This window comes from Misgurnus anguillicaudatus, chromosome 14 (genome assembly GCF_027580225.2).
Source record: "Misgurnus anguillicaudatus chromosome 14, ASM2758022v2, whole genome shotgun sequence".
In the NCBI taxonomy this organism is placed as follows: Eukaryota; Metazoa; Chordata; class Actinopteri; order Cypriniformes; family Cobitidae; genus Misgurnus; species Misgurnus anguillicaudatus.
In genome coordinates, this window is record NC_073350.2 from 34,526,448 (window position 1) to 34,578,861 (window position 52,414).

The 52,414-nt window shown below is 37.4% G+C and overlaps 2 protein-coding genes across 3 annotated transcripts; one reads left to right on the top strand and one right to left on the bottom strand.

The window, feature by feature from the left end:
- Window positions 1–964: 964 nt before the first annotated feature.
- On the bottom strand, window positions 965–46,839 carry strn (striatin, calmodulin binding protein). Of its 2 annotated transcripts, XM_073876406.1 has the most exons (18): window positions 46,434–46,839; window positions 21,431–21,534; window positions 16,956–17,029; window positions 16,464–16,545; window positions 12,415–12,591; window positions 11,945–12,080; window positions 11,423–11,582; window positions 9,484–9,576; window positions 7,063–7,206; window positions 6,830–6,966; window positions 6,452–6,630; window positions 6,328–6,372; window positions 4,536–4,657; window positions 4,291–4,458; window positions 2,911–3,057; window positions 2,618–2,719; window positions 2,448–2,534; window positions 965–2,171 (listed from the first exon to the last, which is right to left on the bottom strand). In XM_073876406.1, exons 1-18 carry the CDS (start codon window positions 46,650–46,652, stop codon window positions 2,002–2,004), a joined length of 2,346 nt encoding a protein of 781 aa, XP_073732507.1. In that variant the 5' UTR covers window positions 46,653–46,839; the 3' UTR covers window positions 965–2,001. The 2 variants fall into 2 exon arrangements, with proteins under 2 accessions (XP_073732507.1, XP_073732508.1); XM_073876407.1 differs by lacking the exon at window positions 9,484–9,576.
- A 1,690-nt stretch (window positions 46,840–48,529) lies between these two features.
- On the top strand, window positions 48,530–49,831 carry map1lc3c (microtubule-associated protein 1 light chain 3 gamma). Its single transcript, XM_055184350.2, has 4 exons — window positions 48,530–48,656; window positions 48,739–48,794; window positions 48,865–48,971; window positions 49,382–49,831. Exons 1-4 carry the CDS (start codon window positions 48,599–48,601, stop codon window positions 49,569–49,571), a joined length of 411 nt encoding a protein of 136 aa, XP_055040325.1. The 5' UTR covers window positions 48,530–48,598; the 3' UTR covers window positions 49,572–49,831.
- The last annotated feature ends 2,583 nt before the right edge of the window (window positions 49,832–52,414 follow it).

The following is a 52,414-nucleotide window of genomic DNA, read 5'->3' on the forward strand; positions in this document are numbered from 1 at the left end:
AATGTTTAGATATTTGTACTGAAATCAAGACAAAAAAAGTCATTTTTTGCAGTGTGAATGAAGCTTATGAATCATACTGATTCACTTTACATATGATTCATGATTCTTTTGTAGCACTCCAGTTAAATTCACTTCTTTTGTGCTCTGTTCCAATAAGAAATGAATACTGGATTTAGAATGAGAGCGAACAAATGATGCTAAAACTAAATCTTGGATGAATTATTCCTTTAAAGCCTTGATTCCCATACGTCAGGATTTACAAACCTGAAGAAAAAACCCCACAAACACTCAGTTGTTCTGTAGTGCTCATGTTATCTGTTAAAGGCGAAACCATTCACCCGATTAGAGCAGAACATCTCTTAAAACACACACACGCATACACACATACACTCACTTAGATATTTCAAGTAATCACAGACGAATAAAAAAATCAAATAAAAACCTCATCCTGCATTAAACTTAAGTCTCAATCTATCTGCAACCTCAGTCACCAATCAAACAATGAGAAAAAACATCACTGTTATCAGTTTCTATATAAAATATAATTTTAAATAATCTCATCTAAACGTAACCCATCACTGATAGACACAGGTAGAGAAGATCAGCATGAGCAGAAGTAAGTCATCTTCAAACTAAAGGAAAGCGTGGAGTTTATCGGCCTCTATAGTCTCCAAACCCAAATATTACATCATCATTACATCTCTGTGTGCCGCTCGACTCTTCCTAAAGTTTAACGCTAAAGTCTAGTTCATTTGGCTTTAAAGGCAAAAATGGCAAAAAAAGCAAAAATATAAATAAACACCACAACAGATTTTGTTAAACATCTGACAAATATAAATTTTGAATCATTGTACTGCAAGAACAGCTTGTCAAAAACCCAAAAGACATTCAAGCTATTATAAGACTTCTGCATAATGAATTCACCGTTTGTAATTCAAAAACAACAAATATTGGAGAACGGATCTAAGTCTAGTCACAAGATTTTATATCGGAGATAATCATGTCTTAAAGTTTGTTGGTACAACACAACATAAGAGTGATCGCATCACAAATGCCCATCTTTAAAGTCAAGTGTAACAGTGTGAGCTCATAAAACATTTAAAAGAAGCTTAAATATTCATTCAACATAACGCCTTTGAGCAGCGCTGTATGAAGTTTAAGAGTTAATTCAGATAAAATTATATTTTGCATAAATTAAACAAAACCTACCACTGAGAACGGTTACATTGTGACATCATGTTTCTAACAGAGAAGCACATTTAAAATGTGACCTGGATGGGATTTCATGACTTCATCAATTCTTGAGAAACACTTAAATGGGTCATTTTTGTGTTGGACACATTTAGTGTGTATCTAACTCCAGTGTCGCCTCAAAAATACAGAATTTTCTAGGTTAAAATCGTTCGATTCAGATCTGGATAAGTCTGATGTATTTGGTACACTACGCTGTCCCCTCTTTAAATACAGCGTCTGAAGAAAACAAAGACAATCTCAAGACTGTGTCTGAAGCTAAAGGCACATGGTTTAAAATGAGAAAATGTAAGACGAAACCACAAAGGCAGAAATCACAAAAAGTGACGCGCAATTCGAACCAATGCTCACGCTCGGGTCAGAAAAAAAACAGACAAAACAAAAAGTGTGGGGAAGCACACAGCGTCCTATGAGGCTGAAGAGAGACCCGCGGTCTGTGGAGAGGAGTGTCAGAGATGTTGGGTACAGAAACTGAGACGTTCCTCTGGCGTTCCTCAGTGAAGGGTAGCGGTTTATCTGCCGTCACGCACCCAGGCCTGCCCAGATGAGACGGACGCGGTCAGGGGTTTATGGGGACTCGGAGGGCTTAGACGAGATTATTCTACTTCCTCTGCCGCCACGACACCGCCATTCATTCCTCAAAACAACGTCTCACCCCTCGTTTACCGTCCCGTTTCCCGCTCTGGGTCCACGTTCATGCCTCACTGCCCCTACGACTCCGTGGAAGCAGTTTTGGTCAGAGGTGAAAGGTCATACGAACACTTTGGCGAGGGCGTCTGCTCCCGCGCTGCCGATGTAGCACTTGGTGGGGTGAAACGCCACATCATTAATGGACTCGTCGAACTTCTTCCTGTGAGCCGTGAATTCCTGAATACACGTCTTGCTCTCCATGTTCCAGAGACGCACGGAGCAGTCGTGACCTGAGACAGACACATCAAGGTTTATAAAGTCCTGGAACTCATTTAGTAGAAAATCACATTAGGAATGCATTATTTATGTGCGAACCCATGATGTTTATAACACCAGAGATCTCTTGTTTATTGTGACTGAACTATTACTAAAAGTAAAGTGCTGCTTGTAGGAGAGGACCAAATTTGTTTTGCAAAGTAACATCATTGTTTGTCAGGGCACAGAACACACAGCGAGTAAAACAGAAAGTGCAGACGTGAGCATGTGACCTGCAGATGGACACTTACTTCCAGACATCAGATAAAGTCCATTGGGATCTACAGCCAGACTGGTCACAGCATCCAGATGGGCCACCATCGAGTGAATCAGCTTACCTAAACACACACATTAATATATATTTACATACTGAATCAATCACAAAATGAGATTTTAGTATGATGTTTTTTCATTCTATTACCTGTGGTGTTATCAAAGAAACGGATGTGGCGATCTTCCTGTGCCGTTACGGTTATTGGCAGCGTGGGATGACTGAGAACTTTATTGATCTGACACGGTGCATCTAAAAAACAAAAAGTTCACAGTGCTTCACTAGACAATAAATACATATACAGAAACTGCCAACATCTGAATATTAATCCCAATATCACATCATCACCTGCTGTAAGGACCAATGAGATTTGACTGTGATCTGTATGAGATCATGTTAAGACACAATGTGATGCTTTATAAGAGAAGTATTTTAAGAGTTACCAGGTTTGCCGGCCGACTGGGACTCCAGCTCCAGAACCAGCTGTCGGGTCTCCATGTTAAAGATGCCCATCCTGCCGTTACTGAACGCAGTAACCATGTGAGCCGGATCACTGCACACCAGATCCACAGATGATGGCACACCCATTTCTGTACAACACAAAAAACAGTGAGGACATTTCAGTACCATCAGGAACTTAAACTGGTCAACTGGTTAAAGTGACTGGTTCAGTATTTCTACACAGCCGTTTTAATCACTGGTCTTTGGGAAAATTCTTACGATTGTATTTCCTGCATGCAGTCAAATACACACAATTATTTCTATTTAACAAAAATCAAGTTTGCCAGCAACAGCACTGAGGTTAAATAAAAAAAATTAAAAAGGCAGAAAAAGAGTTTATAACCACTGTGGCTATAAATGGCTGCTAAATTATTTACGAGATTATTATATGTGTAGTATTAAAAGGGACATTTAAGATGTCAAATATAGCTATGGTGTCCCCAGAGTACGTATGTGAAGTTTTAGCTCAAAATACCCCACAGATAATTAATTATAACATGTTAAAATTGACAATTTGTAGGTGTGAGCAAAAATGTGCAGTTTTTGGTGTGTCCTTTAAAATGTAAATGCACTAAATGGCAGTGCTGTGGTTGGATAGTGCAGATTAAGGGGTGGTATTATTATAATAAGATCCCCTTCTGACATCACAAGGGGAACCACATTTCAATGAGCTATTTTTTCATATGGTTGCAGAGAATGGTTTACCAAAACTAAGTTACTGGGTTGATCTTTTTCATTTTTTCTAGGTTGATAGAAGCACTGGGGACCCAATAATAGCACTTAAACATGGAAAAAGTCTGATTTTCATGATATATCCACTTTAAGACCATTTGGGGGGGAGGTTAAATCAAAGTTATTATTGATAATGGTATATTGTGATACTCCTACACTGCAAAAATGACTTTCTTACTTAGTATTTTGTGTTGTTTTCAGTAGAAATATATGTGTGTGTGTTTGTTTAACTATATATATATAATTAAATCAATGCATTTTCTTTGTGAGTAAAATTACCTCATAGAAAAGAAGTCTAGTTTTTAGACAAAAAATATACAATTGAAGTAAATTTGTGCTTAAAACAAGCAAAAATATCTGCCAATGGGGTAAGAAAATATTTCTTGAATTAAATGTTTAAGAAAAAAGTATTTATTGGAAGATTTTTTTGGCTTGTTTTAAGCACAAATTCACTTCAATTATTCAATTTTTTGATTAAAACCTAGACTAATTTTCTTCATTTTGCTTTCCATATTTGTACTGAAAACAAGACAAAAATACTAAGTAAAAAAAGTCATTTGTTGCATTGTAATCTAAAGCATTAATGATACCTTTATTTTCATTGAAGACTGTAATGGCGGGTGAGGTATCCGCTGCGTTCCAAAGTCTCACCGTCCCGTCCGCCGAGCACGACAGCAGCCGGTGATGAGCCGAGCTGTAGACCAATCCCCACACAGCATCTGTGTGACCACACAGCGCCCCCCGCAGCACAGCTGGGTCTTTAACATACACAGATCATTATTACACATTCACATGATCCCAAGTCAACAAGTGTCACATCTCAATAGTAACGTACCATATGAATCATAGGGGTCGATGTTTGGATTGGGAGTGTTCCAGCTCTGAATGGTTCCGTCTAAACCACCACTGAAACACTGATCTCCACTAGAACTCATCACCACACATAGAACCGGACCTCTATCATAGAGAACCACAGAAGAACATCAGTCACGTTCATAACAGTTATAACTATTCATTTCATTAACTCTTTCTCAGCCAGTGTATTTACATTTTTTTTCACAAAAGTTTAATGCCTTTCAAGAAATTTTCTTCTTTAAATATATAAACATATAACATATCAAATGAAAGAAAAGACCTTCGGCTTTTAACTCTTTCCCCGCCATTGACAAGTTATCTCATCAATTAAGAGAAAACGCTTCCCTGCCAATGACGAGTTTTTACAGTAATCCATATTTCCGCTATTTTCCACCAGGTGGTACTCTTAAGGGTGTACTGCCGGTTTACGATACCTCCGAGTTGTCCTAGACGCGACTCGGCGCTGCGCGTGACCCCCTTTACACAACTTTTAAAACACTTAAGCAACCACTGATCCAAAAACAGTAAAAACTGTGTATGTCCTGATTATTGCATTTTTGTGAAGGACTTTTGTAAGAGATAAGATTCAGAGCAATGATCTCAGATTCAAAATTTTGTTCAAAATTTTGTATTTTTGAGAGGTGATAAAAAGAGAACAAATTAAGATAGGATGAAATGTTTTTCTTTTCTTTGAAAGCACAAGGTATGGTCTTTCATTTGATATATTGTAGGATTGTATTTATAGAAAATTGGCTGGAAGGCATTAAATGTTTGTAAATATCATAAAAAAAAATGCTGCCACTGGCTGGCAACTTCTTTAAAAAAACACTGGTGGGGAAAGAGTTAAAATAGTTTCATCATTTCTTCTCAAATATGGGTAGGTTTCTTCAAATATACAAAATTTTGAACAAAAGACTGAGATAATTGCATTTTTGTAAAAGACTTATGGGAAAGATCAGATTCAGAGAAATTATCAAAACATACACTAGAGTTTTTACTGTTTTTGGATCAGTGGATTCTTTAGTGTTTTATAAGTTGTGTAGGAGCGCCACCTGGTGGATAATAGCAATTTCTCTTAATTGACAAGATTACTCGTCAATGAGTGCGTTTACATACACAGAATAAGCAGATAACCATCAAAAATTTGTTTATTAACGAAACCTGCTTTCATGCGTCTACATGCAAATTAATTAACCGGCTAAGCAAAAAACTGCATTAACATGGGATTTGGAGATTTGTCAGGTTTCTCGCAGGCACTGACATCACCGCCTATAGTACATATAGCCGTTTAAAAGGCAGACGGCACATCTGTCTTAAGCTATACTGCTGTATTACTTCTCGTGTCTGCAGAACTTGTAAATGTTACATGAGCTTTAATTTTTGCATTTTCTCAGCGAACTGCTTGAGTCGAGCGCAGACTTTTATTTTGTTACTTTGCACTTACTTTCAAAACTCAATTAAAGTGTTTACATGCAACGTGAAATCGGGGTAATGCGCAAAAACTACCTGTGCCGATCGTTTTTTGCTTCGTCATTTTTGGATTTTTCCTGATAAAAGAAAATTGTTTTATGTGTTTACATGACCCCACATGTTATCAGTTTATTAAGCATAATTGGCGTAAGACTGTGCAATTAAACGCACTCCATGGCAGGGAAAGAGTTAATTTAGTACAACCATCTGAGGTGTATGACTGGTAAATGTTACTGGTCAACAAACATGTCAGAATAAGGTGTTTTGTGAGATTTAATCAGATTTAATGTTTGTCCACTTACCTGTGAGCCCTGAAAGTGTAAATGGGTTCCACATCGAGAGCTGCACATCTGAACACAAACACAAGAACACATCAAGAACTGGTTTATATTGAATTAAAGTCCACGAAGAGATCGGCAGCGTTCTCATTTCTTGGTTGGGGCCGTTTTCTGTAAGTTCCACATCTTCAGCGTGTGATCTTCAGATGCAGTGATCAGGACGGGCTCCACCGGGTGAAACGCCAGACCGCGGATGGAATCGAAGTGGTTCCTCAGCGTGAACTTTGGGTTCCACGTCTTGCGGAGGGCATCTTTGTTGTTGGTGATCTAAAGGAACAGGAAATATTTATGCTCAATAATGTGATGTCCAATGCAAAACTCACAGTAGTCAAACATTCATTATAACATACATGAAAAATCTTCCAAACATCAATGAAATAAAATACAAATTTAAAAAGGTTACAAAATACGTTGTGTCTCTAATATAACATCATTTATTGTTTGAATTGATTGGTTCTGTACTCACATCATAAGACAGATTCTCAGCCTCATTGGCCACGGTGAGACCAGCGAGTTCTCCGAGACCCAGTTCACTCTCCAGAGCCTCATCTGTTCCCATAATAAATGACTTTCCAGAGGACGGTGGAAACGTCAAGGCTTCAACTGAGAAAACACACACACATGAACAATAAACACACATCCACACGACCACAAGTTGCTTGCAAAGGATAAATGTTTGTGCGCGTGTGGCAGTAATACCCTCATCCGTGCGGCCCAGCGGATGATCGTTGAGGCGGGGGAGACTCGGACGAACAGGGGGCGCCACCGGAGGCTGAATGGATGACAGATCCTCAGCATCACGGAGATTAGCCAACATGTCCTGGAGTTTACACCTGTTGGGTCCTGCAGAGAGAATAGTAAGACACTTCATATAGATCATACAGCAATATATCATGATGCTGTGCCAAATCCTAACCGCAGTCAACTATCGTGTATTCAGTCTAACTGTAGTTTCTGAGACAGAAAACGAAAAATGTTTTTTTTTTTTTTAAATGTTGTAATAGCTAGAAAAAGTAAATATATTAATATTATATACTACACAGATCTCTGTTTGTAATATTTAATACGATTGACCAGTCTCAACACTCTTTTACATAATTAATAACTAAAGATACCATTGGCCTAATATTTTTTGAGCAATTTTAAGCCATCAATATATTGGCTATAGCATTGAAAATGGCAATATAACAAACTAATGAACTTAAAACTTCGAAAAGCGACATAGTTGTGTATCATTTGTTGTATATCCAATGTTTTCCTCTGGATATAATAAATGTGACCCTGGACCAAAAAACCCATCATAAGGGTCAATTGTTTTTATTTAAATGTACACATCATCTAAGAGTTGAATAAATAAGCTTTCCATTGATGTTATGATATGACAAAATTGGGCCGAGACACAACTATTTAAAAATCTGGAATCTGAGGGTGAAAAAAAACAAAATGTTGATGAAATCACCTTTAAAGTTGTAAAAATGAAGTCCTTAACAAGTGCATTCATTTACAAAAATAAAAGTTTATATTTAGGAAAAATACAAAATATCTTCATGGAACATGATCTTTAATTAATATCCTAATGATTTTTGACATAAAAAAATCTATAATTTTGACACATCAATGTATTGTTGGCTATTGCTACAAATATATCCGTGTATTTTCAGACTGGTTTTGTGGTCCTGGGTCACAGATAATATGCAAAACATAATGAATCCTGTACAAAATGTAGTTTGGCAAACATGCGTCAGAAAAATAATAGTGAGAAGCAATAAGCCTGGTTGATGGATCCTACCTTAGATCCTTACATGCAAAATGTTTTTATTATTGTGTTTTTTTGTTTAATTTTAATCATTTATTCACATAATCACTTTATAATCATTAGTTATCCATATAATTGTTTATTTAATTATTTTTGTTATCATCAATTTCATTATTATAATTTTTATCATTATTTTATTGTTTATTCCTTCATTATTATATTTCTATATTTTATTCATTTCTATTGTCTATTCATTCATTCATTATATTTCTATATTTTATTATATTATTCATTCATTCATTATATTTCTATATTTTATATGTCTTATTAATTTCATGGTTGTTCAGTCTCATATTTGTAAAGTTTCATGAGCTGCTTCATGAGATAGATAAAGAGAATGTTTATGGAAGCTCAAGGTCTATGGGATGATGCTATTGCTATTAACATGGTTAATCTGTGGTTTACAGTAAACTTACAACTGGTTAAGCACAATGTGGTATGTGTAGGTTGATAAAGGTGAAAAATCTCTATGTGGTAACAAGACAGAAAATTTGATCAAGAGTAAGATTTGGCACAACAGTCTGATTGGGATGATAAACAGTAATGAAGCACTGCGAAAAGATAAATTACCCAGATTTTTTTTATATTTAATCTAATTCTTATACAATAAAAACCGAAAAGGAGAGGAGTTTTTTTACAGCATGTCCAACTAAAAGCGTGCATATAAGCAACGCCCTCTATCTCAGAGCACCAATCAAAAGAGAGAAACATAAACACCAACAGAAACTAAATGAGTGAACAAAATGTGTCCAAAGAAATGAAAATCAGACAGAATGAGATAAGCAGTTTGTGAAGGAGACGCAGTGTAACATCAGACTCCTGAAAGAAGAAAAGAATGATGGGATAAACACACAGAACAAACACAACAGAAGAAAAACTCAATGAAAGATCAAAAATGTTTACAAAGCAAATCCATGAACACACAGACTGAATGAAGATGTCTGTAAATGCACGAGCGCTGTGGGAACCACTGAAGAGAGCTGCTGGTTTTTGTAGAGTTTGGAAATGAAAAAAAAAAGATAGGACTAGTGATAAACCGATATATATATATACACTGCGGTCTGGTCAGTTAATCAGAGTATTTTAGTCATCAACAAAACACTGCCAGATCATATTTCACACAAAAATTAAGAAATGACAATGAAGTTTGTATATGAGCAAAGACGATTATTTCAAACAAAAATATAAAATTAAAAATGATTTTCGATAGTTCAGTCAACGAAAAACTGATATCGGTTCATCACTAGAAGGATAAAAGTAAAATAAAGAAAGACGGCGAGTGACAGAGCTCCGGGCTGACTTACTCTTCACCCCTTTCTTGCCCTTGCGTTCCTTCTTGTTTTGTTCCTTGAGTTTAGAGATCAGGCCCTCATCCACGTCCCACGACTCTTCCTTCTCTACACGAGGGAAGGAGGAAGACACATTAAACGCCTCCAATGCTCATCCATTCATTCTCATGTGGGAAAGACACTGAAAGTTGGTATGGTTGGTTGCTGGTATCCATTTCTATTATCTATATCTATCCACCTGTTACTCAAACGTGGAAGTAAGTGATGTGATGCATTTCCTTTCCGGTCTGAGACTTCCGGTTCAATAACCAGCCGGTAGAAAACAGTGTAGTGTGAGCACGCATAAAACACGATTTAAACAGTTAATATTTACTACACCTGCCATGCATGAACCAGTGTGAGGATGAAATTAAGAAGTGGCTTGATATATGAAGATATATTCAATCATTTGGTGTTGTTGATCGGAGGTGACGGGGCTTAAATGCGCAAATATAAAAGCACAGAGACATACAAGTATCTTTGCAATGGGAAAATCAATCGAGTGTTTGTATGGAATTTACCAAGACTTTGTGTTTTTAACTTTTCAGGGGATGGTTTTAAATGTCACAACTGTCCCTCTTGTGTGAGGTTTTTTTAAACAGTAATTTTTAATGGACTTGTGTACGGTGACACGTCGAGCTTCACGCAGTCCGACACAGTCAGCAGTATCATTCAACACATTGTAAGTTATTTGAACAAACCATTATAAATGTATTAAACTACTACATGTATTGAGTATTTTCGTTTTATGAAAATATTATTACATCAATTCTTACGCAGGTGGAGACATGAGCTTATATAATTATTTACTTACTTTTTAACGTATTTGCTTTTGATTTAAAACATAACAATAGTAACATTACACGCAAACACATTACGAACTATTATAAACATTAACTAAGCAGATTTTGTCGCATATATTCTACTGTACTTGCATTTTTGTAATAATATATAGTAGTAGAATAAATAAATCAGCATAATATTTGTTGTTTTAAAGCAATTATTGTAATTATTGTTTACTGGCAGTTTCTATGATAGATTTTACTGGATGGATTTGTAAATACAGATCATGAGTGCATGTGCGCCACACATTCAGTTCTTTTGCATGCAGTAAAAACAAATGTTTTGTAGAGATTTACTGCGTTTTTATTAGCTATTATGGCAACCCCTAACTGCACAAATTATGTCGGTCTTCCTGGATTTTATAATAAACATTAAACAGCCAGTCAAAACTGCACACTTGTGTCCTTCGCAACAGACTACCATTAGCTTTAGTGGCTCACCGGAAGTTATAAACCAGAAAGCTCAAAGATGGCGGCACCCACATATACGTCAAGAAACGTGGATTGCTGCGAATTGCATTACATCACAGCTCATTTGCATAAACCCTTATCTCTTATCCCCTTGATTCTGCAACGCTCATTGAAAATTAATAATAATATAAAGTGACCGTAAACAGCTTTTAGTGTCAATGAAGCTTTTACAGACGCAACCCTGAGAATGTCTAAAAACAGGGCTTAAATCATGAAATACGAGTTCTCAAAACTGAGGTGCAGCTTTGGACGAAACCGATTGATCCGTACAGGGATGATGGACATGTGAACAGGGCTTCTGGTGAGAAAAATCAGTCCAATTCTCTTCAGGGAGGATGAAGGGGTGTACAGATTAACCACAGTGTGTATGTGAAGAAACACACGGACGGACAGACAGACAGACAGCAAATCAAACACAATCATCTACAGGGACACTGCAGTGCTCCAGACATCCAACACTTGTGTGCATTTGATGTTGAAATCAAACGCTGCCTCTCGTTTGCAATGATAACGCCCGTGAGAAAATTCACAAACACCTGTTACTATTTTTATGATCAAAAAGCACAGCAACAGTGTTGATGGATTAAAGCTGCAATTCTCACCCCAATCTCGATCTCCAGCAGAGGGCGCTTCAGTCTGACCCTCCATGTCCTCACTGTTAGCCAGAAAATCAAAACCTTTCAGAACTTCATCAGTGTCAAGATCATCACTCATATCTGCTGAGGAAGAGGAGGGGGACGGAGACACCTTCCTCCTCACCATCTACAGCACACACAGAGAAAGAGAGAGATGTTATTAACGACAGCTGGTGTGTGCGTGTCTGTCCGTGATGGTGTGATGTTCTGTCATGTTCTGAGGAATCCTTGTAAGTTGAATGTGTTTTGTTCATAACAGTTTTGTTAAGTAATGAGTTTCTTCTTTCAGTGAATAACATGAAAACTCTACTGTTGTATTGCTGTATTAAAGCTTATAAAACGATTGGTTCCAGTCCTTGATTCTGATTGGTCAATAGCTGCTGGACAGCATCCAGGACAGTTTTACAACATATCACATGTAGTTCAATGTCATTATGTGTGTCTGTTTATTATAATATGTCACTATATCAAAACAGTAGGTCGGCTTACGGTGGCGAGGTCCACGATGGTTTTGTTTTGTCCCTCACTATCTTCATCCTCATCTTCGTCACTAAACTCTGCCGCCGCTTTCTCGATGAACTTAAAGGCTTCGAGTACCGTGGTGGAGTCGGACATCTCTGGTTTGCTGCGAGCAGAAATCGACATGCGTGTGAAACACAGAAAGTGAAAACATATCCTCACACGAGCAGGTCACATCCTGAGGCTCATTCATCACATTAATGCTTCATATTTTTACACCATCTCACTAAACCTTCATAGCTCTACTCATACAGAAACATACAGATACGACTAGTTTTTGTTATTGATTGTTTAGATTTTAATCAATAATATTATAAATACGTTTGTGTTTGTTCATACTGTTTACTTTACGTTCTACATATATCTATATAATCATACAGAAATATATCTCCTCATGTATGATCTGTGTGTTTATCAATAAGTCTTGCAGGTCCACTGACCCGATCATGGTGTTAGTGCTGTCCTTTAGTGAGGACACTTCAGTTCCGTTCACCATGGGTTCCTGTCTCTGGTCTCCGGGTCTTTCCCCGCTGTCTCCCGTCAGTCCGAGCAGAGCTTTGACTCGCTGAGACTTCACATCCAGTATGGTGTCTGTGTACCCGACCTCCTGTAGGTATCTGAACCAGACAGAAACACAAACAGCAGGGGGTGAGAAAAATCACACTTCTTATTTTCATCTGTGGATTTATGTAATGTACTGGAGTGCTAGAGAGAGTAAAGGTTAGTTTCCGAACACTTCAGATTGCAAATCAACTCGGATAGAGGACCAGTTTATTTATTTAAATGACTAGTCAAGCAACATTAACAGCGACACTGCTGATTTCAGTTGCTTTAACACGGCTGCCATTAAAACAGCATGAAGTACCTTACAAAACACGTCTGATCTCGCGAAACCTGATGAGAACACATCTGATCTCATGAAACTTGACAAAAACACATCTGATCTCGCAAAAACTGACAAAAACACATCTGATCTCGTGAAAGCTGATGAGAACACGTGTGATCTCATGAAACCTGACAAAAACACATCTGATCTCGCAAAACGTGTCAAAACCACATCTGATCTTGCAAAACGTTTCAAGAAAATGTCTGACCTTGCAAAGCCTGGCAAAACGAGTCTGATCTCACAAAACCTGATAAGAACACATGTGATCTCATGAAACCTGACAAAAACACATCTGATCTTGTGAAAGCTGATGAGAACACGTGTGATCTCACAAAAACTGACAATAACACATCTGATCTCGCAAACCGTGTCAAGAAAATGTCACGTCTGATTTCACAAAACCTGACAAAAACATGTCTGATCTCGAAAAAACTGACAATAACACATCTGATCTCGCAAACTGTGTCAAGAAAATGTCACGTCTGATCTTGCAAAACCTGACAAAAACATGTCTGATCTCGCAAAACCTGACAAAAACATGTCTGATCTCGCAAAACCCTGACAAAAACATGTCTGATCTCGCAAAACGTGTCAAGAAAATGTCACGTCTGACCTCGCAAAACCTGTCAAGAACACGTCTGATCTCGCAAAACATGTCTGATCTCGCAAAACCTGACAAAAACACATCTGATCTCGCAAAACGTGTCAAGAAAATGTCACATCTGATCTCGCAAAACCTGACAAAAACATGTCTGATCTCGCAAAACGTGTCAAGAAAATGTCACGTCTGACCTCGCAAAACCTGTCAAGAACACGTCTGATCTCGCAAAACATGTCTGATCTCGCAAAACCTGACAAAAACATGTCTGATCTCGCAAAACCTGACAAAAACATGTCTGATCTCGCAAAACTTTACAAAAACACGTCGGATCTCGCAAAACCTGTCAAGAACACGTCTGATCTCGCAAAACCTGACAAAACATGTCTGATCTCGCAAAACGTGTCAAGAAAATGTCACGTCTGATGTCGCAAAACCTGACAAAAACATGTCTGATCTCACAAAACCTGACAAAAACATGTCTGATCTCGCAAAACCCTGACAAAAACATGTCTGATCTCGCAAAACGTGTCAAGAAAATGTCACGTCTGATGTCGCAAAACCTGACAAAAACATGTCTGATCTCGCAAAACCTGACAAAAACATGTCTGATCTCACAAAACCTGACAAAAACATGTCTGATCTCGCAAAACCCTGACAAAAACATGTCTGATCTCGCAAAACGTGTCAAGAAAATGTCACGTCTGATCTCGCAAAACCTGTCAAGAACACGTCTGATCTCCCAAAACATGTCTGATCTCGCAAAACCTGACAAAACATGTCTGATCTCGCAAAAACCTGACAAAAACACATCTGATCTCGCAAAACGTGTCAAGAAAATGTCACATCTGATCTCGCAAAACCTGACAAAAACATGTCTGATCTCGCAAAACTTTACAAAAACACGTCTGATCTCGCAAAACCTGTCAAGAACACGTCTGATCTCGCAAAACCTGACAAAACATGTCTGATCTCGCAAAACGTGTCAAGAAAATGTCATGTCTGATGTCGCAAAACCTGACAAAAACATGTCTGATCTCGCAAAACCTGACAAAAACATGTCTGATCTCACAAAACCTGACAAAAACAAGTCTGATCTCGCAAAACTTTACAAAAACACGTCTGATCTCGCAAAACCTGTCAAGAACACGTCTGATCTCGCAAAACCTGACAAAACATGTCTGATCTCGCAAAACCTGACAAAAACATATCTGATCTCACAAAACCTGACAAAAACAAGTCTGATCTCGCAAAACCTGACAAAAACATGTCTGATCTCGCAAAACTTTACAAAAACACGTCTGATCTCGCAAAACCTGTCAAGAACACGTCTGATCTCGCAAAACCTGACAAAACATGTCTGATCTCGCAAAACGTGTAAAGAAAATGTCACGTCTAAACTCGCAAAACCTGACAAGAACATGTGTGATCTTGCAAAACTTAACAAAAACCTGTCTGAACTCGCAAAACCTGTCATGAACATGTCTGATCTCGCAAAACCTGATACAAACATGTCTGATCTCGCAAAACCTGATACAAACATGTCTGATCTCGCAAAACCTGATACAAACATGTCTGATCTCGCAAAACCTGATACAAACATGTCTGATCTCGCAAAACCTGACAAAACATGTCTGATCTCGCAAAACCTGACAAAACATGTCTGATCTCGCAAAACCTGACAAAAACATGTCTGATCTCGCAAAACCTGACAAAAACATGCCTGATCTTGCAAAACCTGACAAAAACACACCCGATCTCACAAAACCTATTGACAACATTTTTGATCTCGCAAAACTTAACCACTAACGAGATATCGGCACAACAACAAATACAGTGTGTGAACCCATCACTTACCTTGTGTTTTATAAAACCCAAACACAAAACTTTCCTGTAAAACTGTGCAAATATTCCTGGGGTATTAATGCCGTTTTACTGAACAGAATACTTAAATGCAGTTATACAAAAAAAATCCGTTTTAAAAAGGCTAAAAAGAGCAAGAAAGAGAGACAGTAGTGCACCATCTCTTGCTGTACCAGTCTCTCACCAGGCACAGCAAACTCAATGGGCAGAAACAATCCAGCATTCATTCAATATCACTGTCTCTCTCTCTCTCTCACACACACACACACACACACACACACACACACACACACACACACACACACACACACACACACACACACACACACACACACACACACACAAGGCAGGCCAGTGACATTTTTATGAATTCTAGGCAGTGTTTTAATAGGAATGATCGACTTCATGCAGCGCTGCATCATCAAGGTAACACGAGAACGAGACCATTCCTTTTTATAGAAGTCAATGGAGCCCCAGATCTACTTGGTTACAAACATTCTTCAAAATATCTTCATTTGTCAAAATATCTTCATTTGTATTCAGCAGAACAAAGAAATGTATACAAGTCTGAAACAACTTAATTTCAGAATTTTCATTTTTCTGTGAACTATCACTCTAGTTGTTTACAAATAGTGCCTTCTTACAAAGAATTAACTAATTGGTATAGAAGTTGTTTGTAAAAAGTTTTATGTCTGGAAAAAATATTTATTTTCAAGTCACTTAAAGTCCCATTATCAGGTATGGCAAAAACATAGTTTTAGTTCCTGGGTAAACACTTTTTTTCTTAAGGGGATTAAATGGCGCTCAGTGTTCCTCAGTGTAATATAATCTCTCCATCACTACAGATACATCACAACATCAATCCTGGAGCATCTACATCCTTCTGTAACTCTCAAGACTCTTCAAATCATCTCATCAACGTTCCTGCTACTGTCTGAATGCATCTGTAACTTTTGACATTTTGTGTGAACTGTGTGTCAAGTGAACAGTTTGTCCCCTGCATACTGATGTAGCCCATCTAAGAAATGCGTCTGATTGCTGTCTGATTAAATAGAGCTTCCTAAAGACTGCTATACTTAACCGTACCATTACTCGGGTTTTGAAAATATGTAGTTGTGCATATGTCCCAGTGTGTCACTTACTGTCTCAGCAGCTGTCGACCCTGTTTCCAACTCAGCTGACTGTTGGGCGGTTCTGGAAGAGCCTCGTTCTCATTGCCATCATCTAAGGGTCAAAGGTCAGACACAGGATGACAGATGTGTGTCACTCACAGTGTGTTTGCACACCAGTCATTCACGCAATCCTGTCTGTTTACATTCCACAATGAATCTTTACACGAATGCAGCTACACAACATGTCGCATGTACAGGTGATGTTTACCTGTGCTGTTAAATAACATGACGTGAGTGGATTCGTCTTAGTTTTTATGGTCACTATTTAGGGTTATTCTAAAATGTGAAAAATGAAGCTTGCATCTGAGTTTGTGAAGCAATCAATGTTTTTGTAAATTTCTGTCACCTTCTTGTGAGTTATCATCTTGTTAAACAGCTGCTAGATTAGTACTCAATGTGAAAAGAGGTTCGTGTGTTCAGGACAGACAGGTGTGAAGCCCTCTGGGGGAGTGATGTGTTTACCTGAGTCATAACTGGGTGGTTTCATGTCACCCTGGTTGAGTTCTGTTCCATATTTCAGCTTGTGGTGTTTTGCCCTGCAGAGGAGAAAAGAGCATACGCAGGTTTAGAGGTTCTGTTGCTACGGTTACAGCACCTCCTTCCGATCCTGGAGTCGGCTCACATGTGTAGGATGAATCTATAAATTCCTCGGAATGTGAGAAGTGTTTTCTGCAGTGAAGATGGGCCACAATCTGCATGACACACAATCTGATCGGATCAGATGAACAAATAGCTGAAATACCGCGGTAACATCTACACTTCTGCTTTCAGCTAGAGAAGAAATTAAAAACTGGAAACAAAATATTTGCCAAAAAAACTGAAATGACAGCTGTCACACAGTGGTTTTAAAAATTGGGTGCCAGGATGATTTAAGGAAAATGTTATTAATTAACCGCTTCATCTGCATAAATGTTTAAAAAAAATGTATGATATTAATAAGAACATATGAATCTTTCCTTATCAACAACACTGAGAGAGGTGCGTCGCATAATCTCGTTTTTTTTACCATCTCTCTTTAAAAAGTTTAAAATTGACAGACCTACGTTAATGCACAATAGCCACAAGTCTAAAACTATATTTTCCCTAAACTGTGTGTTTATAGGTGTGTTATTATTTTGCGTGTATGTCAAATGCAGAGCCTAAAAGGAGTTCGGTCCTCACACGGTGACGGGCAGCATGCACACATTTGCTAATGTTGAGATGATGGACAGATGCCTTTCTTTTGTGTCCTAACAACTTAATATAAGGACTACAAAACAGTAAATTGAAATGCATCATTACTTCACTTAGTTTTTGGCATTTATGTGTGACATCAGGTGCGCTACACAGACCTTTCACATGTGCATCCTTATGAAACTAATGCATTATACTAGCTTACAATTAAATACATTAAAATTAAAGAAAAGATAAATGTAGTGATATGTGCTCAGGAGATTGTGATTGGCCGTTATTGTGGGGTGCAGCGTGCTGGAGAGAGAGCGAAATACTACTATAATAACTCTAACCCTAACATTCAACAAGTTGTCTACTCTGTATCATCACAGAATATTAAATCATTTTATAAAAAAATTGAGACCTTTTGAATTTTTGCGATACAATAAACCTTGCAGGATCACAAAATTACACAACATTTTGTTGATTTTGCGCCATGTTCCGCAATCGCAAGGACTGATTAATGCAAATTATTATACTGATTAACATAAATGCAAATCATCAAGTGGTTTACCAATATAAGTTTTTCAATGGTGGATTAAAAAAGGATGCCGGTATCGTTACAACAATCTGCGTTTAATTGTAAAGAAATTAATTTCACAATACAAAACAAGCTTCCTTTTTTTTATGAATGATACTACTTTTAATTCTGAGGTGAAATGTGATTTTTTTTGTAAGATTCATACTAGCACAATGCAAAAAATAACTCTCTTACTTCTAGTATTTTTGTCTTGCTTTCAGTACAAATTAGGGCTGGGTATCGATTCAGATATTCCGGATTGATTCGATTTATAAGCTATCAGATCGATTCAATTTCGATTCTCGGTTCGATTCTGATTCTCTGACCGGTTTTTATACTCGATTCTCGATTCAACTCAATAAATAAAGATTTAATACAAATAATTTATTTATAAAAAAACTGTGAACATAAGTTTACAAGTGGGTAACTAATAAAAAGAAATTAAGAGCCACCAACCTGTATTACACTTTTTTATTTTAGGTACACTTGGGTACATTAAATCAGAACCCACCTCTAATTTTCAAATAAATACAATTATGTTAAATACTATACAATTTTGATGCAAGATGAAAAATGTATGCTGAACAAAAGTCAAAACAGTCGCATTCCTTGATCAAGCAGGATCAGGTTATCATTAAAAAAAATCAATTCGTGGCCTTTGAGAATCAATTTTAAATCGACCACGTAAAAAAACTGATTAATCGAAAAATCTTTTTTTTTGCCCAGCCCTAGTACAAATTAGGGGTGTCACGATTCTCCAAATCCTCGATTCGATTACATTTTCGATTCTAAGGTCACGATTCGATCCGATTCTCGATTTTTACATATTTTTTTATATGGCATATAATTTAGACAAAAATGATATGCCATTATTTATTATTATTATTATAATACTTTAACATTAACATGCACATTGCACAACTCGCATGGGGGTTTGTGGGCTTCACTTAACGCGAGAGCTTGTAGAGAGAGGATTCCTTCTTGCACACACATGGACTATGCGCAGTTGGCAGTTACATGGATCGGGCGGATGACGTGACGAAAAATAATATTTTAATTAAATTCGGTCGACTGTTTGTTATTAGCTGTGTCCTTCTAAGCATGCGACCTCTCTGCCTTTCATAGTGGCAGCCACAGAAGTTCAAGAAGAGAACTGAAATGAGACGGTCTAGCCTTCTGAGGACCCACAATTTGCGTCACCTGCTGCACACGCCCCCAGTAGCGCCCACCGCGCCTGTCAGCAGAAAACAGCGGAGACATTTCTGACTTATTAAAATAAATATGTAATCAGAAAAATGTTAATTTATTTTAGAAAATATGACACATTGATGTAGATTAATCTATTCAACAGCATAACAAATAATCAACCTAGAAATATACGCAACATAAACAGAATAATATTAACACAAAACATAACTTATAATACTAAAACAGTGACAAGAAAAAGTTTTCTAATAAATACACACTTTTATTTAATAAAGCTTTTAATTGTTTGGGATATCCTCAGCTGTTAAGGATCCATTCGTTCTGTCATTAACAGCGCGGAGAAATGAGGATGCATTTTGACACAGCTCTTATCAACGCCGGCGAAGGGTACGTCAAAAACTCAAAAAATTGATAATTAAAAACAAAGGAAATAGAAGGTCAGAAAAGGGTTGCCTGGAATAAGTTTTACAAAGTGGTAAATCAGGAGTGCAGGCTATGTAATTTGTGCGTTTAAATTAGGCTATTTATTTATGTCCCTGTGCGTAAATCGGAGACAGAGTTCACTGCTGATATTCTAGAGCTTTCTAGTCTCATCAGCAGCGTCTTGCATCGCCCAGTCAGCGGATGGCGGGCGGGTGCGGTTTTGAAAACTGGTCAGAAACGTTGCGGATGGATGGTGGACGGATGATGAGTTTTGTTATGCGGTTGCGGATGAAATAATAGTCCATCCGCGCATCTCTAACATGGATTTAATGCACATGGACTTAATGCGTGTGTCTTGGACTCATAGCATCTGAAATAAATCCAGCATATAAGCAGCTGCGCTTCTCTCTGTCTCACGTGCACACGCTCTCGCATCTGTCCGAAGTCTGAACATAAACTAAAGTAGTAATCCTTATGTATTTGTTCAGTTTTATGCGTTTCATGCAAGCTGAGGCAAACTATCCTTTTGTTTAAAATATAACCCGCTGCATCTTTGCGCCTCCCTCACTATCGCGCACGTGCAGAGAGCTGCGCTCTGTCCAAAGTCAGATCACTGGTAATCCTGTTTATGATATGCATTTCAAGGAGTTGTAGCAATACATCCCTCGTGTTTAAAATATGATCGCTTTCTGCTGGACAGATGTTTTTAAAGGCATCTCTGAGAGTTTTTTTCCTCGCTTGGCAAGCCGACCAGACGTGAAATGGGGGCGTGGCAGCATCGACGATCCCATTTTTTAATTCGAAGTTCGAAGCTGTGACTTAATTTCGATCGATTTCGATTTAAAATCGAAACCGTGACACCCTTAGTACAAATATCTAAAAACTCTTTAATTAAGATGTAATTTTTTTGATGAGCAAAACGCCCTAAGAAAATTACTCTAGTTTTTAGACAAAACATAAAATGTAAGTAAATTTGTGCATAAAACAAGCAAAAACAATCTGCCAATGGGGTAAGAATTTTTTTCTTAAAAACTTAAAGCAACACTATGTAGTTTCCATGTAAAAATGACTTACAGCTCCCCCATGTGGTTGAAAAACACAACAGTGCCTGGTATCAGACACTCTTCTGCAGGCAGGGGGAGGGGCGGGGCTGTGGGCTCTACCATCCACCGCCACTTTCAGAGTGTGTTTGTAGCAGCTAGGAGGCTGCTCAGGTTGCAGCAACAGTACAATTTGTCCAGTTAAAAGTTGTTCAATCACTGAAATAATTTTAGAGACATTATTTAAAGGTAAAAAAACTACATAGTGTTGCTTTAATTCAAGAAAAAAATTGGTGTGATTTCTTATACCATTGGCAGATTTTTTTGCTTGTTATAAGCACAAATTCACTTAAATCGTATACTTTTGTCTAAAAACTAGACTTGTTTTCTCATGTTGCCCATCAATAAAATACATCTTGATTTAAGAATTTATAAATATTTGTACTGAAAACAAGACAAAAATAGTAAGTAGGTCATTTGTTGCAGTGCATAAATTAATTAAGGTAAAAAAGTAAGCAGATGTGTTTTGTGCAGACCTTTCTTGTTTTAGAGCGTACTCCAGCATCTTAATCCGTCTCACCAGGTCTTTCTTCAGGTTCTCTTGGCCTTTCCTCTCGCCCTGCAGAAACGCAATCTGAGCCTAAAGCACAAACAAAAACACAAAGCAAACATATCAGACAAAAGTAAACATGACATAACTTATAACAGCTGTGCATCTAGATTACTCGGTATCTCAGACATAACTCAAAGATTTGATGTCTTGACCTTCGAAAAATTAACTCTTTTAGTGAATGTTCCGGCAAAAAAACTGTAGTCGAGAACTGAAGAGCAGAGAGAGAAAGAGAGACGAGCAGGCGCGGAGCTATGGGCGGGCCTGGGCGGGCCTGGGCCCGCCCAGATTGACAGCTGGCCCGCCCAATCAGAAATGTAAAAAATACTACTCTGTATAGTTAGACATGTATACTTCTTTATGTGGTGTATTTTATCTATTGCATGTTATGTTAAAAACAGTAAAATTATAAGTAAGCCTGATAACTAAAAACTATTATAAAGCAGTTGAATGTTGCGTTACATTATGGTTAATGAGAAAAATATTCCAGAGCAGCTTTCAGCCATGATCACTTTGAGACCTTTTTTGCAAGCAAGTGGAAAACGTATTTTGAATAACAACACGTTATAAATATGTGCTGCGCGCTTTCCTCTCAATAACATAAACACACAACAAATATGACAGCGGGGTAAAAAATAGAAAGAAAACATCTGATCACGGTGATGTTGTTTGATAGCCTATACCGAGAGCCATACCAGCTCTCTAACTCAGCACTATAAGTCACGCCACGTTTTTTGCTACAATTTATACAATATAGCCTATTGCTTTTAAGCAACAAATAGCCTATCATAACAACCTATAAACCTACTGTGTAATTGAGACATTAATTTAAGAAATGCATTAAAAGCAGAAAGACGTGTAGGCTGCGGAATTATAGTGGGTTCACTTCAATCCACACCACAGACGTTCTTGGTTTGCTTCTTATTTATTAAATCGAGGCAATTGTTTGATTAAACATTGATTAATATTAAGATACAATTTATACAAAACGAAATTCACTTTAAAGAAAGTCTTTCAACAAAACAAACCTATGCAGGACTCGCAAAATTGCTACCCCGAAGTCCCGGGGCTATGGCGAATCTACCCGTTCTGTCTGGCTAAAAAAAATGATGCGCCCTGCCCGTCGGGCGGAGGAAAAAATATTGTAATGTGTTTGCATTCTTTCAGATTTAGTTAGGTAATTATATTGTATGTAATTCGGCGTCATCTTGTTAGTCATTAATATCCTCACTAACAAGTGAAACTGTCAGGAAATGAACGCATAATTAAACCCATTATTCCTTTCGTTCACGTCTGATATGCGCGCTCCTCGGCTCCGCTCTTCACGAGTAGGCTTGCTCTTGTGCTCGTCAAATCTTTTTTTATTTATTTGTCATTTCGTTTAACCTCCGAGTCTAACATTTTTCTATCAATTCCCTTTTTCTTTCTTATTTAGTAAGTTAACTTAAATATGTGAGAACGAAAATATATTTTTAGTGATTTGCATGAAGAGAATATGATGTTAGAAGCTTAATTTTAAGCATTTAGTAGCCTAATTTATTTAAACACTTTAATAGGCTATTTAAAAAAGTATACGTTTTTTTGGGGTTCATTTATATTTCTTGTCACTGTGTGCAGGTTCTTTTTTGTAGGCTTTTTACCAAAAAGGCTTAATTAATGTCACGTTGCATTACAATTTAAAATATCAATAATGTCAAAAATGTGACGTGCAGTTCGGGTCTATGTGTATGGTGTTTAAATTAGTGTTCTGAAGTCTTGACGAATTTTATAGACTTGTTATAGTTTCTTATTCAAAAGTGACACCCATAGATTCAGGCCCACCCGGACTTAATCCATGCCCACCCATATGTCACGTTCTGCATCCGCCACTGGAGACGAGAGAGAGGATAATTTCAGTCCACTTCAGAAACATCATACACGCTGAACAGGAGATGTTGTGTGATCTGATGCCATGGTAAAGACAAGAGCTTCATCTTGAATAACTCTTTTGATTTGTGCACTTTGCTATGATGAGCAAACATGAAAAACATCACAGCTCATTCTGGACTCACACACAATGATGGCATTTCCATTACAAACTCTTAAGCAAATTGGATGAAAACACTTTGTAGATGCAGAAGTTTAATGTTTGTGTGACAGTGACCGTTTTAAGTGCGATTCAACACAACATTTCTCTGCTTTTTCTTTATTCATTTAATGCTATTCCAGCATCCGCGGCTATATTCATGGCGAGGAGAACATGTGCACAGAAAGGCCATCCGAACAAGCCGAACCAGTGACCTTTTTGCTGTGAGGCGTAGGGATGTGCACAAAATGGTCGAATATTCGATCTGCAATAATTATTTGAATAGAAAAACTGCTATTTAAATTTTGAAAATGAGCCGGATGACGTTCTTACTAGATAACCACGAAGCAGAGTTTTCTCCGCAGCTGGCATTATTGCAGAATTAATAGGTTTACACTGGAGCAAGTAGGGTAAATATGGGTGTCTTACTTCACAAAAACACGTCAAACTAAATAAAGAAGGTATTCATATGCTGATTGTGCAGTCTGTTATGTAGCTAATGTTTTTCGTTTGCTCCGGGCTTTCACTTGGTGTTACGAGTCTGTTTACATGATGAAAGCGTACTTTAATGTCAAGTCCTCAAACTTCGCTTGGGATTGGGGTTCAGGTATAATATTTGGTATAATATAATTTCTGTAAGATCAAACAGTACTGAATTCATACTAACGACTGAGTTGAATTTTTTTTTTTTTACAAAGTGTTCAACTTAAAAATACACATAGGTCCTATATATACCTACAGAATATAAGCTTATCTTAAGCTTACCCTAACAAACAGATACATGACTGAGTGAATAAATCAACTTCTAACACACTGGACACTACAGGAATCAGATTAAATCGACACTAAAGCAGTTTAAGATTGGCATGGGCTGCACAGATGAGCACTCCTGAAGTGAAGCGTTCATTACATCAGCACAACAACAGTTCCTGTTTTAGAAGATGCTTTGCTATGAATGACAAAATGAAGCAGATCTGTATTTTGTACCAGAAGATTAGTTAAAGATGGTCCGGTCACTCACTGTGAAAGAGTGATTACTCACTTGAAAGATTTCACAAGACTTTAAGATGTTAAATAAATCTTTAGTGTCTCCAGAGTATGTATGTGAAGTTCTAGCTCAAAATACCATATAGATAATTTAATATTAACATGTTAGTTTGTAGGTGTGAGCAAAAATTTGCAGTTTTTTGGGTGTGTCCTTTTAAATGCAAATGACCTGATCTCTGAACTAAATGTCAGTGCTGTGGTTGGATAGTGCAGATTAAGGGGCGGTATTATCCTCTTCTGACATCACAAGGGGAGCCAAATTTCAATGACTTACTTTTTCACATGCTTGCAGAGAATGGTTTACCAAAACTAAATTAATGGGTTGATCTTTTTCACATTTCTAGGTTGATAGACCCAATTATAGCACTTAAACATGAAAAAGTCAGATTTTCTTGATATGTCCCTTTTAAATCTACATTATAATTCACAACCATATTATATTTAAAGCCCTCTTACATTGTCTGTACTGAAAAACTTTCTCAATTTACCTTGAGTTCCCATGGTAACCTTCTTTATCACTGATGGAGACTGCAGGTGACACACAAAGGAACACAGCGACAAACCACAGCCATTGTACTTATTTGCCTTCAATTTTTTATCTAACTCCCTAACAAACAATAAGACCAACTGGGTTTAATCTTCTGTGGATTAGCATCAAAATTATGCTTACAATAACATCAGAAGGTAGACAGTATGTGCTACAGCTATAAAAAAAAACAGATGCTGGGAAATCTGATGCTGCGTTTAAAATCCCTACTTCCATACTATATAATGGGCAAAAATCAGTATGTAAGGCATTTAGTATGTCTGAATTCATAGTATTCAAAAACAGTAGGCAAGAAGTACCTAGATGACCTACTACTTCCTTTTAGATTAAAAGTGTGCATTCAATGGACACTTTACTATCCCATGAGCCACTGGGAGAGAGGTCAACCGGAAAAAAAAGGAGAAGGAGTCGTTGTCATCATATTTAAAAATGGTGATGTCATAATAAAATAAGTACCCCTATGAAAGCGCAGATCTATTCAAGTGTAAGTACTTCAGGAAAAAACGATGCTCATTGTGGTTAAATTGCACTGTTATGACAACATATGTCATGATGCATCAAAATGGCAGATGCAGTATGTCTGAATTTTATTCAAACTACTCATATTCATACTATAGACGGTTTCATCGGATGCATGCACGTTGTCACGGTTACACGCCTGGCCCAAAGGTAGCTTCCAGCCTGTGCCTGCTTATCGGTCTTGCTTGTGCTTAATGTGACCTCTGGAACAAATACCTTGTCGAAAAATAAAAGTGTTTTTCGATTTTTTAAAGACAAGGGGCAGCAGGCATGAATCACCGCTGTGAAGAGAGGTTTGCCACTTGGCAGCCAGGCAAGAATTCAAAGATCTGTAGCTCACGGCATGTACACTAATATTACACAATAACATTAGCTTAGTGAATAGTTGATATGCCTTGGCTTAGGGATGGGCAATATAAACGATATGCAATATAAACGATAGAAAATTGGCATACGATAGAGATTTTAAATCTATTGCACTATCGCGATAATGCGTGTTGATGACACAATCTACCCGCGAACTTTAGAGCCACGAGCTGCAGCCGAAGAAACATGGATGAAAGCGTCAGCGAAACAGAGGAACTCGTGAAAAAGACCGATGCAACATCTATTTTTTGGATTTAAGCCATAAGTTACATAAGTTAACTGCTGCTCCACGCGCGAAATTGGCATTATGGTCTAGTAATTGTGAAAAATGCAGTATATATATGCATTATAGTCCCCACAAGCATTTAAAGTGTTTAGTGTTATAAAAATAATTAACTGTGTTTTTTAGCAGATAGATCTTGTCAGCTTTATCATTTTAAAAGTAGATCACCACACAAAAAAGTCTGGACACCCCTGCTGTAGAGTGTGTCAGGCAAAAGTTCCAGCTAAGAGAGGTAACAAGACTAATCTGGCCATAACGGTTTACTTTTACTTACTTTTTTAGCAGTTTGGCTTTTGTAAGGGTCTATATAACCTGTTCTGAAACGAGTTTATTGAAATTATTATATCGCAATACATATCGCTATCGCAAGAGGCTGCAATGTATAACGCAATATGGATTTTAGGCCATATCGCCCATCCCTACCTTGGCTATGATTTGAACTTAGGTCATTTACTGGTTATTTATTTTGCTTGTTATTAGAAATAATTTGATCCAGAAGGACTCTGTTGTTATCGATTCTTTGTGGGAGTCTGTCAGAAGTTAAGTTTTGTTTATGTTGTTGCTGCTGAAACCTGGAGATCAGTTTAAAAAGAGATGAAAGTACAGATGTTTGAAACTTTATCAATACAACGACACCTTAATCTGCTTAAAAACTCCTCATCTCATTTATTTTAAAAACCGCAACAAGATGAGGGCCCTCCATGCATAAAAATGTATTTGTCATTGCACAAATCTCATATACGAGATCAGCAGGCATTACGCGCTGCATGCGCAGGGACCTTATTGATTAAAATAGGGATCACAAGGAGGGTAGGTGAAAAAAACACAGGGATTGAACAAAAGGATAAATTTCCCACACAACAATCTACAGTAAAATGATAATAAATACCAAACCTTAGTATAAGTAAAGACATAAAACATTACAAAATAAGAACAGAGTGGGACTAATTTGCACAATGTTAATGACGCAATGCCGCTTGCGGAGGTGTGTCTCATTGCGCATGCTTTGAAATTAAATGTTTTGGATCATGGGTAATGTAGTATCGTATAACAACGCAATGTTTACGTTACATCTTTCAATAAAGATAAAAACAAGCCTTATTTTAGTGAGGTTGCGGTGGTAAGCTTTGGCAAACTAAGGCATTAAAACAATTTCACTTGTCAAATTGCATTGCTATGAATTTTTTTTTACACCAGTGGGGCCCATTTTTAAGGTCTCGCCAAGGGCCCCATAACCCCAAGGGCCGGCCCTGGTTTTGAGGGATCTGTTCAGTATGTGATGTACTCTGGCCTGCTAGCAGCGAGACACTTACGCCTGCTGAACTGCTGAGTTCTGATTGGATTAGCAAAAAAATGTCAAACATTTACAAAGAGTTCAAGACACAGCTGTAAGAACGCATACTACATACATTAACTCGAGCACTTAAATCCTACGCTGGCCAATAAATCGATCTCAAGATCCTCTTCTTCATTTAAAAGTCATTATCATGCTGTCATGTCCATACCTCTGCAGTAATTATTATTACTAAATATATTCAGAACGGCCAACTCATACAGCTTCAGTAACTACAGACATCACTTACTGTGAGCAAGCTTGGATTACATTTTAAATAAAATATATCTTAGTTACCCAGGCAACTTTGTCTCTACACGTGTATTCAGTAGGCACAATGGAAACACAGTTTGGTGTTATTCAAGCAGATTACCTCAAGGACAAACATCTGATATCTGCATTACTTGCTACCATCAGTATCAAAACTATGAGTATCTTTCAAATAATACCATAAAATGAGTCACACACTTTTATTTTAAAAAACTTGTGTAAAAGACCAGAAACAACATAACAACAACCAATCAAAATAAACATCTAGACATGTTTATTATGACTGTGGTTGTGACATTGGAAACCTGTAACACACCTATTCACCAATCTCTATCGAGAACAACAAATCAGACTCAGTCAGGGACAAACCAGATCTGGGTCAGGTGAGTCGCTGTGACGATAGTCTGATATCATAAAGGTGATTTTATGCACAGCTCTTCATTTTTTATTTTGGCTCTTTGATGATCAGGAAGTCCTTATCAATCTAAAACCACTGAGTTTGAGTTGTTTATAACATGCATTTAAAAAGCAGCACTCGTGAATTGTGGTGAAATTCAACAATTATTATAAATATTATTTATTATCAAGAAAATACCTGAAAAGGTTTGATGAACAGCGATATATGTATGCTTGTAGGCATTTTGTGGAGCTGCACATGTAAATGATACTTCTTCTGCAGCACATATTGCGTTTTTGCACGAGAGCGCCCTCTGGCTTTTGGATGTAGCGGCATTTTGCCACAATTCATTGAGAAGTATAGCAAGCACAGTGATGCTGCGTTTACACCAACAGCGGTAGAGGCGGCAAGCCCGAGTGATTTCAATGTTAAGTCAATGTGAAGACGCCCTGACGCGCTTCTGGAGGTCTCGCACAATTCCGCCTTGTTCGCGCAAATTATGCGAATTGAGCGTCTGGCGCGGTATGCACGAATGGTGCTTTTTGTGCATTTTGCGTTTGATGCGAATTTGCGGCTGACGCCAGAGATAAAAAATTTTGACTTTGGCAGGTGCTGTGGCGGCAGCCCTGCCCAGAGTCACTCATTCAACATGAAGGAAGGCTTGATATTGTCTGTAGAGCTGTAATCGGGCCTTAAAAGTTAGGCCCGAAATGTCCGGAGCCCGACAGAATGCAGCCCGAACGTACATTTAGATTGACAGCTTTTTAAAAGCCCGAACCCGTTTACAGCCCGACATTATTTAAATGTGCGCACACACAGCTTTTGTCAAGAATGAAAAATTTACACAGGTTTTAACATTATTTATTCATGACTAATAATCTACACGCCACTTGGAAGTTGAAACAAAGAAATAAAATAAGTCATCTGTAACATTGTAACATCTCATTCTAAATAGGCTTATGCAATACACTATAAATATGCCAATAAAATTATTATTTCTTAACAAATTAAATTAAGATAATACATTCTGAATTAAGATGGGTATTTGGCAATAACGAAATTAAGAGAAATTCTCCGCGGGATTTGCGTCTGCACTTCTCTCCATTACTGCCAACATTAATATCCTCTGTCTAAATATGTATTTAAGACTCGATTCATATTTAATTATACATTGAAAAACCTACTCACCAAGATTAGGCTACATGTTTTTGATGAGGAAAATCATTCAATCCACTGTAAATGAATTCAGCGCGGTCCTGCGCTACTGATAGTGCATCCAGCAGCATTGAACTTGACCGCTCATTTACCTCACAAAGCCGGAGCGCAAGCCCGAGCCTGGCTCGAGCCCGTGTAAAATGTTAGAAATGAAGCCCGAACCCGCTCGAGCCCATCGGGTCCTGTCGGGTTCGGGCAAAGATCTTCAGCTCTAATTGTCCGTAAGCAGTCACACGAAGCTATACGACACAAGTTCTTATTTCTATAGAGACAGGAATAAAAGGGACCTCGCTTGGAAGAGTGTCAGTGAGGACATTGGGCAACCTGGTAAGTTGTAAATACACATTTCACTTTTGAGTCACGTGACGTTTATCGACCTGTGCTGTTTATTTTCCCCCTATAGTAAGGTGACTAAATAAAAACCGGTAACTCTCTCAATAAATGCACAATCAACATCAGCCATCTTGCAAACAGACGACCGCATAGCACTTGCACTCCCACAAGAAGCGGATTTTGCCTCTGATGCTCGTCAAATGCTTGCTTTTCCTGCGTGTCTACTTCGCTCTAGACGCGCAAATGCATTCAAACTGTTCAAGCGGCAAACTAGGCGCGGTAGATTCGATTTTGACGCCTGAAACGCTGTTGGTGTAAACGCAGCATTATTACAAACTTCGGCAGATTTCTGCACCGTGTTAACCAATCAGGACCTTTCTGTAGCAGTTACGTGATTACAAATAGCACGTTTTTGGTGCCTCTCCGAGGCTGGTGTAAACGCAGCATAACACGACTTATCGTCCTAGCCCTAGTCAGGAGCCATGAAAGGAGAATTCCTCATTAATTCTTTGTAGTTTAATACAGCAGAAATCTGTCACAAAATATTCTTTACACTCTCAAAACTGCTATATGCTGTCAGTTCCTTTTGCTAGAACCAAACTGGGTAAGAAATCTTTTGCATATGCAGCACCGTTTGACTGGAATTTTATTTAATCAAAATTAGGGATGCACGATATATCGGCCGACATATCGTTATCGGCCGATAACTGCTTATTTTTAATATTATCGCTTATCGGTCTGATAGCAAAATTAGGTCGATAAATGAAAGGCGATAAATGATGGATTATTTTGGTTTGTTGAACGACTTCACTTGCTCATTGCTGGCCATGTGAAGTTTTGATTGGTGCTTTCTGTGACATAGCACGAAGATGACGTGTTGCGGGCTTAAGAAGAGTATGCTAGTCTAGCGCAAAGACAAGATGTCCGCGGCCTGGGAGTTTTTCATTGTGAAATTAATATGAATATTTATCGGCAGAGCCGGCGCCAGACCATAACTAACAGGGGGGCACTCGGCTTCCAACGGGGGGCACGCAATAGCAACAATAACTTGCAAAAACAAGACATTAAAACAACAAATACAGCAAGCACACACTCATACAACTAGTACAGACTGTTAGCTCATTTCCCGTATAAAGTGCAAAAGACCACAAACTATGCGCAAAACTATTGAACTTCGACCGCGGCGTGAGCGCAAGCTGAGCTCCGCTGCGCTCGCGCTTGGCTCAATGCAACAACAAACTGCCCTCGCGCGGCGCAAGCCATTGAAATGAATGGGTTTCTTAGCGCAGCGCACACCGCGTCCTAGCTTTAAAAAAGCCGCTTTACCATAATCACGTCGTAATGATGTTAACGGTCTATAGCCACACTTCACATTTAAGCTTACGTAATTTAAAACAACGCTAACTTACCTTTAAAATAGCTGAAGACGGCGTGTAAGAACATTAAACTTCCTTAAAACAGTGTCCTGTTCGGGGGGGGCACTGCCCGCGAATGCCCCCCCTTGACGCCGCCCCTGTTTATCGGCCTATATGTATATCGGTTATCGCCCCCCAAATAGAAAGAGTTATCGGTATCGCCCAAAATGTCCATATCGGTGCATCCCTAATTGAAATTGAAGTTGCAAAACCTTCTTTCTTTTGATCAGTTTAAAGCAGATATTTGGCAACTGATTGACGATTCTGTGAAATGTAACTGTTTTTAAACTTTGTTTGTGATATGTAATTGTTTTAAACTGTTTTATGCTGTGCAAGTCTGTTACTGAATTTCTTGTATTGCTGCTCATCTTGGCCAGGTCACTCCTCTGAATTAGATTTTTAATCTCAGTGAGTTTTTACCTGGTTAAATAAAGGTTTAATAAATTGAAGTTGATATTAACGTAGTTTTCACAGCTTACGAAAAAGACTATTTAACTGCTTCAGTGTTGGATGACCTCAATCATTCAGCTCATTTTCAGGCATCTCGCTCTTTATCTGGCAAATATTACACATTTTAGAGATTCTCAATGACGCAGTTGGAGGAACCTGACAGAGAAACAGAGCACGCACAGCCTATAAACAGCTTTTCCGTCTCCCAAAAGACTTCGGCAGAGACATCCCTTCCAAAAAAGGGCAGTTCGTATTTCCTCGTGTTTACTAGGTAAAAGCAGAGGAGAAGAGAGAGAGATGAACAGCGAGCAAGAGAGAGAGAGAGGTGAATTCAGAAATAGTTCAGTGACGTCGAGCGCCCACACGCTTCCCCCGGGCATCTCTCAACATGCCTGCTGTCACAGAGATCTGCACCGAAAGAAGATTTCAGCTGTAAATACAAACCATGAGGATGAATATTAACTCTGTACTGTTGATGGCAAATAAACTAAGACATTTTTTACTAAATTTTCTAGACATTCAGCTGGTCCTTCCTGTTTGATACAGTTAAGTATGTTTAAATGTAAGGCGTGTCATTTAGTCTCTATCATCAGCCGCACGAAACACCCTGCCACCATTGTTCGGTCTCTGCAGAACTACAAACACAATCAAAACACACAATGACGTCACAGCGATGAGGAGATAGACCACAGTATAACCACAGCGTCATTTCACCAAGAACTCCTCACATTCAAAGAAAAAGCAGTCATGGAATTTTAAGAAACATTTTACCCCAAAATCTAAATGAAAATGTTTTTATTTTGCATAAAATTATTTGCATAAAAATAATGACACAATAGAATTATTATTTACAATAACTACTGAAGCAAGCAACTCTAATTGCTGCAAATGTCAACCTTACCACGAAAAATTTAGTTTTAAGTAGGGGTGTAAGTTGGATAGTTCATTACAATGCAATACGATATCTGTTTCCTCCGTCAGCAATGCGATATTTGCCGGTACATCAAACACTTCTTCGATGCAATGACAATTTAATTAATTTATTGATATTTATATATTACGTGCCTAGTTAAGCAGTTACATTTTTAATAACTTACAAATATTTACCTAAATATATAACACGAACGTTTAGGGTTTCCCGCAGAAAATTTGTTAGTTAAGGTGGTAGGGTTGGGCGGGACCGAGGGCATGGCAATCAAAGGGGCGGGGCGTATACGGCATTATGACAATTAAAATATTTTTATTTAAAACACTCAATTAAAACTTATGTTTGAAGAAACTATAATAAAAAATGAACACATTCTAGATTATTCATTAATTAAATGTTTTTACCTCTAACGGGAATAGCGAGTGGTGAAGTGAAACGGTTAATAAACACAAACTAAACCAGATGTTGTAGAACGTCTGGCAAACAATGATATAAAAGATAGTAAAAACTGATTACTTCCCACTATTAATTACATTATCTTAAAGAAGTGTAACTACAGTAGCATGTAAATAATGCACATAAATAAAGTGAGGAAGAGCGCTCAACAATTATATCTAATCAACAGGCACGTGAAACCTAGCTAGCTGGTTACTCAAACAACAAAATCACAAGAACTATAGACTAATACAATAATAGGCTTAAATAAACCCCAAAACATAAGTCCACTTACAGTTCTCACGGACACGCGTTTTATCAACTGGCTATCCTCCAGACATGACGGAGCACGTCTTATGTCATTTCGACCGTGTGCTGCGGGTGCTCGCTCGTGGTGTGAAGCGCGTCCACGCTATTCTCCAAGATGTTTTATCAACTGGCTAGTTATCCTCCAGACAGTGACGGTCCGGACCACGTCTTTCTCATTTCGGCCGTGTGGTGCGCGTCCCCGCTCGCGCTGTTATGCGCGTACGCGCTATTCTCCGAGATTAAGGGCCTTTTGTTAAGCGTTTTTTTTTTGGACGACCTAGTTAAGGCGGTCGGGTTTCCAAGCTGAGGCGGGCCGCCTTAACTGAAATGTGCTGCGGGAAACCCTGACGTTTAATTAAACTCTTTGAAAATAGCACAATCTCTGTCCCAATTGAGACATTTACAAAAAACTAACAAAAAATACACTTTGAACAAAGAGGGGCAAAATGTTACATAAAATCAAGCTTATGAAGTCTTTCAGTATTTTGGGCCAAAATGAAAAAATTAAATTAAATTAATATAAAAAAATAAAGCGGTTACACTTAAGCATTTATTGGTGGTTTCCCAGACAGGCATTATATTAAACCAGGACTAGGCCTTAGTTTAATTAGGAAATATAACTAGTTTTAACAAGCATGCCTTACTAAAAACATTACTTGTGTGTATTGTAAACCAAAACAAAGGGCACTAATGTATTGAAAGATATGTTAGTGTAAGTTGTTTTCAGTTTGGACAGCTCTTATATTTATTTTAGTCTAGGACTAGTCTAATCCCTGCCCGGGAAACCGCCCCTTGATCTCACACAACTTCAGGTCTAACAGTCAAACAAGTGTTGTAGTGGTCTCTTTTGAGAAAATGTTCTTAATAACAAACAACTGATCAACACGTTCAGGAGAGAGGACAGTATGTTTTGCTGCAATGCTAAACACATGTTTGTCTTCTGTCTCTTTCGCTGAGGTTTTACAGAGAGTGTCAAAACAAAGGTACCTCATATCAATATTTTATGTGTGGCATCAATAAATATATTACTAACAATGCTATGCAATGTTAGCCTGGCTAACACCAGACCAGTCTCATAGAGAATGAGACGTGGTCTGGGAACCATATGCTCATTTTCTCGTATTTGAGGCGTGGTTTACGAATGCCCAGAGCCGTTTATTGGCACTATGAATGTCTATCAAATGTGTCTGTAAGTAGCTCATAGCCAATCGTTTCAATTATACCAGATGACGTGAGAGCGACATGAATTTAAACGTAAACAACTTTTATCGGTGCGTGTGCACACAGCTGAAAGCTATGCAACCAAACCGTTAGCTGTATATTGATAGTGAAAAGCAACACAATTTAGTGGCACTGTGACAACCACAGTACATGCATAATGACAATATGATATTAATAAATACCATTTATAAGTTAATTGCACTTCGTCTACGACGATGCCTAGCAGGTTGGTCCTATAAAACTCCGTGGCTATCATGTCTTGACATATACAGACATCCTTCTTGGATATGAAATTGTTTAACGCCAAAAGTTTCTCTTTTATTTTTTTTAATATACTTGCATTAAAAACTACTTCTAAGGCTGCATTGAAAAGTAACTTCGCGTCTGCTTCCGCGTTGGATAAACAAAACTGCTAGGGATGCATAATGACTAATCTATAGCAGAATAAAATTTTTTGTTTACATAATATGTGTATGAACTGTGTATAATAACTTCGTATAGATAAATGTGCACACATGCATACATTTAAGAAATGTTATATACGCTTGTATATTTATGTATAATTTATGTATAAAATTTTTTTTTCTTAAAATTATACATGCATGTGTGCATATTTATATATACATAATTATTATACACAGTTCACACACATATATGATGTAAACAAAAACTTTTATTCTGCTATAGATTAATCACGATTAATCGTTATGCATCCCTAAGCTGAACATTGTATTAACTGCTTGATCATAAAAACGTTTTTTTTTTTACCACTGTAATGAGTAAACAGAAAATGAATATGAATAAAATACCATCAACATCTCTGCAGCGGTTATGAATGGTATGTACTAGTCAGCATCTAAGCAGGGATTTAATGTTGTTACACAGACACACAGAAAGCTCAGTGTGAATTTAACTGTGTGGAAACTGTGACCGGCCCACACGTTGAGCAACACAACACAACTGTGTGTGTCTGTGTTCAGCAATGCAGTGACGGTTTGATGTTGCTTGTGCAAAGTGCAGGGGAGGAGTTGTGGTTTATTTGTGTGGTTTGAAATGACTGAGTACCCGACTGTTCTGTTCCCGCGCTCTGACAAATAAAGTTTTTTGTGCACCCCTAGCAGCTCTTATCTTTAGCCAGCACTCACGAGGATGATTTGAGAAAATTGAGAATACTTCGCAAGGTCGCCATGACCCATTAACATCCAGCATACTGCGCTATTTTAACTGGATGCTAAAGAAACTGATTACAGTCATTTAGATAAACATTACAGAAACTGAAACTAAAGACAGAAATAAGATGACGGTCAGCTGGATGCGATGGATTTATTTCCAATGCATTTGTTGCCAGGTGTGTGTGGAGGACATTAAAAGGGTCCAAATTTTCCCATTGGAGCAGAGGGCCATCATTATTTTAAGATTAATACACATGATGGAGACTCCTGTACGTGTGCAATGATGTAATAAAGGGTAATCCAAAACAAATCATTATCGCACTCTCATGCCATTATAACAACGAAACTAACGCTTACCTTAGTTCTAAAACCACTGGTTTACATCATAAACTGATCATCTGCACACAATCTGATTATTTTATTAGCTGTGGCTAACCATGAACATAACAGTATGTCAATCCAACAACAGGGCAAGCCTTCGTGAAACACCTTACTGAAAGTTATACTGTAAATGAATGAGGTTGCCCTGATTTGCTGTATTCAGGGTTGCCATGAGGAGAGCAAGAGAGAACGAGAGAGACAAGCAACACAACGCCCCACCACCCAAAATAGACACTAATTTAGTTCCCCATACAGCAAACTACAGAGGACATCCTTTAATGACTTCTTTACTCCAGTAAGCACACTGTTTAGGGGGTCACTTAATGGCTTCTGTCGTCTAAGTAGTTGACTCTCCGGTCCTGTAAAAAGCTCTTATGGATTATTTGCGCGCTCCCCGAGGGCAGGTGCAGTGTGTCGAGCGAGTGTGGGTGGATTACCGGTGTGTCATATTCTCTTTGAACATGCTAAACAAAAACACAGCTTATAAAAGACCCCGTGAACGCCTGAACGATCTTTTTGCAATTCAAATGAACATTTATAGCTTTTAACAGTGTTTCGTTTAATCGAGCGCCCACACTTATATCTCCCCACAGAAATCAAATCAAAAGAGTTTGAGGGAGGTTTTCAGAAATGTAGGAGGAGATATTTTTAAGCAAGTGACGTTTTTAAATATGGTGAGTATTGCTGCATTTGCTTTTTGTCGATTTTATGTATAAAGGTGCACAGGGGAATATTTAAGTGAATTATTCTTTTAAAAAAGCATTTTAAGCATTGAAGGTAAAAGATGTCTTCTTACAATGCACACTCAGAGTCTTCATTATAGGCCTGTGTAATTTATCGTTTTTAAGATAGTCGAGGTAAAACAATTATCGTGCGCTTAAAATATAAATTGCGTGCTGCTGGGCTGATGTGTTTGTAATATATATATATAGCCTCAGGTGTCCCATTGCTTTTATCAAAATTTAGTTCCTGTAGACCGTTTCATCGGACGCACGTGCGCTGACCCGATACACGTCTGGATCCAACTTTACTTTTTTTTATGGTCTGACTAGTTGCTAAACTGATCTCTTGAACAAATGCCTCGTTGAAAAGAACAAATGTTTTGGTTTCCTAGGTAATCTATGTGTTGTTTTTGCTTGTTATATGAATAAACTACGTTTAAAGAACTTTGTTGTTATTTATTCTTAGCGAAAGTTACGTGCGGACCACGAATGCCGCTTGTTTATGTTGTTACTGCTAAAACCGTCTATAATGTAAACTAAGGTTAAGAAGCACCAATTATCCGATTCACGATTTTACATTTCCTTTGGTGTGTTAGTGTGTATTAGTACTTTAACGATATGCAAAGGTACAAATCCCAAAGTAAACGATGACGGGAGTTATCGTTTACAGCTTAAATCTCTTTCCTTGGTGTACAACAAACACACAGATTGTAGGCAACAGTTTACTTCCTGAGCCTGATCATGACATACAGTCTGCAAGTACATTTTTTATATTTAAAGCAACACTATGTAGTTTTTTTTACCTTTAAATAATGTCTCCAAAATTATTTCAGTGATAGAACAACTTTTAACTGGACAAATTGTACTGTTGCTGCAACCTGAGCAGCCTCCTAGCTGCTACAAACACACTCTGCCTGCAGAAGAGTGTCTGATACCAGGCACTGTTGCGCTTTTCAACCACATGGGGGAGCTGTAAGTCATTTTTACGTGGAAACAACATAGTGTTGCTTTAAAGACTTTACTACTAGCTAAACTATGATTTCAAACACAAGTGTTGGGCAGTGCGGAGTAGCGTTTGTTGTTTGTCGTTTCTACAATCACAAATTAAAACATGGTTTTATGCTTTAGTATCCTTATCTTACCAATCTGTTACATGCTGCTCAAGACGCGCTGGTAAAGTTGATCGATCAGCTTGTTCATCTGCATTTTCTGGATCAGATTCAGCTCGTATTGATAGGGTAGTAAAGATGATATTAACTCCTGTTAGCATTCCATTGTGAACTAATCTTTCAAACATGGTAAGCAGCGTCACATTTCCAGGTGACGTCAGAGGTATTCAGGCCAATCACAGCATTCTGGTTAGCCGGCCAATCGGAGAGCACTGCGCTTTTCAGAACGATGAGCTTTGTACAAAATCAACACGTTTCAGGGAGGCAGGCCATAAAGGAGCAACAATAATGTGCGGTATATGGAAAATAATGTGTTTTTTGAACCATAAAACATGCAAATGCATTATATTACATTATGTTTTAGCAACATAATAGGTGTTCTTTAAAAGTTGGTGTTTATGATGTTGTGCAGCAATATACAGTACACAGTAGCTGTTGCACAAGTGATTCACATCAGAATAGTTTTGTGTATTGTATCATGACTGAAATGATATACACTCAACTGCATCAATCTGGGTCACTAGTGGGCTAAATGAAGTTTTCTGTCCTGTGAAACTATGTGAGATTGGAACCTTGACCCACTGAACTCCATATGCCTTGGTCACTAGAAAATACACAGTCCACAGGAACATATATATCTGTCCTAATGCTAATCCAGAACAAACAAACTATACAAAATAGTAGACGAGAGACTCATTACATTCAATACAGAACATTATTGATAAATTAGTGATTTTACCCAGAACAACAGCCATAGATATGTATAAAGGCTAGATGTCTCGCCCGCGCTGCTGGCCAATTGAGGGAAACGTCCACATTTGGCGGCCATCTTACCACAGGGCGCTCGCTCCCTCATAGCATTGAGCTTTAATGGTGCAGGTACTTCTAAATGACCATAACTTGCCCAATTTTCTACCCATTTTCAAACAGTTTGGTTTGTTATAAACGTCAAAGATGTACCTATGACACTGCATACTTATACAAACATTTTTTTTCATGAAACATGTTAAAGGATCCAGAATTATAGCCACGTTAATAACGTTTGTAAGAAACCAAACCGTTTAAAAATTGTAGGGATGCACCGATCCGATATTCTGGATCGGTATCGGGGCCGATCCGGCATTTTTTGCTGGATCGGATATCGGACTAACAGGACCGATCCAGTTCCGATACTGCACGTTACCCATGGTTGTCACTGACAAGCGATTAAAACGTCAAAGTATTATAAAAGCACCATAAACGTTTTTATGCACTATAATCAAAGTCATCTTACACTCAATAGCTTCATGTGAAGGAACAAACGCACATTTAAAAATATTCATGTTCACAGAAACACTGTAACTTACTTGCAAACTGAGTTAATCCACTGATGAGAAGCGGACGGATAAAAACGCGTCATTCAACACAGGCACACACACAATAACACACACAATAACTGTAACGTTAGGCTTTATTAAAGATCTGATTTCATAAAGTCTCAGTAAGCTGTTGGATGGATGCAATTCACTATGTGCTGAGGATTCACAGGTGAAGCGGACGGATGAAACGCGTCATTCAACACAAGAACCCTCAATAACTGTAGGCTGTTTTAAAGATCTGATTTTATAAAGTCTCAGTAAGTTGTTGGATGGATGCAATTCAGTATGTGCTGACTCTGAGCACACGATGCATCAAATCTTTTTGTGTTTTAATAGTTATGAACTTAGCTTTCCATTGCGGAGCGAGGATTCCCATGCGAGTGTGAGGACGCTTCTAGAGCATCAATGCTGCACAGTATTGCGCAGAATGCGCACTCAATATGATTTAGGCGCATCAATTCTGCACCCGAAATGTGCATAAAAGGTCCGGTTAAGTGCATAATTCCCAAAATAACCATCTGCACACTAAAGCTTTTTTACTGTGACTTTTTGCGCAATTAAGGAAAATATATTTAGCATACTTATTTGATCAAACGTGCCTATTTTATTTTCTCCTGAACACTGCCATGGTTAGAAAAGGGTAAAGATGAGGAGAAAAGATACGTATGTATGCTGCTGTGTCACCTGGTTATGAGTAATTTGTATAATATACTTAAATGTCTAGTATCAAATATATCACTATCTAGCTTGCTAAGCAATTACAATCAGTATTTTTTTTTCTAACAGTATGTAACATTAAATACTACCATTGAAAAGTTTTAGAGTCACATTGACTTATTAATATTTTTTTCCACATTAATAACAAATTTATCAAAACTATGGATTAACACAGATGGAACTATGAAAGTCAATACTGTGACTGAATAAATCCATAATATATCAAAACACAACCTGATGGAAAAAAATACATAATTGTTTATAAATGTAAAATAAATAATTGTGCTTTTTAATGTTTAAATAGCTCTTCGTCCCTTCTGAGATGTTGTTCTCAGAAATGGCCCCAAGCCTATTTGAGTTTGAGACCCCTGCATTACAGCATTTAACACTGACTGACATTCAGGGTGCACTTATAATATTATTAAGCTGAGCCTGAAAGTCTGTTTTACTGGACAGTGATATCACTTTTTTGTATGAAGATTAATAAACACGAATTAAAGGTGAACATTAATATATTTACGCCTTTTTTATTTTAAATATGATATAGTTTTATAGGAGAATGTTTCATTGGCAAATTCATTTTTTCAGAGGTTTGTTTTTGGTTCAAACATCCATTGCAGGCATTCTTGGCAGTTTTTCCTGAGGCTTTTTAATATGCATACCGTTATCGGATTTATACCGTATCGACCGGAATCAAGAAAATTTTGGCCATATCGTCCAGCCCTACCTATTTCCATACCAAATTTCGAACAGTTTGCACTATTTACATCACATGGTACTGTCAGTAAAAAATAAGGTGTGACGCAGGGCGTTTCTACACCATGTACCTGACAGAACAGGCAAGGGTTCATACCTTTCCATACATGGCCAGACCTGCACTAGTTTAAATGGTGGCGTTTCAAACACGTCGGGACCTAAAGCTGATGTACTGGTTCCAATGAGACGTGGCTTTCCAAATTGTTTTCTTAGAAAACAAGATCACGAAGCTTTAAGAGCTCATTACAAAGCTGCAAGCTAATTGGTTATTAGTTGAAAATCAAAGTACAAAATTAAGAGGTTTGCTTTAAGGACTTATCCAAGTTGGCATATTACAGTAAGATTAGTATGCACTTTAACTGTAAAAAGGTAAGGCACTCTTTGACAGCTTTAACAGCTAGTGCAAAACTCCTGCAAAACAAGGCGGCAACACCCAACACATGGCTGAGCGTACGATCCAAAGACAGAGAAATTTGAGGAAGCAGAACATGATAGGCTTTTCCAACAGGTCTCATCTGCTGTCAGGTCAGATGGCACACACAGATGGGCGAGCATTCACACGCTCGAACGCGTACATGAATACTCAAACCCAACCAGAGCAGAGGGACACCCAGGCCTAAATAAATTATTTACTTTTTTGACCGTCCTTCGTGCAGGAGTCCTGGCCTTCCTGTGTGTCATCTACAAAAAGAGCGAGTACAAGATTAGAGGAAGGACTCTGAAGAATTAGGATAACCCTAGAGAATCTCAAATTACAGCTGTTTGAGATGTCAAAATTTGGGGTAGGAAGTCAAAATGTCTGAAATCATCTTGTCTGTTTAATATCAATTCAATTTGATTTTATTTCTGTAGCACTTTTCCTTGGAATGTGCATTATTGCAAAGTGGCTTGCTTTACAAAGACAGATTTTTAAAAACCTACAGAAATATCTTCATGTGGATCATTTTAAAAGCCAGCACAGATATCCCATACAATACTTATGATATCCATTTATTCTGTGCATGCAGTGTGGTGGTTGATGGAGAGGTTTTAATGGCATCTGATGCAGCAGAAACTTAAATACACTAAATGTCTAAATCATCAGACATGATAAAGAAGGCCTTTGGGTGACTGATGCTTTGGGACACACACATGCTAAATCAGAATTACACGGTTTAGGAGAACCAACCAAATTTATATTATGTATGCAGTATAAACAACTGTGAAGATTTCTGGGAAGTAAAGTTCAGATAGGCTGTTACGGATGCCGACGCTTGTCTGGACTCTACAGAACAGAAAGCTGCCAAACAAACATTTGTCATGACTGGATGGAGACTTCACGTGCCAGGGCTGTGTATCGGCAAGAATCTGGCGATACGCCTCATGATACTGTTGTTGCGATACGATATGACGCGCTGCTGTGCTATAAGCAAGGCGGTATATTGGGATATTTCTTTTGGGCGAAAAAGAATAACATATAATTTTAGTAAAGCTTAACTCATCAAGAACACACCACCATATGCAAACCTTAGCAATTTTTTTTATTTAACTTTGATGTTTGAACTTGCTCCAGAGTAAGTTGTAGGGATCTTATCTTTTAGCTGCTGTTGTTCTGTTAGCTGTACATCAGGACGGTGCCTCGTTAAGTCCGCTCTCAGATGTGTTGTGTTGTTTGAATATTTGATGTTGGTGTCACACATTTTACACATCACATAACTTTTGTTAATCACTTTTGGGAGTTCATTGTCTGTAACGAAAGCGGGAATGATGCCACACTTTGGCTTGTACACTGAAGCGAGAGCTGGAACAATACTTTTATCCTCCATTACTAGCAGCGAACTTTAACATTAGTGGTGCGGCCCTATCCGAGTACTTTTAATCTATATTTATTTTTTGTATTTTTATACTATTTATTATTCGGGGATTAATAAAGTTAATCTAATCTAACTCTTGACGTTTAGAGCAGGGCTGCATGATATTGAGAAAATATGCAATTTGGCTGTTGCGGTGCCGATTTTTTCTAATTTTATTTTAAAAATGTGTATAATTTAGATATGTAATAATTATACTGAAATAAACAGGTAATACATATTCTTCTGATGTAATTAAATCTAATTCAGGCTATAAAAAACTTTTTCAGATGTAACGTTCTTTTTAGGCACAAGTTCGTAGTTTTCCTTGCTTGTCTCTACTTCTGCCATATTTATTTTCTGCTCTCTGCTTTAAGCCGATAGGTTCACCTTTATGCCCGCGGTCTAGCCAATAGTAACAGTATAAGACCTACTTGGTGGGTATTTACTAAGGCCCCTTCTGTTTGGTCTAATTTGGACAATCTAAGCATGCAACACACAAATGAAGACACGCGAAATAAATGTAAGTTATCGAAGCGCTCCGCGATAGGGATATCACATACCGCTATCATGACAGCTTTAATTTATTGATATATTGTGCGGCCCTAGTTTAGAGATAAGAAGAGTGCAAGGTGTACACTTAAAATAAACACAAAATAAAATAAAACAACTGCCACAAATCTTATATGAAAAAAATCTATATTGCGTTATTTGTTTTTATTTTGAGAATCAATGCAGTATCTGCAAACAAAATATACGTAAACTTACACTCCTAAATCACCTGCTGGTCAAACATCATTCCTAGACAAAACACACACACACACACACACACACACACACACACACACACACACACACACACACACACACACACACACACTTGTATAAACTCATATACCTCCCTCTCTTTCCCAAACCTGTATTCAAATCTTGTGGCCCTCTATCACTCCACATCAGGTTTGACAAGCACTTTGTTCATTCAAAGCATTCAACGAGAGTCAAGACTGTTAGTTTTGTTTCTGTTCTAAGCTGAATTGAACATCCTAAAAATTATCAAACACTTTAAAAGCAGTTCTCATCTTCTGAATTGTGCAGAAGAACCACACAGAAGTCACAGCCACATGCACGCTCTACAAACATTCCTCTCTGGTCAAGCCTGGCATTTCTGTTTCACAGCTAACAGCACAGAGAGAGAGAGAAACAAAGAAAGACAGAAAGAGGGAATGAGAAAAAGAGTCTGAGAGAGAAAGCTAAGCATCAGCAGTATGAGTCACCACCAGCAGCATCACAGCTCATAAACTCTTCAGCTGCTGCGTTTCACAGCAGCATCACAGTAACAGACTTGAGCCCACACAAACCCGAGCCTGTGCTCGACACAGTTAAAACCTCTGAAACTCATTCGTCATGCTAATATCATCACCACAGTCTCAAACCTCAGGTAGTAGGGGCACAACATATAAACACTGTTAATCTTGTTCAATTTAATGGATTTTGAAGGTGCCCATACTAGGGTAATTTCTTATGTGCTACATGCTGTCACCCACTTAGAGTCACGAAAGACATGTTGTTTATAAAAGCGATATTTGAAAGTACTGCGAGAGAATGTGACACTGATCACTCTTCTGTCGTGTTAGACATTAACTCAAACAACAAGAAGACTGAAAACAACCTCTGCCATCACATGATACTATAAAATTTCCACTAGCACGTTCTGCTTTGTCCTTCATTCATCACGCATAATAAAACATGCAGGCCACATGGAAAGACGTCAGGATAAATGATCCATACACAAACATTTCCACATCATTAATCAACTGCTTGCCTTTTAGGTCTGAATATCTTAATCGTTCAATGTCAAGCACTAACAGGTAAATGCAACGTTGTAATACAAGAGTATGCAGAAGTTTGTCTGCCACCATCACCGCAACCGTTAATGCAAGACATTTAAAGGATTTCTCCAATTTCATTAAAAAATCCAAATAATTTACTCACACCTATCCAAGATGTTTATGTATTTCTTTGTTCAGTCAAGAAGAAATTAAGTTTTTTGAGGAAAACATTTCAGGATTTTGGAACATGATTACTTAATATGCAAGGTCACGCTGTCGCGTCACACGGCTAGTGCAAGACAAGTTGTTGTGGTTTAAAAGTGCATTTTTTTCTTGGCAAATCGTTTCACTAGATAAGACCCTTATACTTCGTTTGGGATCATTTAAAGCCCTTTGAAGCTGCGTTTTTAAACTGCAAGGATACTATAAACTGTTGGGGTCCAATAAAGTCGATTAAATTGAAATATTGGAATATTGGGGCAGTTTCCCAGACAGGGATTAGACTAGTCCTAGACTAAAATAAATATCCAAACTAAAAAACAACTTGCACTGACATATCTTAAAATACACCAGTGCCCTTTATTTTGCCTCAAAATGCACACAAGTAACGTTTTAGTAAGACATGTTTGTTCAAACTAGTTATATTTCCTAATTAAACTAAGGCCTAGTCCTGTCTTAAACTAATCCCTGTCCCAGAAACCACCCCTTTATGCCTTTCTTTGTTCAGTCAAAATAAAATTAACATCTTTGATGACATGTGGGTAAGTATTATCTGGATTATTTTTTATGAAAGTGAATATTCCTTTAAATCATCATTTTATCCAAAGTGACTTGCAAATGTAATTGAACGATCTGAAGCAATTATCATAAGAGAGAGAGAGACAACTAGATAACTTAACATTAGATAATAACTAACAGATCACTAGTGAAGAGCACCTAGTCTTTATGCCAGTGGAGACATCCGCATAGTTTTGACAAAACTAACACATCAGTCAGTTGTTCAGATAGCGACTGTACTTAGACCTGTATGTTTTGTCTATCACTTGGTCACGTGGGCAGCTCTCTATACAGCTGATGTCACTGTGATGTCATACTGGGAAATAAGGTAACAACAGTTCAGGGATGAATATTAACTATTTTATTGTGCATAAAGAAAATGAAACCTATCTTTGTCACTAAAAAGACTTTCTCATTACATTCATTTATGACATTTTTGCTTTACATTAGATTTTTTTGCAAATTTCATTAGATTAAAACGTAAAGCAGTTCATCCCGTTCAAACAATACATGTATATATTTTAATCAATATAAATTTAAGGAGGATTTAACATTTAACAACACTATCGTAATCTACAAATACTTTACTTTAAAAATATTTACTAAAATAACTCGAGTGTGATTTGTTTTTGCATTAGAGAGTGTGGAAATGCTTAAAAGTCATAAAATGTTTTCACTTGTTGATAAAAATAGGCTTCACTTTCTTTAAACAACATATCATCCTTTTGAAAATGAAATGTGAACTTGACATGTTTCACAGGATTCCCCTCAGACTAATAATAAACGGTATTTACATTTCTCATCTACATTTTTGAAATTCCAGCACAGCTGAAGATGTTTTTATCTTTATGCAAATGAATCTTTTCCTTCTCTCAGCAGTTTTAGTCACAAAGAGAAGAAAGCTGTTTGAGTTACAGACAAAACTCAAGCTGCGTACTGCTGGTGCTGCGGTCGCGCGCGCACGCGCGTCTGTGTGTTTAGCGTTAGCAGAAAAACAAGCCTTCAAATGTCTGTTTGTGACTTTTGGCGCCGCGGACTGCGTTTAAAAACGCCTCAGAAAATAACGGCCAGAAACGCGCGCGTTACCTGCAGTTCGGCCCGTTCCACCTCCCATTGCGCCCGCTCCACCTCGAAACGGGCCCACTCGTGCTGCAGAAAGTGTAAAATCCCCGGGATACTGTACTGAGCTCGGGCCGCCTCTCCTCCGCCGCCGCCGTCGCCCGGTTGTGGCGCTTTCATTCCTCCGGGAAGAACCGAATTGTTATTGTTGTTGAAAAACACACCAGGGCCCGCCTGCTCGTCCATGGCTAGGCCGGGAATCGGAGGTCTTATCGACCACACGGGCACTGGATTTGGTCCGATGGCTCTCTCTCGGTTGCGATATCCGCCTCGGTGCTCGAAGGGGAAACGGTGCGGCTGCAGCGCTCAACTCACACGAGCTGCTGCTATCTGCTGTCACTTCATGACGTTTCCGCTACTGGGCTCCGATTCGAAATTCTGAATAGTTATCTGGAGTTGATTCACTTTAAATGATTCGGTCGAACCGAATCATTTTGCAGCAGCTGGTTAATCACTGAACTGTGAGGAACTGACACAAAATTATCATTTTAGAACACGTTTTTATAATAAATAAATAAACACAATAACAGTTTTAAGTTTACATAGATGTGTAAGATAAGTTTTATATAATATTTATAGATTTTACTATGATATAGTTTTAAAATGTATATATTTTTACATAAAATTAGTTTACTATGAATTTAAAGTATATATACTTTACAAATAGCATAGATTTTATAGCATAATGTTATATATAATATCGTTTAACTATAAATTACCATGATATTATATTACATATGATATTTAAATTACATGTATTATATTGAAATATTACTTGTGTATTGTAATACATTTTATAACACGGTTTGTTATTATAAATAAATACATAAATAAATAAATAAATACAATAACAGTTTTGAGCTTTTAATTTACATAGATGTGTAAGAGAAAGCTAGAGAAAGCTATATATATATATATATATATATATATATATATATATATATATATATATATATATATATATATATATATATATATATATATATATATATATATATATATATATAATATATAAAGTTATATATTTTATATAGTTTTATATATAAATGTATATATATATTTTTTTACAAAAATTGGTTTACTATCATTTTAAAGTATGAATATATTTTATAATTTTATAGCATAGATTTTATAGCATAATGTTATATATTTGATTATATGATATTTAAATTACATGTTTTATATTGAAATATTACTTATATATTAATTGCAATATATTTTGTGATTAATTACCTAAAGAACAAGTTAATTTCCACAGGCGTACAGCTTTGAATAAAGTGATTCAGGGAATCGATCGAATAGGTTCGTTCAATAAACGAACCGTTTGGTTCAGATGAATCGAGTTTCTCTCATCGCTGGTTTCCGCTCATCTCACGCCCACAATCAGGTCAACAGATCGCTGCCAACCTGAAATGTTTCATTGGCTAGAACAAACAACTCGCAGTGTGAACAGCCAATCACGGATGAGTGCGCTGAGCCTGCTGGGATGTGTAGTTCATGAGCGTTTTATATTTTATTAGATTAAATATCATCATTCCAGTTGTTCTTTTCATTGTCCTCCAAACACATACTTTACCTATATGAATAAAAACACAGGTAAAAATTACCAGCCAAACTACATATTAAATAAACACACATATTTAAAAAAGTAAATATAATGAAAGAAAGTGTGCTAAATACACTGTTTTCAGTGTGTAAATTCATTAAAATGCTTCAAGTCAGTTATTTCATAATGGAGGTACAAGTACAGGAACTGTTAAACAACAATACAATACAAACCCCTGTCTAAGAACACATCCATGCATTCATTTCGGGAAAAAAACTGAACTGAACAAAGATCCATTCAGAACATCATTTACTTGCAACATTACAGGAATGTTAATCTTCCCGCTTATTATACACAAACAGTTAATATTAGTGTAGACAACGCTTTTATATTAATATAAACCTGAATAACTATTTTTTATTATTCACTCTTTTTTTTTTAATATTGTGGATTTTTGATCTAATGGCTGTAGGACTGCTGTTCGTGCGCGGTGACGTCACCAGACGCGCAGTATTTAATTAGATTGACATGCGGTTCGGTAGTAATTAGTGCGCGCGCGCGGGTCAGAGGTGAGGTGAAGTACAACATGCCTCCATTTGAGAAAACACAACACCCCAAACCTTTCAAACAGAGAAAGAGTTTAGGTAAGTTAAGTCTGTTATTTTTGTTTAAAAATAGGTGGTCTGTTGATATAATGTCAAAAAGGTTTGTTTGTTGTCTGGTCAGCCACTAGAAAACAAGAGGTGGCGGGAATCCGAACTAAGTTTCCTACCAAGATTCCGGTAAGACGCGAATAAAGTCTTCATAATGAATTGTTACTTGCTGTTTGTGTTAAACATCAATATGTTTTAGGTGATTATTGAGCGATATCAAAGAGAAAAGTACCTACCGCCCCTCGACAAGACGAAGTTTCTCGTTCCTCAAGAGCTCACAATGACCCAGTTCGTTACAATCATCAGGTAAATAAACTGTAAACAAATCTGTAAACATGATCTGTTTTGTTCATATAGTTATTAATTCCTTCGAGAACAACAGAGATTTCTGGCGTGTGAATTCAGCTGATGATGTCATTGCTTGACGTTGAATATTCATGAGTTTAAAAGGCAGCTGATATAAATGCCAGCTTACTAGTTAAGTGAATTGCATTGTTTTTATAGTTTATGGCCATTGTGTTGTGTATAGTGCACATATATGTAGATCTAATCTATTTGTGTATTTTATGTGAAATGTTAAAATCCTGTCCAATATAATACTTAATTTCTCTAATGTGAGCCGCCTTCATCAGCTGATCAGTCACCTGGATGGGTTTAACCACTTTCTCACAGTCTGTGTGGTTTTTCTCACGTCTGACTTATATTTTTTTTTTTAGGAATCGAATGACTCTGATGCCCAGTCATGCCTTTTATCTGCTCATTAATAACTCTGGCATTGCCAGCATGTCTCTGACCATGGCCCAGCTCTATAAGGACTATAAAGATGAGGATGGGTTTCTTTACATGACATACGCCTCACAGGAGATGTTTGGACACTGTGAAAATATGATGCATAACTATACGTGAAGTGTTTGGATGGTTTAGGGTGCTGTTAAACACAAGTATTTATAGTCTTTTGTATATAGTGTTAACTCTTTTTAGATATACTATTGCCTTTTGTATTGTATTTTTTAATTGTAATAAATTCTTTAGTGACTAATGGCAAGCGTCTGTAGAAGACTTGTGCTTTAAAAACTGTCCTTAAATATGCCTGAGAAATAAAAAGTAAATTTAATGTAACTCATTTGTGAATTATTTGGTGAAAATAAAATGTATCGTTCACTTTTGTTTGCTGCATGCATTTAATTTATTTAACCTACAAATGTGCATATTAAAGCATGTAGGGTGTTTATATAGAGTAGGGGATATACACTAGTCAACATTTGAAGTGGATCAAAACCTTTCCTAAAAGTTTTCTTAAAACCAATATCCAATACCGTTCTTGTTTTAGGACAAATTTGATGAATGTTTTTGATCCACTTCAAATGTTGACTAGTATATTTAAAGCAATGAACTTGGGCAATCTGCTGTATTGAAACTTCAGTTGTGCACCTGTAGATGGCGCACTTGTTAAAGGATCCAGAACAAAAAGATTTTGCTCTAAAATAACTTCAGTTTGCATTGTACTATTAGATTTATTTAACAATATTGATGAAATATAATATATGAATCACTATAGCAGTGGTTCTCAAACTTTTTTGGTGTATGGCCAGTCAAAGAGAACGTATGATATAATATTGTAAAAGATAATATTTGAATTATCCAAAACTTATTAAAATATACAATGTGGTGCTTCTGGTTAGTAGCCTTATTTTTCTGAGGTTTAATTACACAGAATTCATGATAAATTAATGTATTTTATAAAACGTCATAAAAGTGGGGTCCTTGGCACCATTTCGGGGCCCCCAGTTTGAGAACCACTGCCCTATTATATAGAATGCAGATTAATTTGATAGTTTGGTCTTTAAGGCATGTTTGTATTTCCTTGTGCATGATGTATTGTTGACTGGTGTCATTGTACTCTTTATATCATGGGAATTGAATACGATAACCATTAAAGTATCATAGTAGTCATCCATCACTATAACACGCACAGTCATTCTGAAGTGTTTTTGTGTAAATGTACTTTTGCCATCAGTTGATTGGTTTTCTATAGAAAAGATAAAGTTGTTTGAAGTGAATTACTGCTTTGATGTGACTAAAAGATCTCTGCTTAATGCTGCATGATGATTTACACGGTGATTTTGAGATGCAGGACTGAAGTTAATGAAGCCCATCATTCTGTCCTAGATGCTAAACTACACCGAGTCTTTTTAACTTCTGGATGGATAACACAACCACACATCACCTACACCACGAACGGTATTAATTTAACCTTAGCAATAGAGTTCACGATCAGTTATTAATCACATTTCTTTTTTCTAAATTCTCACAAATTTCCATAGTCACGGAATTTTTTTGCTCATTTTTCTGTGACATTTTCATGGATCTCCGCACTTTTCCGTGGCCCTACCACTGACTTTCTTTTCCATGGCATTATCTTGGATTGGTTACTCAACTGTTTTGTCCTATTTTCTTACCATTGTCGCTTCGGTTTAGGGTTAGATTTACATAAAATGACATCCTTATACCCAAACCCAACTCTAACCCCAACGCCAGGCGACAATTGTTTAAAAAAGATAAATCTGAAAAAATAGTATAAACCAATACTTAAAGTGACATACTAATGCAAACATCAAATCTAAACCGAAGCGACAATAGTTTGAAAATAGCAAAAAGCTGTTGAGTAACCAATCCGTGAGATGCCATGGAAAAGAAAGTCCGTGGTAGGGCCACGGAAAAATGCAGAGATCCGTGAGAATGCCACGGAAAAATGAGCAAAAAATTCTGTGACTATCCCATGGAACTTTGTGGGATCACGTTGCTTTGAACAAATATGTAAGAGTAATTCTGATAACAATAGTTTCAGTATCACGTCTGTAAATAAATGTCTGAGGTCTTAATATAATTTTTTTATTGACATTCGGTTAAGACCAAATCTGAGCAACATTATCCATATTCAGGTTATAACTCTTTACCATGGCTATATATCTAAAGTTGTGTGCATTATTTGTGTCATGGAGGTTAATAAATGAAACTCAGATTTATGGGAGTTGTGAGCATCCTTGTCAAACGGTCCTGTAGTGTTTTGATGCTATTGGCTTAAATGCTATCTAATGTGTGATGCAGGACGTCTCGTTGTGCAGGGATGCGGGGAGTTTGCTTCATGCTCTTATTACTCTTAGTTATGGCAACCATTAGGAATCTGACAGGTGATGGGAAAACTGATGCCTGGCTTTCAGTGTGGAAACAAACATGTCATTGTTTTCAATGCCAGCTGGATACATTCATAATGAACAAGCTGTCAGTGTTGTAGTACAAACCCTTCAACAAAAGAGACCCTGCCAGTGTGTGTGTGCGACCTAGACAGTTCACCCCCAATTTTTTTTTTACCCCCAATTTTTTTTTTTTTACTCACCTTCATGTCATTACAAACTGGTGTGCTGTTTATTCTGTGAACACAAAGGGATAAATTGTAAAATGTGAGAATCTTCAGATATGTGTGAGGTCATTGATCAGGTGTCTACTGGCCGCTGGTCATCTCTTCTGTCATAGTGACATGTATTTTAGATTTACTTGATCCTTTACACGACATTAAAACAAAATAATACATGTCAGTCAAACCGTCTCTTTATGTGATACAGTAACATTGTTTCTCATAATCAATGCATCTCAGCATGACATTGACTCTCCTGACACAGATCAACTCATCTGATAAATGGAAAAGGACCATCCCAGTATTATTCCTGGCAGTGACATCATCACTTCCA

Bases quoted from the DNA above. Each gene is read 5' to 3' on its own strand.
- strn (XM_073876406.1), bottom strand. From the start codon at position 46,652: ATGGACGAGCAGGCGGGCCCTGGTGTGTTTTTCAACAACAATAACAAT. The intron at 12,081-12,414 runs GTCAGTGGACCT...TTCTGCTCGCAG, and splicing joins AGCACTAACACCATGATCGG to CAAACCAGAGATGTCCGACT. The intron at 11,583-11,944 runs GTAAGCCGACCT...TGTGTGCTGTAG, and splicing joins CCATCGTGGACCTCGCCACC to ATGGTGAGGAGGAAGGTGTC.
- map1lc3c (XM_055184350.2), top strand. From the start codon at position 48,599: ATGCCTCCATTTGAGAAAACACAACACCCCAAACCTTTCAAACAGAGA. The intron at 48,657-48,738 runs GTAAGTTAAGTC...TTGTCTGGTCAG, and splicing joins CAAACAGAGAAAGAGTTTAG to CCACTAGAAAACAAGAGGTG. The intron at 48,972-49,381 runs GTAAATAAACTG...TTTTTTTTTTAG, and splicing joins CAGTTCGTTACAATCATCAG to GAATCGAATGACTCTGATGC.